General features: G+C 47.9%; 2 protein-coding genes across 2 annotated transcripts in view; one reads left to right on the top strand and one right to left on the bottom strand.

Moving 5' to 3' along the window:
- Nucleotides 1–15982, top strand: part of grip2b (glutamate receptor interacting protein 2b) — a 42066-nt gene extending 26084 nt beyond the window's left edge. The window contains exons 7-24 of the mRNA XM_067236507.1: nt 573–715; nt 857–1004; nt 1370–1539; nt 3598–3765; nt 4152–4304; nt 4626–4812; nt 5525–5670; nt 5757–5837; nt 6092–6155; nt 6808–6953; nt 7955–8099; nt 9388–9527; nt 9979–10185; nt 10422–10575; nt 11400–11517; nt 12504–12731; nt 13887–14033; nt 15424–15982. Of these exons, the coding sequence (XP_067092608.1) occupies nt 573–715; nt 857–1004; nt 1370–1539; nt 3598–3765; nt 4152–4304; nt 4626–4812; nt 5525–5670; nt 5757–5837; nt 6092–6155; nt 6808–6953; nt 7955–8099; nt 9388–9527; nt 9979–10185; nt 10422–10575; nt 11400–11517; nt 12504–12731; nt 13887–14033; nt 15424–15603 (2725 nt within the window). The 3' untranslated portion in view covers nt 15604–15982. The remainder of the gene's footprint in view (nt 1–572; nt 716–856; nt 1005–1369; nt 1540–3597; nt 3766–4151; nt 4305–4625; nt 4813–5524; nt 5671–5756; nt 5838–6091; nt 6156–6807; nt 6954–7954; nt 8100–9387; nt 9528–9978; nt 10186–10421; nt 10576–11399; nt 11518–12503; nt 12732–13886; nt 14034–15423) is intronic.
- A 5151-nt stretch (nt 15983–21133) lies between these two features.
- slc6a6b (solute carrier family 6 member 6b) lies at nt 21134–38526 on the bottom strand. Its single transcript, XM_067239917.1, has 14 exons — nt 38391–38526; nt 31062–31291; nt 30775–30909; nt 29651–29885; nt 29294–29426; nt 28211–28345; nt 27956–28059; nt 27733–27857; nt 25623–25735; nt 25384–25521; nt 25143–25245; nt 24878–24978; nt 24287–24457; nt 21134–24007 (listed from the first exon to the last, which is right to left on the bottom strand). The coding sequence occupies exons 2-14, from the start codon at nt 31288–31290 to the stop codon at nt 23849–23851; spliced, it is 1881 nt and encodes a 626-aa protein (XP_067096018.1). The 5' UTR covers nt 31291; nt 38391–38526; the 3' UTR covers nt 21134–23848.
- Nucleotides 38527–61163: the final 22637 nt, after the last annotated feature.

Raw genomic sequence — 61163 nt, forward strand, 5'->3', positions numbered from 1 at the left:
GAACAATGTCTGTCCGCTTCTCAAGACGAAACCTGTCTGCCAACTGATGCGGTGTTTGACCTCAGAAATGTTGATATTCTCTTTCTTCTTTCGCCTTCCTCCACCTCTTCTCTATCTACTGTCGTTCTTCTCTCTTCCCACATTCCTCCCCACCTTTCCCTCCAACTTTCTCCCCTCTCTCTACCACCTCTCTCTCTCATCTCCCTCTCCTCCCCTCTCCTCTCCTCCCCTCTCCTCCCCTCTCGACCTCTCTCTACCTCCTCTCACCCTTCTCTCTCCCCTCTCCACCTCTCTCTTCCACCTCTCTCTCTCATCTCCCTCATCCCCCTCTCCCTTATCCACCTCTCTCTACCTCCTCTCACCCTTCTCTCTCCCCTCTCCACCTTTCTCTACCTCCTCTCACCCTTCTCTCTCCCCTCTCCACCTCTCTCTACCTCCTCTCACCCTTCTCTCTCCCCTCTCCACCTCTCTACCTCCTCTCGCTCTCTCCACGTTTGTCTCGTATCTTTTATCCTAACGTCTCTCTCTGTCTCTGTCCCTCCTCCCTCCTCCTCCTCCCCCACCCTCCAGAGAGGCACCTTGCGTGCGGGTGACCGTCTCCTGAGTGTGGACGGCGTGCCCCTCCACAACGCCAGCCATGGCGATGCCCTCAGCGTGCTGGCACAGTGTGGCCAGGAAGCTCTGTTCCACATCGAGTACGATGTCTCCATAATGGGTGAGTCACACATGCACACTACCCCTCACACACACTGTACTGAACTGTACTATACTGTATTTTATTATATTGTATTGTGCTGAACCATCAAAAGTGCTGCAGGAGTTGTGGTCATCATTCCTCTTCCTGTGCAACTCTCAGACACAGTAACCAACGCATCAGGACCCTTATTGGTGGAGATTGCCAAGTCACCAGGGGCAACGCTGGGTATTACCTTGACGTCAGCCACTCACAGGAACAAGCCGGTTATTGTCATCGACAAGATCAAGGCTGCCAGCGTGGTGGACAGGTGACAACAGCACACAAGACCACATGGATTAGACTGATAGAACATTTCAACATTGTGTTGTTCGTTGTAACATAATAGAAAGTTCATAAAACCCTCCAGCACCAATCATGCCAATGAGGGACACAAATCTTCAAATCCTCCTGTTGTTATCCAGATTGACATATTGCAGTCCCTCAAGGAATTCACTGAGATTTCAACGATCATCTGCTGCCCAACTGGCTTCCACTCACTGGAGAAACTCCCCACCTCCTCCTCCTCCTCCACCCCTGTCTACCTCAACTCCCACCCTTCCACCCCTCACCCCCCCCCCCCCCCACCCTCCTCCACCCCCCTACACCCCCCCCTACACCCCTCCTCCCCACCAGGTGCGGAGCGCTGCATGTCGGTGACCACGTCCTGTCCATTGATGGGACCGGCACGGAGCACTGCTCGGTGCTGGAGGCCATGCAGCTCCTGGCCAGCACCTCGGACCAGGCCAGGCTGGAGATCCTGCCAGCTCACCACAGCAGGCTGGCCAGCAAGCCTCAGGACACGGGTCGGTACCAGGGGGGGCTGGCTGGTTTCTGTGGGCACAGAGATAGAGGCTGGATCAAGGCTGCACACTTGGGGACCTGGTGTCTAATGTCGGCTCAAGGTTGGGGAATGGAGGTTTGGGGTTCAACGTCGGGGGCTAGAGGCTGGAGGCCAACAGCTGGAAGCTGGAGACTAAACTAATGTATTCACTCTGATACACTACGCCTACAACTGTGTCAATACAACATATTAATGTTATGTTTTCAGAACAGACTTTGTAACAGTCCCACAGTACACCTGCCAACTTGTGCCTGCTCTCTGGGTGTTTGATGTTGTGTTGAAATGAGCTTTATAATCTTCTTATGAGCTCCCAGCTCTGTGCTGTCGCGTCAGCGCCGACACCAGACTTCATGGTCATCAAATCTTGGTGACAAAGAGATGTGGGTGGTGGTGCTACTTAGAAGATTAGCAGTATGCTAGCTGTTAGCACCACAGGAAGCTAAGCGATATGCTAACTACTAGCACCCACAAGGAGCTTAGAGAAATGCTAGCTGTTAGCACCTACGGCGATCTTAGCGATATGCTAGTTGCTAGCACCCACAGAGAGCTTAGTATTATGCTAGCTGCTAGCACATAGTGAGTGATACGATGTGTTACGCTACTGACATGCCCTGTTGGAGGACATGCGTCAGTGCGCTGCAGTTAGCTGCAGCACCGCTGGATTTACTCAGTAAATGATGCTAATTTAGTCATAATTTTCACATAGGTTCTATTTGCACACAAAAACATACATACACACACACATTCTGACTAGGAACATGCAGAGTGTGTTTACTGATTCACATACTGGCACATTCTCTGTGACCTGGTTTAGGACTGCTGAGGCGTTGCAAAGCCTGGATTAGAGAAGAGAGAGATAGTAAGAGAGAGAGAGAGAGAGAGAGAGAGAGAGAGAGAGAGAGAGAGAGAGAGAGAGAGAGAGAAAGAGAGAGAGAGAGAGAGAGAGAGAGAGAGAGAGAGGAAGGAAATAGAGGAGAAAACTAGGGATAGATATAGAAAAGACTGAGAAATCAAGGGGGAATAAGAGGTTGAGAGAGAGTCTGGAGAGGGGGAAGAGTGTATAATGAGGAGATAAAGAGGAGAGAGGAGGAAGAGAATTAGAGACTGTTTGATTAATGTCATTACTGCTCTTTTCTGAAGGTTTTAAAACTACTTACATGTTTCCACCTTCGATATGGGACTGCAGAACTCAAGCACACACACACATACATACACACACACACATACACCCAAACCTCCTGACCAGCTAGCCTTCCAACCTGCCAGTCATCCAGTCCTGAGTAGTTTCTTCCGGTCAGGGTGGTTAGTATGGCTGGCTTCGCCAGACCAGTCCGCAAATGTGAATGAGTCCGGAACCTCTCAGTTATTTTTTTATTTCCAAGGGTCTTTCTCAACGGGCCCAGACCAAGATGACTCTGGATACAACTGGACAGATATAACAAATCATAGCAATGGCACATCTGTATAGTCATTGTATTTAACCCGCCCCCTATCAGATAAACAGCTGGGATTGGCCCGACCAGATTCTGGTCGGAGGGAAATCAGTTTGAATTGGAGGGTGGCCAGACCCGTCTGCTAGAGCAAATTAAGCACAAGCTGGAAGATTTGTCAAATTTCCAGGTTAGCCCAGGCAGGGGATTAGCTTCTAATTACAGCTGGCCAGGGGGGACAATAGCACTCATTTCTGATTATTGTTCTGTCTGGTAGATCCTGGACTAAACCCAGGGGACAGGAGATTGGTACATCCTCACAAACCAGAGAGACTCATCCACACTAAGACTAATGCATTTAGGCATTGTCATCTCCACAGAGTTGGGGGGTACTAACACTCACATTAGGCTGCAGGCACAGGGGGGATTCTATCCTCTAGGGTGTTGCTGAGGCTTCAGCTCGGTGGATGAAGGCCAGGGTACGAGATGTGGATTCAAACCGTGTCTCAACCACCACTGTACAATGAAGACCTGATATTTCATCTTCCTAAACCTATTGTTTTTCTCTGTTCATTGTTTTGTCTGTGTAGTGAAGGTCCAGAAGAGCGACCACCCCCACTCCTGGGACCCATGTGTCAACTTCTGCCACACCCCTAACCCCCCGCTCGGCCACACCCCCAACGCCCAGAACTCCCACAACAAGACTTCTACTTGGACCGCCTCCAGCACAGTCTCCACCAATCAGGAGTACTGCAAATGTATATCTATCTATCTATCTGTCTGTCTATCTGTCCCGCTGTCTGTCTGTCTGTCTGTCTGTCTATCTAATATATTTTTCATTAGTCATTATTCCTACCATGCCTCTTGCATTATAAAAAAAAAAATATATATTTAGCTTTGGGTTAATCATATTATAATACATTATATTATACAACTCTAGGCGTACTGTGGAAAAAAAATGCATCACAGTAAACGTGGCTTGTTTTCAGTGTCAAGTTAACATTGACTTACAGCAGATCCGACTCATCCCCTATTTTAATACTGATGTACTGTATCTCTCTGACCACCCTCTTCTTCCTGACCCCTCCCCACCACCTCTCTCTGCCCCCTCCACCCCACCCCACTCTGTCTACCCCCCCACCAGCCTTGGTCTCCAGCAGCTTCTCCCCAGGCTCCACCACAACCTCGGGCCCCAGCAGCCTCAGCTCCAGCACCTTGCCCAGAACTACAGTTCCCATGAGCCTGCGCAACTCCATGCTAAAAAGGAGGCAAAGGAAAAAAGAACACAAGAGTTCCCGTAAGTTTTCCTTTACTCCCTGTCTCTCTCTCTTTCTCACCCCCTCACTTTATCTCACTTTCTTCTCCAACTGTCATTCTTCTTTCACTCCCCCCCCATCTCTCTCCTTTTCTCTCTCTTGTTATCTCTCTTGCTGTCACTGCTTTGGACAGTTAGTTGATATTCAGTCCTGAATATCACTAGTTGATATTCAGTCCTGAATATCAAGTGTATGAAGTGTGTATTCATAACTAGTAAATTGTATTGTTAGGCCTGTGTGTGTGTGTATATAGTTGTGTGTGTGCTTGTGTGTGTTCACACGTGTGTGTGTATCTGTTCCAGTATCCTTGTCATCCAGCTCAGTGGGCCCAGGAGGTCAGGTGGTCCACATCGAGACCAGCGAGGTGGTTCTGAGAGGCGATCCGCTTAACGGGTTTGGAGTCCAGATACAGGGGGGCATCTTTGCCACGGAGACTCTCTCGGCCCCCCCGCTCATACGCTTCATCGAGCCAGACAGCTCCGCAGAGAGGTGAGACACACACACACACACTCACATCCTCACACACACACACACACACACACACACAGTCATGCAACCATACTCACCTAGTGGTGTTGGCTGCAGGTCTGCTGTGTGTGAAGGTGTGTGACTGGTTGGATGTGAGAACTGAAAGGAGGTGTGACGTGTGTCACACATCCCCTGCTATGTAACCAATATGCTGTGGGTCTCACCGTGATGTAGAGGGGGGGGGGGGTTGCTAGTTGGATTCCTCGCTGTGACATGTATAATATGTCAGTCACTGTAACACCGTGTTACAGAAACACCTGGAGGAGGGCTGGTTTGAATGACACACTGCCAATGAGTCCTTCAGCTAGTCCACTTCCCATCTACCTAGCTGTGCTCTAGCTAGGAGTTTAACTGCGGTTGTTGTCTAACTAGCAGTTTGTCTTATCAACAGTCTAACCAACTGTCTAACTAATGAGTTATCTAACAAACAGTCTAACAAGCAGTCTAATTAGCTATTTAATGAGTTATCTAATGAGCATTCTAACTAACGAGTTGTCTAATGATTAGTTTGTCACTAATGAGCCGCAATTAGCTGTCTAACAGGTTATAGCGCAAACTAATGAGCAGCAACTAGTTGTCTAACGAGTTATCTAACAATAAGTAACTAATAAGCAGTAAATATCTGTCTAAGGATTTATGTAAGGATCAGTCTAACAAGCCGTGTGGTCTGCAGGTGTGGTCTGCTGCAGGTGGGAGACAGACTGCTGTCCATCAACGGAATCCCCACGGAGGACGGAACCCTGGAGGAGGCCAATCAGCTGCTCCGAGACGCCGCGCTGACCAATAAGGTCACTCTGGAGATTGAGTTTGATGTGGCAGGTTGGTCCCTCCAACTAAACTGAGTATTAAACTTTCTAGCATGCTAGCTAACTTAGCAGCTAACTGGCTAAATTCCTGTGTTTTAGAGTCGGTGGTCCCAAGCAGTGGAACATTCCACGTTAAGCTTCCCAAGAAGAGAGGAGTGGAGCTGGGAATCACTATTAGTGGTAAGACCTAGACACACACTTTCAAACACGCGCGTTCACACACGCACAGACACATACACACACCGAGACATACACACACACAGGCACTGTAAAAATGTCTAAACATTGTTCAGGTGATATACAGCATGTTTCCATGAGTTGGTTTTCATACATCAGTAGACCACCCAGCACTCCTCCACCTACTCCAGACCTTTCTCTGCTGCAGCCTGACCACGCCTCCTCTTCCTCCTTCTCCTCTTCCTCTTCCTCCTCAGCCAGTAAGAAGCCAGGAGAGCCTCTGATCATCTCAGATATCCAGAGGGCCAGCATGGCACACAGGTACTGTCCTGTTCAAGAACGGTCCTGTCCTGGAATACTGTCCTGTTTTAAAATACTGTCCTGTACTAGAATACTGTCCTGTACTAGAATACAATAATGTACAAGAATACTGCCATGTTCTACAAAACTGTCATGCTCTAGAACTATCCTATCCTACAGTAGAATACTTACAATACTGTCCTGTTGTAGAACTTCCGTGGTGTAAAACACTGTGATATGACTGTAACATCTAGAACTGTTCAGGAATACTGCGGCATGTTCTGTCCTAATGACATGTTGTGACTGATTCTGTTGGGTTCTAGGATACTTGGTCAGCATGGTTAAATGTCCTGGGAGGCAGTAGTTCTAGTGTGTTTGTAGATGCAGTGGTCAGCCTCAGTGTGTCCAGCAGAGGGCAGCATGTCTCCAGCAGCTGTGCATTCACAGCTAGGCAGAGAGCACAGAACAGACGGGTGGAATAGTGGAGCCTTGTCTAAAAATAAAACAGAATCTTAGTTACAATCTTGGTAAATAATCTTTATTTCTATTTTTCTCTCCTCTCCTCACCTCCCTTCTTCCCTCTCTCACCACCCTGACCTCCTCATCTCCTTTTCGGTGAATTGTCTTTTGCTTCCTTCCACCCTTGCCACCCCCCCCCCCCCCCCTCACCCAGGACTGGTACTCTGGAGCCCGGGGACAAGCTGCTGGCCATTGATAACGTCCGCCTGGAGAGCTGCTCCAAGGAGGACGCAGAGCACATCCTGCAGCAGTCTGAAGACCTGGTCAAGCTCAAGATACGCAAGGACGAAGACAACTCAGGTTCTTGGCCCGTGTGTGTGCGATGCAGCACCTAGTGTTCTCATCACCTAGCAACTTTCATTCACATGCAAACATGCCATCATTTGTTTTTCGACCTGCATTTATATGATCCATCACAAGGTGGTGATATTACCCATGAATCTGATCACCCCTTTGTTTGAATTGGCATTGTATTTTGACGAATATAGTAGATCAGATAACATTTACCATGACTCCTTACATAGTACACAGTGTTGTATATTCAGGGAACTCAAAGGTGGCCCTGTGAGATTCAGTCAAACCACCCAATCAATCGACTCCCCTCCGTTGCCATGCAGTCTGGTTTCCAATAGGTGTGTTCCCCCAGGGGGGCGGTCGTCACATGACGCAGTTCTCAGAACTGGGCGGGGCTGGACATCAGCGGGCATGCTGCATCGCCAAAGAACGTCTGCTGCCACGGCAACCGCAGTTGGGCCGCTTCTGCGGAACAGGGCGTAATGGAAGTGGAAATGATCCCAAATAGCAGAACAAACGTACAACAAACATATCAACAAACGTACCAAACAGTACACATAACAGGAGGCACCTTGTTGGTTGCGAAAGAAAGCTGTGTGCTACGATTATTGACAGTGAAAACACAGGCTGCTAGCCTTGTTCTAAGTTAGTAACCGGATGAGGTGGTGAGTGTTGAGGGGTAAGCAGACAGACAGGAAGTCACCACAGTGGTAATCAGACACTACTGACTCTGTTCCCCCTGGCGGGTGAAAATTCAAGGTGTCTCCATGGTGAAACAAATTATGTTTATGTTTCATTTGAATCCTGTGTCACATTCTGTCATTGTCTGTATTTGCACAACTCCCTGGGAGACATTCATTTACTGAACCCAGTTATGCATTGAGCACACTGTAACCCACACTGTGTGTGTGCGTGTCAGACACAGGGGGAGGGGGGGGGGGGAACTCATGTGTGTTCATGCGTGTGTGTGTTCATGCGTGTGTGTGTGTTCATGCGTGCGTTCACAGACGAGCAGGAGACCTCCGGCTCCATCATCTACACGGTGGAGCTGAAGCGCTACGGAGGCCCCCTAGGCATCACCATCTCAGGCACCGAGGAACCCTTCGACCCCATCACCATCTCTGGGCTCACCAGGAGGGGGCTGGCCGAGAGGTGAGGTTGGGGGAGGTGGAGGGGAGAAGGGTGAGTGGGTGAGGATCGGTGACGACCCTGTTACCATCTCTGGTCCAAGTAGGAGGGGGTCGGAAGAGAGGTGAGGGGGTCGGGGAGGGGGGGATGAAGAACTGGTGGGTCCAACCAGTTGGTGGAGAGGGGAGATCTGACAGAGAGGTGTGATGGGAGGGGGGGGGAGAGTCCTATGATCAGGTTACCAATGATGGAGAGGTCTGGGGGGTGAAGTGTGTGTGTGTGTGTGGGAGGGGGGTGACAGAGATGAATGGGGAGCCGGGGCCTTGCAGTCAGGTGAGCCTGGGTAGGGTCTGGGGTCAGAGGGCAGGGTTCAGGGTGTCTGACATCAGCGAGGATCGTCTGCGTCACAGTCATACCACACATAGCTCAGACGCTTCCGGGTGTGTTTGATGTAGAGGGTATGCAGCCAGAGGTATTGCCCCCCATGGTGGGGCAGCAGTGTGAACGTACTGCTGGGCTGAGCGCAGCGCGTCAACCCTGCAGAGCTGTGATGATGACCTCCCATGCTTCATCCACACATGCATACACACATGCATACACACATGCAATATGCATACAAATACAGTACACACACTCTAATGGTTTTCTGGTGGAGGGTTATGCATTATAATCTGTAGAAAGCCGATCCATTAGTGTAAAACCTTTTATGTCTGACGGGGGGTGTGTGTGTATGTGTGCGTGTTTGAGTGCATGCGTTTTTGTGTGTGTTGTTTCCTCCTCAGTTCCAATGTGTGCTGTCTCAGTTATGTGACTCTCAGCTCTGTGACTCACTCACACACACACACACACACACACACACACACTCACATACTCACATACTCACACATTCACACATTCACACAAACACACACATAGATGCTCAACGCGTTAGGACTGCTTTATGCTCCGGGCCAGGCAGTATAGAAGGGCAGTGCTACTCTACACCAGCTTACATAACTAAAGGTTCAGTCTGGCCTTGAGTGAAGCCTAACCCTGGCCCTGATCCGCCACCCAACACCAGCCACCAAGAGAGGATTTAGTAGTTCGGCCAAAAAGTTCATTTAAGATTTTTTTTCTGTTCATTCTTTTTCATATATACATGGATCCCAGTTCGTAAAAAGTTAATTGATTGTTCGTTTCCTAATTTCGGTGAAATTGAGGGTATGTGTACAATTTTGTGCGTGCGTGTGTTAATGCGTGTGTGTATGAATGCTGTTTGTGCGTGTGTGTGTGTGTGTCTGTGAATGCACACACTGTGTGTGTGTGTCTGCAGGACGGGGGCCATCCACGTAGGGGACCGTATCCTGGCCATCAACAGTGTGAGTCTGAAGGGGAAGCCACTGAGCGAGGCCATCCACCTGCTGCAGATGGCCGGGGAGACGGTCACGTTGAAGATCAAGAAGCAGCTGGACGGTGAGACCACGCCCACCTGAGACAGATGCATTCTGGGAGCTCAGAGGTGCTGACGTTGTGCGTCTGATCAGAGAAGCGTTTTGTGTGTTGAGTTACTTTTTCGAGACTGACCTGTGATATGGCAGCCCTTGGCTGCCAGCAGTAAGTTACACGCTCTGGTCTTACTGCAGGAATTCTCTGTCAAGCCTGCACAAGAACACAGCCAGACAGCTGGCAAAGTATTTCCACAAGATGATTGGCTGAGCAGAGGAGATAGAGCTCTTAGTGGCCATGATATGTCCAAATAACTGCAAAGAATCTTGGATATGATTTAGTCCCAGGAAATACTATGATGACAATGATATACCTCCCCCCCCCCCCCGCTACCTTTCCTGTCTCCCCTGCTCCCGGCCTCCCTACCCTCCCTCCCCCTCCTCCCCCCACTTCCTCCCTTGCTCCCTCCCTCCCCCAGCCTCGGACGAGAAGAAGAGGGAGGAGGGGGAGGAGGAGGACCTGGAGGGGGAGGACACCACGGAGCTGAGCGACGGCGAGGACGAGCTGACCGACTCCCAGCGCACCAACAAGCTGTCAGAGATCTACTCCACCACCATCCCCAGTGTCGACTCCGCCATGGAGTCCTGGGACGGCTCCGGGCTCGACGCCGGCTACGGCAGCCAGGGTTAGAGCCTCTTGGCTTCAGCTTAAAACTTGGAACTTGGAGCACTTTTATCAGATTGAATAAAAATCTGTGAAGATGTATGTCATCCACTGCAGAACAAATCTACCTACGGGTACAAATAAAACAGAATGTCACTCATACGGTCACACACTATGTTCATGTATGGGATGTTCTGAGTTAGCCAAGATCCGTCCTCTCCCACCACCCCACCTCCGCCCCCATCCTACATCCCCCAGGTACCTACCTCCATCAGGCCGCGGGAGTGGCCCTGCACCCCCATGAGTGGAGGAGTGCCAAGCAGAGGAGCAGCCCACCCCCTGCTGGACGCAGGAAGAACTACCCCTTCAGTGACGGGGGCTTCAGCGAGGACGACTGGGACAAACCTACTGGGTGAGACAGAGGATACACACACACATACACACACACACACACACACTGATACCCATACACAGACTATATACAGACTATAAACACTCATCTCCAGACATGAGAGAGAGTGATGAACCTCACAGTAACGTAAACACAGGTCTTGTTTGTTTATAGATCTCTTAACACACAGCATTGCGAGGGTACATTTTCCCATGCACCCACACCCTACTAAAATACCCCAAGCAGTTCCCTCTCTCACCCACCCTCTCTCTTCCCCCTCTCTCGTTCTCTCTAAATTTCTCTCTCTCTCGTTTGCTCTCCCTTTACCCCTCTAGCATTACAGACAAATGTTCTGAGTCAATGTTATGTACCCTCCATATCTCCATACAACACTATCCTGCCCATTACTGGACAGATTTGCTCCATCATGTTCATCACCATGCCCTGTCACATCCTCAGCCCATCTGTGCACCATTAATACCATGTAGTCATCAACGGTGATACCATCCAAGTAATACCAAGAATGATATCAGCTCTAGGGATGCTGTGCCTTGCTGCTGTGTGTGTGTGTGGGGGGGGGGGGGGTGTGACCTCTCTCTGACCCCTCTTTGACCCCTCTTTGACACCAGGTTCCCCAGCCAACCCAACCATGAGGATAGATACACCATACAGGTCAACCCTCTACTAGAGGAGAGGTATGTCACCCACTCCAACCCGCTCCACCAAGACAGGTATGCCAACCAAGGGCATTATGCCAACCAGGGGCACCAGGAGAGCAGGTACGCCAGCTACCCCAACCCCAGCCAGGATGCCACGTATGCCAATCAAGAGGACCAGGAGGGCAGGTATGCTAGCCACCCCAACCAAGACGGCATCTTGCTGGATCCAGAGGACAGCTTCTGGTGCCAGGCTCTGGAGGACCTGGAGACGTGCGGACAGGCAGAGCTGCTCAGGGAGATTGAGGTATGTACCTAGCACAGGGTGAGAGCATGTTAGCATGTTAGATAAAGATACGCTAGCCTAGACTAGCACAGCACAGGGTGAGAGCATGTTAGCATGTTAGATAAAGGTACGCTAGCCTAGCCTAGCACAGCAAAGGGGGATAGCATGTTAGCATGTTAGATAAAGATACGCTAGCCTAGACTAGCACAGCACAGGGTGATAGCATGTTAGCATGTTAGATAAAGGTACGCTAGCCTAGCTTAGCACAAGGTGATAGCATGTTAGCATTTACAGGTATGCTAGCCCATACCATGCAGCTCTGGGTGATATTATGTTAACATGTTAAATAAAGGTATGCTATCCTAAATCATGGCGATTGCATGTTTAGATCGAGGTAAGCTACCCTAGCTCAGCCTAGCTCTTAGTCATAGCATTTTAAAAACAATTCTACACAATAAAGGGAATCACCAATTGAGAGCTCATTAGCACATAGACTCACCAGTCCTATGAAAACTAACGAGATCCATAGAGTTTATGAGTGACTGCAAGGGCCAGCCGTCGGTAGGGAGGGCTTAGCCTATGATGGATATAGCAGCTGCTAGCAGTCTGTGAGTAACCTTCAGCTAGTCTGTTTTATATGCATCGCTGCTGGAGGATAATATTGTTTTAGCATGGAAGCCTGAAACTCCCTGGGGTCACATTCAGTTGCTGTATTTAGAGGCCCTGGAAATTTAGAGAGAGTTTGTTAGGTTCCAGAACGCCCCATCACTCTGGGGCTCATTGTATGAACTGTAGCTCAAGTTACTATACTGTACATGTGAGATACATCACTGAAATACTGTTCGTGTGGTATGAGAGTCTGCCTGTGTGTGAGAGAGTTTCTGTCTCTGACACGTGTTTGAGTGAACATGCGTTTATCAACGTGTGGGTGTATGTTTACGTCGTCTATTTGCGTGTTTGTATGTGTTAGTATGTCAATCTTACATGCATTGCATTGTCTCCTCCAGGCTTCCATAATGACAGGTAGTGGAATCACCCTAGGGGTGTCAGGCGGCCAGCCTGCCCTAGACCCCCTCTCCCAGGCTGGGCACAGTCCTCTGAGACGCCCCCCTATGCTGCACCCGGAGCCTAAGAGCAAGGCCTCCCTCCGCATGTCCGAGAGGACCTGGGAGTCTCGCAGGATCAAGGAGGAGATGCAGGAGATCCTCTCTCCTACACCCCTAGAACTGCACAAGGTGCATAACCATAGAAACACATGCTGAATACACTCAAACACATACAGGCTCTCACACACACAAACACACACACACATGCGTACGTGCACACACATACTCACTGTTACGACCCTAGGACCCTTGAGTGTCTGCTGGAGGCTCTCGACCACGCCCTGGCTCTGAGGGTGATAGGCAGTTGTGCCGTGTATTCAGTCGGCCCTGCACCTGCTTGATCATCCGGGACGTAAAGTTGGTGCCTCGGTCAAACTGTACCACTTTCGGCAACTCAAAAATAGAAATAAACTGGGTCAGGGCTTTGATTACTGACCTGGCCGTGATTGTTCGAAGAGGACAAGCCGCAGTGTAACAGACAATCGTCAACAGAGAGGAAAAAATAAATACACACAGACACATATTCACGCTCACACACACACATACTTACATACACACACAAAGTACACACATATAATCACACACACACACATCCTCACATATAGACAGACATACACATATACACAAACCACATGCTGAACCAGGAACCCTGTCCCTACAGCCTATGTTGGGACCTCAGATTGGAGGTGGCTGAGGCTGTGGAGAGATGGGGCTGTGGAGAGATGGGGCTGGGAGGCTGAGGGGCTGGGAGGCTGGGAGGCTGAGAGGCTGGGATGCTGAGAGGCTAGGAGGCTGGGAGGCTGAGAAGCTGGGAGGTGAACATGACCTTTCTCTGTATCATAGGGGCGTGAGGGAGCCTGGCCTTCTCAATGGTTACGTAACATTGATCCAGGATTCGAACCTAGAACCGTTCTGCTTGACAGCATCTCTCAATCCAGGAACCCCAGTTGTAGAGGGCATCTTCTCCTGACACATTCAATAACAACAGAAGAAAAAATGGAGAGTGCAGTGGTGGAGGCGGCAGCAAGCAAAGTCACATTCAGAGTTATGACGCACTCACTGAGCAGTTTGACTAACAGGATACTTGTGAGAGTTCCCCTGGCCTGTAAATAGACAGCAACTGTTGTACAGTACGTTGGCGAGTGTATATTTTTAACGTAACGGTAGTATTTTGCTGACTGACAGTTACCCTGCACCACCGAGAGTCTTCCACCTGAACCAGATTTACCCATTTCCACTGTTTCCAATTTGACCACGGGTGTTTTGTGTTGTGCTGTTGCCTAGGTGACGGTGATGAAGGATCCGGAGAGTGATGACTTTGGCTTCAGTGTGTCAGATGGTTTCCTGGAGAAAGGTGTTTACGTCAACATGATCAGGCCTGATGGGCCTGCTGACAGGGCGGGCCTCAGGCCTTACGACAGGATCCTCCAGGTGCTCACACACACACACCCATAGCACACACATAACTCACACACACACACACACACACTCATAACACACATAACACAAACACACACACACTCATAACACCCACACAAATACACACATACACACATGCAGACCCACAGGCTGGCACACACATATTTGTGTGTGGGTGTGTGAAATGAACCAGAGAGGACAGAACGTAGGTGTGTACGGGCAGGAGGTGAGGCAGAGTTACTGTACAGTATTGACGGTTAGTGTGAGTCTCAGTGTGTGTGTCTTTGTGTGAGTGTGTGTGTGTGTGTGTGTGTGTCTAGTTTCGATGTGTGTAGGTGTGTGTGTCATTTTCAAACTGTACAGTATCTGTGTGTGTGTGTGTGTGTGTGAGTGTGTGTGTGTGTGTGGAGGGGTCAGACCTGGTTCAGGTTAATGAATGCTCAGCATGTCACCAGGACAGTCAGCCAAAAGAAAACACTGTCTGGATAGAGTTTACACCTCAGGGAGATGGCAGGGGGCTAGCATCACACACACACATACACACACTCACACACAGGTACACACACGCATGCACTGCACACACACCCACCCACACACGCTCTGAACACATCCACACACACATACACTCTGCATACACACACACACACACATGCTTTGCACACAAGCAGACACAGGCACAGACACACACACATGCACTGCATACACACACACACACACACACACACACACACACACACACACACACACACACACATACACACATACTGGTGGGTGTAACTTTATAGCTTTTCCAACTTCAAGCTGCATGAGAAGGTTTGAAATAGCAACAGTGCTTCTATCTTCTCCAGCTCCAGTTTGGTCCATGCTGTTACAGTTTCATCTCCAAAGGCAACCTTGTCAGCATTCCGATCGGTCACTTTCTTCGGACCTCTGTTTATTTCAGAAAATAGATGATAACTGTTCTCTCCTCCCTCCTCTAATCCTCTCCTCGCCGTCTTCCATTGTCCTCTCTTCTCCTCCCCCTCCTTTCCTCCTCTCCTTTTATCCTCCTCTCCTCCCCATCTTTTCAATCCTCTCTTCTCCCCTCCTCTCCTCCTCTGCTATCATGTTCTCTCTCCCCCTCCTTTCCACCCCCTCCATCCTCTCTTGACGCCCCCTTCAAACCCTCCTCCCCCAATTATCTCCTTTCCTGCCTTCCCCCTCCCTCCCTCCCCCCGTTCTCTCCTGCCTTCCCCTACTTCTCTTTTGCCCTCCACCTCCCTCCCTCCTCTCTTTCCTCCCTCCCTCCTCTCTTTCCTCCCTCCTCTCTTTCCTCCCTCCCTCCCTCCCTCCCTCCCTCCCTCCCTCCCTCCCTCCCTCCCTCCCTCCCTCCCTCCCTCCCTCCCTACCCCTCCTCTCCCAGGTGAACCATGTGAGGACGCGGGACTTTGACTGCTGCCTGGCGGTGCCCCTGATCACAGAGGCAGGGGACCGCCTGGAGCTGGTGATCAGCAGGAACCCCCTGGCCCAGGAGAGCCCCCCACTGCCCTCCGCCGCCTTGCACAACCACTCCCACACACGCACCAGCACCATGGACCTGTGACCACACATACACCTTGGTGTGCTCACACACACACAACAAACCTGAATTGACTGGACCTCCGGCAGAACAAACATCAACGCAAACACATGCATAGACACACATTCTTGTGATAGACCCATGCACCTGTGATCCCCCTTGCCCCCCATTGACACACACACATTCACAAAGTGTTTCATGACAGTGACAATCAGTCCATACAGAATCAACATGGTACAGAAGAAAAAGAAGCTGTTTTTGTAGATTCCTGATGTTCTTTTCATATCTTACCCCTTTCTGCCAGCATCTCCGTTGACTACAGCCAAGTCAAGTGAGCTTTGACCTTGGAGATGGAACTGTTTAAATTTAGACCTGTTTGTTTGTTTGGAGATCTGACTTTGTAAAGGGGGTGGGGTGGCTATGGAAGAACCAAGCTGCTGTGAAGTTATTTCCTGTGTGTGTGTGTGTGTGTGTGTGTGTGTGTGTGTGTGTGTGTGTGAGAGAGAGAGAGAGATGATATTCTATGTGAATGTTGAATGGCTAAACAAGATATTGATGAAATGAATTGGCTTACCATGGGTTAAGTTTCCCTGATGTGCTCTTTACATGCACACACACACACACAGACTTGCACTTCTGCCTCTCATCCTGAAACTGTGCAGCACCAAGACCCCACATCTAATGAACAGGAAGGACACAATCCCCTCTCCTCTCCAGGATTCTTACCCAGGTTTCCTGACAGACAGAGAAGCACAGTGTGAGCTGTAACCATAGTGAGCCCAGCTCACCTCTGAGGACTATGATAGGACACCCTCACACACATGTACAGTCACCATGCCAACATGCACAAACATGTCTCCACGTGATATTTTTCTCTCCCACACAGTTAGCATGGAGAGAAGTCAACCTGATGGGTTGTTTTTGAGAAATGGTATGCTTGGGCATGTGTGTGAGAACGTGCTTGTGAGAATGTGTGTGTGCATGTATGCGTTTGAGAATGTGTGTGTGTGTTTACTATCCAGGTATTTTTAGCCCATATTCCTTCCTTGGTCAGCACATTCCTTCCCGCTCTTAAAGTCTATTTGGAAGTTATTTGTTTTGTCCCAGAGCTGCCCTGTTCCTGCCAAAACCCTCTCACTCAATTACCAGTCCATTATACCTCCCCATAACACACTCCTCAGGGGGAGAGCAGGGCATGTGCACACACACGCATACATACTGTACTTTTGCACACACACACACACACACACACACACACACACACACACACACACACACACACACTCACTCACTCACTCACTCACTCACACACACTCTCTTACTTTTTCTCTGACACACACATGCACACACACATGCATACCTACTGTACTTACACACACGCACACACACACACACACACACACACACACACACACTCAGCACGGCTGGCAGGGAGAAAGAGGCAGCTCATTGTTCAGGAGTTAGCAGAGTTTACTGCAGAACAACCAAGCCTCTGTTCTCTGCTAGTCATACAATTATATACTCTCTCTGTTACAGCCTGTTACTCTTTAATCTCCCTCCCTCTCTCTCAAATATTTCTCCAACGCACTCTTTCTTTCTCTCTCTTTCTCTCTCTTTCTCTCTCTCTCTCTTCTCTCTCTCTCTCTCTCTCTCTCTCTCTCTCTCTCTCTCTCTCTCTCTCTCTCTTCCTTTTCATTCTTTCTTTCTTTTTGATACAGCTCTCAGCTGTCTCTGAGAACGCCAAGCCCCTGATAGTGTTCAGGTCTAATCACGTATTTGGATTAGCTGCATGTTTGTACGATACAGAAACTCAGACCTAGACAAACACACACACACACACACCACCCTTCCTGAGTAGCTAGTTGTTGTTTTCCAAAAGAGATCCTCTGGATGTGCAGCATTTCTGCAGGACATAGTGTAACATGTTCTGTATGTAACCTACCGTATGTAACATGTACTGTATGTATTCCATGAAAAAGAGAGGACTCTGTTTTCTACACAATACTAAGTGGCCAAAAAAAAGAGTTTCAAAGCAGCCTGCTATGCTGTCCTGTATGAGTGTTCATCCCTATGCATTTTAATGGTCAGTTTACTGTATGTATGCATTGGTATGTGATGTAATTTCAAATGTCTAAAGTTCTATTCCCTGTATAGTATTTTTATATGGTCTTTTCTCCGCTGAAGGATCCAAGCACAAGTCAGAAGCGAGCCGACGCCGACTCAGGTGAAGGAAACATGGGCAGTGATTTTTTCATTGTTGTTTTTCTTTTGTTCATTTTGTATGAAAAACGAAACACACCGTACTGCTAATGCTTCTCTTTTTGAGAAGTACAAGAAAGAAAGAGAGTCAAATTGAAAAAAAATAAAGCGAATCATCTACTTTTAAGCCATGCTTTTTGGTCTGCGTTCCTGGCTGTGTCGCTAGAGAGGGATCGGGACTGTTCGCTGACTGAGAGGAGAAGAGATCCTACCAACTGGCCTGTGTGGTTTGGGTTGAAGCCAACTGGGATCGAGGTGACCCAGGTTAGAAGTGAACACACACAAACACACTGTACTTGCACTTTCTTATTCAGCTCTGGAAATCCCATTCTGACGGTTAGAGATCCTGAACTGATAGGTCTACGTGCAAAGTATTGGGTTGGGTTTGAGGTTTTCTGAATGCACGTTTAGGTTGGTGGCGGGCAGGCAGGCAGGCAGGCAGGCAGACAGGTAGGAAGGCAAGCAGGCCAGTTGGCAGGAAGGCAGGGTGGCAGACAGACAGACAGGAAGGCAGCCAGCCATGCAGGTAGACTAAGAGGCAGGCAGACAGGAGTCTCTCTGTTTTCTTTGACCACAGGAACCTGGCTGCTAGCTATGCTACTCACTTCCTGCTGTTGACTCCATATGCCTGTGTGAAGGGGTGTGCGTATACAGTACGTGTTATGGAGTGTGTGTCTTTGTAAGTGCATTTGTGGTGGGAAATTTCTTTCTGCATATTTTTGTGCATTTCTGTGTGCGTGCATGAGTGTATTTGTGTGTATGCTTGTGTGTCTGTATGAGCATGCGTGTTTGAGTGTGTATGTGATGGTATGATTGCATGTACGTGAATGTGAGGGTGTGTGTGAGTGTGTTCGGCATTAGAGGGAAATGCTCAGGAGAGCTGAGGAGAGCAGAGCAGGCCTGCAAACAGGAAACCCACAGAGCCCCCATCCTCAAACAGTGACCCCCCCCCTCCCCCTTGCTCACCTCCACCCCCCTCTTTCCCACCTCCCCTCCTCCCCACCCCCAGGCCCATCCCTCTGGGGAACCTCCTGGCTCAGGAGAGATGCGCTGAGAAGGGTTCTCGGGAGTGTATTGTCTTTGCGGTCCGATTTCAAAACATTCATAAATGTCAGTGGGGTTGCAACATATGTGAACAGGCTTGTGGGAACGGGACCAATACCGTCACATCTGCACCATGTCGTTTTCTCTCACAGATTCTGGAAAACCAGAACATAACTTCTTAAACCAGAACAGAGAGGCAGTAAAAGTCTATTCCTGGAAGGAGCTGGCAGAGAGAGAATGGAAAACTGAAACCTTTTCTGTGGAAGAGTTATTTTAAGATGGCCATCCCAGAGCCAACACAACCCCTGGTAAGCCATCAGTCATCTTTATCTGTCTTCACCGACCTTTAGCAGCACACAAGGTTACTCCATCACTGTAACCTGTTTTGACAATGGTCAGAATATGTGGCGTCATCTGATTGGACTTAAGTATATTTGTTCAGTCCAATAAAATTAAACTTATTGGTAAAGCTCTTTTCACAAGCAATGTCACAGACAGCTTCACCAATACCCAAGAGATCAGTACCCATGACCAACCTGAACCCTCAAAGAAGATATGGAAAGATATGGAGGAAACCTTGAGGGGAGTAATGAAGCGAGGATCCCCTCCTCCAGAGACAGTTGGTGATGCAAAGAGGTGCAGACCAGTGGCTGGTACTCACCTGGTTTTAGACTGTAGGGCATACAGTATATTTTGTATCACCGTCTAGAGGATTCTGTTCCTTATGATGTCAGAGCCTTTAAGACTGGACCAAAACGATGACCTCCTGATCTATTTGGTGTGCGTAGGTGTGTGTATCTGTGTGAGGGGGGTGTGGGCCTTTGTCATGTTCTAATGTCATCACAGTATCACAATATCAAACTCCCACAGAACGACAGAATCACTTAATTTTTTTAAAGATATTTATTTATGTTTTCCCTCACAAATTTGTCAAATTACAAATGTCACCTGTCAAAGCAAAGGATACTTACTAAAATATGAATATATTTATATTCACTATAAATGTAAAAACCATGAAACGACTGCACCAAAAGAAGGATCACCACAAACAATGTAGCGCTGCCACAGGATTCAGTTTGGTCTTACAGTGCTGAAGGAGGAAGAAGGTTTGGAGGGTGGCGTCTGGTTGGAGGTGGATGGGGCGTTGTGTTTGGAGGTATGTGTGACAGAGATTGGGACATAGAGGCATAGGGAATAGGAGTGGAGAGGGATGGGGATGTAGAAGGATGTGTGTGTGTGTGTGTCTGTGTGGTAGGGGCCTGCTGCCTCACCCAGAAGGCCCTCAAATGGGACACAAGACGTCTAGTTTTTCCTCTCTGACTGATGCTCGTCAGGAAGCTGGTCTCTATGCTTCTCTCTCCCTCCCCCCCCACCCCCCTCGCCCGCACCTGTCAGCCATGCTCATTCCAAGCCAGATCAACAGTCACCAGCATCTGCCGTCTGCCCCCCTCTCCCCGCCACCAACACCCCTCACGGCTGGGCCAGTCAACGTGACGGCTGGATTACATAACCGTGAGGTTCAGGAGGCTTTGGGGAGTGTGAGGAGTTTATCATCACGTGTTGTCCTCCAATGGGCTGAAATACCATTCTTTAGATGACTAATTCCTGACTAGAGGGCCAAGTTGTGCCTCCAAGTTGTTGCAGTCAATGCAGCACAGTTAAGTTGAGCTACAGTCTCCCCAATGAGAGACCAGGGTTCGATTCCATGGTTTCTAAATGACTGCCTCAGTCCCAAATCTTAATCTGTTCAATGTGGGGCCTGGGATTTCATTTTGAAAACAGATGCAGCAGAGTCCAGTGTTCTGGCCACTTCTGCCCTGGGTCTGCCTGCCTCAGCCTCGTCCTGCTAAGCCTTCCCACCTCTCCTTCCTACTGGAGCCTGAAGCCAGCAGAGCTAGGTCATCAAATGGAGACTCACCACAGCCTCCTGATGGACCTCACGCAAACAGGACCCAGATGACTGGGCTCAAGGGTGCTAATCGGAGTCTGACTAACTCAATATTTCCCTCCCTGGGGACGAATGAAGCAGGCTCAAACACCCAGCAGGGATTCCACCAGGATGGTGCATTGTGGGCCTGTCTTGGAAGGGTCAGAGGGTTGTGATCCTAACTACTTCCTGGGTTCACCAGCAGACATGAGGCAGTAGAGCAATGTGTGCTTGTGTGTGTGTTGGGGGGGATTGGGGTTAAAGTGCATTCTATCTGCTCTGTGGCCTTCACACACTGATGATGCCGTCAAGAGAAGCAAAGGCTTTATTTCAAAGATATTTTTTTTATTAAGAAATAAAAATGTTTTACGTCTTGTAAAACCTGTTTAAATACACATTATTCTGCTTACAGGTTAGCCATAGAAATAAAAAATAAAAACTCTCAAATTCTTTACAAATGTTTCTCTGCGAATTGAAAAGATTTATCCTAATACATTCTGCGAAAGGAGGGGCTGGTATGTGCTGTGTTTGCAGGAGAGGAGCATGGAATAGGTGAGGTTTGCCTGGGTTGGATGATGGACTGGGAGGGAGTTAGCCTGGGATAGGGGAGTTAACCTTGGATGGAGAGTGGAGTTAGCCTGGGATAGGGGAGTTAACCTTGGATGGAGAGTGGAGTTAGCCTGGGATAGGGGAGTTAACCTTGGATGGAGAGTGGAGTTAGCCTGGGATAGGGGAGTTAACCTTGGATGGAGAGTGGAGTTAGCCTGGGATAGGGGAGTTAACCTTGGATGGAGAGTGGAGTTAGTCTGGGATAGGGGAGTTAACCTTGGATGAAGAGTTGAGTTAGTCTGGGATAGGTGAGGTAATGGCATCTTAAGAGTGGTGGATATGGATACTCTCGTCTGATATTGTGCCATTTGGTTTTCAGGGATAAAGTTGGAGGGCTCCTTAGCCTAGCCCTGGCCACAGCTGCACTAACTACATGTGTAGTTTACATATCATTTTCTCTGCTTTGTGGAGATATGGTCAGAGTGTCTCCCCAGTCATGTTTGTCTACCAGGCCCCTTCCATTCTGATATGGTCATGGTGGGGATCACCACTATCCTGGTGAACCAGTGACTGGCGTGCTTCAGTGGGTGGGTTAGAGAGTTGATGACGCCTCTAGGGGGCGCCAGGCAGTGCTACTGCTTTGAACGTTTTGGTTGGTTGTGATGGCAGTACATCACTGTCTAAGCTTTTTCATTGGCCCCTGAAAATTGCATTGATGTTTTTCTCCAATGTGTTTGCAGGTTCAAACTTTCAAAACATTTCAAAGTTAGTACCACATGTTTCCCAAAAAATAAATGAAACAAATACTTCTTATTCTAAAAAGTATATTGCACATTACAGATTGCAGCTTAATCGATTAAACAGTTGCAGAGGTGAACCACTGCAGACAAATGACTCAGACACAAGATATTTGGATACAAAAGGCAAATGTGATTGAAAAACAATCAAAAATAAAACATGACATTTGAATTAACTTGCGTTAGAAAAAAAATGATAGATGTGTATCTATGAATGTAACTGACTACAGCTTCAGTTCCCCAGGTGAGTTTCACATTTCAACGTAGGGCTAGCGAGTGTGTCGCTTTTGCGCATGCTTAATGCTCATCAGAAGCATCCTTTCCCACCCCTCCCTCAAATGAAACTTTGTGGGCTCAGGTGAAGCTGAGAGGAGGAGGAGGAAAGAGAGAAGGGAGAACAGGAGGAAAGAGATCTTAGGGAGTGTGACAAGGCAGAAGGGGGAGGCCCTTCTAAACCCCTGTGGTGTGTGAGGGTCGGGGGGGGGGGGGGGGGGGGGGAGGAGCAGGGGGGTGAGCAGCAAACACTGTCAGCGTTGAGAGCGGAGTCAGCATGACGACTAAGGACTGTATCAGGGGCAGTGTATGGGAGAATGTCATGATGTCATAGTGATGTCATAAATGTGTACAAATCACTTGGTCTTATGATGTTGTAGGCCAAAAGCCGCACTCTCTGGGGCATCTCTGATGTTGTTAGCTAATGGAAAAAACCTTGATGCTGTCAGAAGATGGTGCTGGTGTTACCAGCATGATGTTGTGTGTGTCTGGTCCACCCACAAAGGGAGAAGTCACATGATAAAACCACTAGCTATACACCCTCATGCCTAGAATATGCCCTACAGTAAAACAAGCCTCCAGTAGAACACGCCTAGAACACAAGACATGAAAATGTGTGCACCGCTTTGCAGAGATCTTTAACATCTCTCACACAGACAAGGATGGAGCATACCATGACAGGGTTGGACTGTACCACAGGGGGGAGGGGCTGGCTAACACTGTAGCCCCGCTAGGTGATGTGGTCTCTGTAGCTGGTGGAGTTACAGTCAGCGGTGGTTTACGACAAACATCAACAACAATAATAAGAACAACTACACCAACTGGACTAGTCTCACCTCACTAGCACCCCTACAGAAACAGAGACAGGAAGTGAGCGAGGCAGGGCCTGAGGCTCCTTCTACCAACAGCTACAGATTCATATGTTACTATTAAACACGTTACAGATTTAGTCTTACTGGTATATATGGCCCTTTGTAGGTACAAGTCTTTTTTTGTTGTTTAAATGCCACCTCAAAAACAGAGTACTGTTATTCCATTATCTACAGGATAGGAGTTAGAAAGATAACATGTACGAATCTACTTCGAAAAAGGTACTGCTTTGTGTACGTCCGAGATCAAAAATTCTCTTCTTCTAAAAACTACGGCAATTGTAATAATAATTATAGTAGTAATATCAATAATAATAATAACAATAGTCGAATAAAAAATATTAAAAACATGGACAGAAAAACCATAATATGTAACTTCCTGTGTAGAAAACGAGCCCAAGCGAGTCGTAGTGCAGACACAATGTAAACTGTTGGGGCCTAGCGGTACGGTAGCACTCTAAACTATCACATAGAAAGCCAGGGGAGAGGTGGGGGGGGTGGGGACGGGGGGTGGGGACGGGGTCCTCTCACGGAGAGCGAAGGCTGGTCTACTACATCATGGTCTCCACGATGGTGTGGGTGGGCTTCATCAGGCCCTTGTTCCCGTTGGGGTCCAAGGGGTAGCCCAGCTCGCCACTCTTGCCGTGGTTGTGGTCCGCCGGGCGGGAGCTCGCTCCGCCGCGCACTGGGGCCGCCACCGCCTTGATACGCTGTGGGGGAGGGGGGGGGGGGGTGGTACAGTGGGAGAGGAGGGGGGTGAGAGAGGGAGAAGACAGAATGAGAGAGGAAGAGGGGGGGGGGGGGTGAGGAGAGATAGCGAGAGAGGGGGGGGGGGGAGAAGAGAGTAACTGTTTAACTTCATGCGAGATCATCATTAAGGTTATCAAGGTATGGCTTTCAGTGGAGACGTCTGATAGAAGAGTAGAGGAGGGTTCAGGGGAGAGTGCCACTACGCACTACTGAGCCATGAGGAGGGGAGAGGCACACACCTCGATGAGTGGACCGTCCGATTGGATGATCTTGATGACCACCACCATAGGGATGCAAATCATGGAGGCCAGGGCCAGGGTCCAGCCCACTCCGATCGACCAATCAGGATACTCGTAGATCTTGTTGTACGTCAAAGGCTTATATTTGACCAATGAAAAGACGAAGCAGGCCTGTAAGGAAGAGAACCGGATTAAAGAGGTCGGTTAATAGATACTAACGGGGTTGGTAAATATGTACTTAACTGATAGCAGACAGACTATAGTTAAGATTCAGCATGAATGCTTTAGTTAATGTTTTCCTAGTGGTTAACAAAGGGGTCATTCATTCACATTGAAGCTATTTCCAGACAAGCCAAGAATGAGTTTATTAGCAACAGTTTATAACTGACACTTGGTCTCTTAGTCCCACCTTCTCACCAGACATCTACCATGACAGGCGAATCCAATCCAAACTGACTAGTAGCATAATCAGAACGACAAGACGCGTAAAGCGATGAACCAGTCGTGCGACCAGATTAAGTTGTAACGTAACCAGATTAAGCCTGGCCGTAAACAGATTAAGCGGCAGCAGTAACCGGCGAGGAGACTCACCACGCAGAGCGCAGGAGTGATCACAGTCCAGCTCCATTTCATCCAGGGGTTGGGTCTGTAGCCAATCATGTCCTCGATGGCATCGTAGAAGTTATCAGCGCCTGGACGATGGATGGAGGAGGAGGACAGGCTGGCGTTACACGCAGGTCACAACCCTTGGCTCTCCTCAACAGCACACACACACACACACACACGAGACAAGCCGCCCAGACCAGCAGTCTGGAGCTGCAATCTTTCCCCAAGTACGGCCCCCCAGCCGACTTACCATAAACCCAGGCTACAGCAATACATTCAAAGAATGCAACCCACAGAAGGCACACGCCGCTGGCTGCATAGTAGTCAAAGAGCTGGAACACATACATGCCACCCTGCAGAAGAGGGAGAGAGGAGAGGTCAGAGGTCCACGCAGGTTGTTGGGTGTGAGGTCACGGACAGCCCCGCATGAATGCGCTGGCGCCGAGGCCAGGAACATGTGATCATGTTGAGTACACGGTTGTCGTGGTTACCTTGGTGACCATGGAGAGTCCAAGAAGATAGCTGACGGAGCACACTATAGCTATAAAGATTTCCCGCCGGTAACCCTTCCTTAGGAAGGATGGATACAGATCTACCAGAGATGTGATCTGTCCTTCCACTTCGACAAACTACGAGGGGAGGGGGGGGATTATTTATAAAGTATTAGATACACACTCAAACTTGAAAATGTTGGCTTTCATATGTAGAATGTGTGTGTGTGTGTACCTACCTGACTGTCGAGGCCTAGAAGCAGAAGCATGATGAAGAAGAGAATAGCCCAGAAGGTTGGTAGGGGCATCATGGAGACAGCTTTGGGATAGGCAATGAAAGCCAGTCCTGGGCCTGTGGAGGGAAGAACAGAGGGAGGGGGAGGTGGGGGGAGACGCAATTAGCACAAGTCGATTGGCTCATCTGGTCTGTGCCGCCAGGATGCGCCCAATCACAGCACAGACCAAATTGGAATGTCAGAATGTGTAGAAGCTACATCTGTCTTTGATCCAATGGCATGAAGTCAAGGGAATAACAAGTTACGATTGGCCGAGACTGTTAATGCATTTCTATTGAGCCATCGTCTTGCTTGTCTGGCTCTGGGTGCTATAACATGGGCATCTCCTTCGGCCCTCTCTCCTATAGCAGCTACGTGAGCTACCCCTAGCTCCACATGGCCCTGTCTGATTAACGTGATATCACAGCTAGCAAAACATGTATGCAACACATGTGTAACATGTCAGAGGGGTGAAGGCAACATACGTCGCCTTTCCCTCTTCAGCTTGACAGCGATCGAAGAACACTGAGCAACCTGTTCAACAGAAGTTCAATACAAAGCAGGGAGAACGACAAACATGTCTTAAGCAGTATACTGTAGGGCAGGGTTATCCAAGATTCCTCCTGGAGATCTACTTTCCTGTAGGTTTTTGCTCCAACCTTAACGTGGCACACCTGATTCTAATTATTAGCTGGTTGTGTGGAGCCAGGTTGGTGGCGAGTGGGGTTGCAGCAACAACCAAAAACAGCTACAGGAAGGCGGTTTTCCAGGAGCAGGGTTGGAGACTCGCCCTGTAGGGTGAGCTGTGCACCATGAACAGGCATCCAACCAAACACGGCATGACTACTACTAAGCTACTGCACTCCTCTGTCTCTCTCTCTCTCCCTGTCCTTCTCCTACCCCTCAGACCTCGCTACACTACCTCGGGTGGTTGCCTGTTCTGTCCACTTACTTTGTCTACCTGGTCAGCTGGACACCTACTTGTCCTGTTCACCTGCTCTAAGATGTTCTAAAGCTTACCTGTCAGGGTTCTAGCCCCTCACAACAGAAGACATGCAAACTAAAGCAGTCAGACTGAGTTCTGTCCTGTGTGTCTAGATAACTTCAGTATCATCCTAAAAGTGGCTTGACGCAGGGTATGTAGAGTAGGTAGAGCAGGTATACTGGGCCTGTAGCTGAATGCGCTAAACTAGCTTAGCTCCAGAGAGCTGCTGGTCTGGAATTCTGCAGGAGAGATCCGGATCTCAGTCTGTTAGGACCTGAGACAGATTTGGCTGTGTGTGTTAGTGTGTGTTGACAAATCCATAGAGGATTAGAAAATGTAAGAAGATGATTTTCTTATTAATAGTAAAATCACCGGTAGAATCCTCCAAGTGTTGCCAATCGGTAACAGGACACCTCTGCATACGCAGGAGGAAGGAAGTACAGTAATACGTCAGTGTCAGAGGTACAGGTTGAGAAAGCCAATAGAATTCACAGAGGAAATCACACAGTGGAACGTTGTACAGTCGAGAAATTTCAGAATCAGTCGAGAGAAAAAAAACAGCCCGGAAGGAGATGGTTTAAATGCTGCTAGGTGGTTTAAATCTTGTTACAAAGGGGATATTGAAACTTCCCAACTGCTGAAACTTTCCTTCTCTGCCACATCTGCTTGAACTAACCCAGTGAGCCATTAACTTTTCATTTCCAGTTCTGGGACAGAATGAGTATACAAAATGTTATAAAAAAAAAAAAAACAGTCCAAGCATCGCCTTGCGTGTTTTTCTCATTGTAAGCATTGTAAGCTAGGATTCCCGCCTGATCCAACTGTCGCCACGACAACAGACTGGATCGCTGAGCTTATTCATCATCATCATCCTCATCATCCTCATCGTCAAGGAGTGTTTGATTGCCGATACTGCCATATCTGGTGCCGTCTTTAAGTGTTCAATTCCGTATCTGAATTCAAATGCCTTTTCAAATTTGTGTTCCTCTTAGGTTTTCCTCAATTGGATTGACCTTCCACTAAGTTCTGTAGTAGTTGTTTGATTTTAAGTAGCAGTGCCCACCATCACTGCCACAGAGACCCTCGTACCTGACTCTGCCACATCGGCAATGTCCACCCCTTGCTCTTGTGCCATGAAGCCCAGGACGGAAAATATTGCGAAGCCAGACACAAAACTGGTACCGCTGTTGAGGGCTCCCAGCAGCAAACAGTCCCTATGTCACACATATGTCATGGAGGGTGTTAATGAACACACAGGGAACACGCGTCCCCAACCCCCCACCGCCCCCGCCCCCCCAGCAGCGGCCTTCACCTGTAGCAGTTGTATTTGTACTTGTTGTAGCTTCCCAGGGATGTCATGGCGCCGAGACAGATGGCGTAGGAGAAGAAGATCTGGGTCCCCGCGTCGATCCACACCTGGGGACGGGAGGACAGACAGGCTGACAGCTAAGCAAGGGCTATGGGAAAGGACTGCTGCGCCGTTTGACCACATATCCCAGGTTCAGACCCGTATGGGGACGGACGCCACGTTGGCAGCTTTGTGCTCGGGCACGGCCGGGGCACCTACCTCGGGGTCCTTGAGGCGAGCCAGGTCTGGGTACAGGTAGAACTTGATGCCCACGGAGGCGCCGGGCAGCGTCACGCCACGGATCAACAGGATGATGAGCATGAGGAAAGGGAAGGTTGCTGTGACGTACACCACCTGTGACGGAGGGAGGGAGGGAGGAAAGACTATCAGCCACCGGACCCAGAATCACAACATCCTGTTATTTCTCTCTTCACGCTATCCAGTAACTTAGAAGTTCCTCCAGATATATACATTTTATCGTCAAATATGCATCTATAAATATTTGATAAATAAACAAATGATTAATATATAAATGATCAAAATCTCAGATCGAGCTGTTGTAAATCTGAAAAATGTTCTGTAGCTGAAGCAGTCAAGCGTGCTGTGAGGCACAACTGCCTTGGCCGGGAAGGGATAGGGGCTGCAGAATGAGATGCAGCCTAGCGTCACCACAAAACATGAATCAGACCCGACCAATCAATATGGGGGATTTAAAGCAGTAAAAAAAAGAAACTGCAGTCTGGGATCGAATGAGCCGTCTAAGGTCTCTGGGGTGTTGTGGTGTCGTGTCTGAGGTTTGTTTACAGCTGTTCCACTCAGGTAGTAATGGTGCTCCACACGCTGAGGCCTGCCTGAGCCCAGGGAAGTGGCTTCATGGTCTACAGTTAAACTAGTTTATGGCTGGGCTGAGGAACAGCTTTACGACCCAGGATAGAACCATCTCCAGGACTGAGAGAGGGAGGGGGGACAGCGTGGAACAACATGGAAGGAACCAGACCCAGGACTGAGCATGGGAGGAACCAGTGGTCGCCAGAGCGTGTGAAGCCACACCACAACCAGAGGGTGTGTCCTGTGTCTTGTTGTAATCAATGTGTCAAGTTCAAGGTATATGCACTGGGTAATTGCCTTTCCATGTGAATAGAGCAACATGCCCAAGCCAAGCCTGGTCATGCCTGAAGACCAAGTTACTAAATGTACTCCATTTATATGACCTCCAGGTTGTAGGTGGGGATCTCTGGGATTAAGAGTATCGTGAGCATCAATCAAAACCATCCAAAGTGCGCATGCAGTTTGGTTGCATACCTTTCCAGTGGACTTGACTCCCTTCCAGATGCAGAAGAAGCAGATGACCCAGACGGCCAGCAGACAGAGAGCCAGGTCCCACTTGACGGGCCCCAGGTCGTCAATACCGCTGGAGATGGACAGCACATTACGCCTGGGAGGGGAGAAAGGCTGACTTTAGGTAAGGCTCTACATGGTTTGGGTGTGTGCACGAGAGAGAGAGAGAGAGAGAGAGAGAGAGAGAGAGTGTGGCGTTTGTAAGATTTGGGGGGGGGGGGGGGGTGGGGGGGGGGTGCGTATGTACGTGCACGTTTGCCTTTCAGTTTATGAATTTGCGTCAAGCCGCTTGCTTTGGCAGCAGCCCTGAAGGGTACTCACTCCCAGAACTCGGTGACTGGGGAGGTGAAGTTGGTGACGTTAGCAGCCAGCCAGAGGGTCTTGTTCTTACGGATGGTGTCCTCCACGCAGTTGGGGGTGTTCCAGGGCTGGTTGCAGCGCGCCCAGGGCAGCTCAGGCTGAAAGCACTGGAACAGGTAGTACAGGCCCCAGGCCAGGATCACGATGTAGTATATGTTGAGCAGAGACACGATCACGACGGAGGCGTAGCCGATACCTGGCAGGGACAAAAGATAGAAGTATAAGGTGTGGTTGTGTGGGTGGTTGATACACAGATTTTAAACAACCTAGACATATCCATCTTCGGGTCTAAGTGATTTGCGGTTCAGCAGAGGCAGCTTGTAATGAAATACTGGAATCTCCATTTTCTTTGTCTTGTTTAACAGAGTGCCCCCTCCATCAATCTCTGCAACTCGTGAATGTCGTTCTCCACTACTCCCATCTCATCGCTAGGTCTCTCAGATGTTTTCCTGCACTGCTACCATGGCAACATGTAATTCAGCACATTCTGTTCACGGCCAAGTCTCAAGGGTTCTGGGAGCTTGTATGAGTGTGTGTGTGCCTCTGTACGTGTATGTGCCCATGTGGGTGTGTTTGTGTGTGTGGAGGGTGGTGCAAGAGAAAGAAAAAACTGGGCATGTGCACAGACCTCGTTTTTTACGGTACATGAAGCTACAGCTCAGAATCCTTTGAGTCGGTAGATACAAAAAACGATAGTTGTGTGTGTGTGTGTGAGTGTGTGTATGTGCGTTTGGGAGAGTAATAATTCTAGCATTAAATCAGCTGGTAGATAGCAGGAAGGATAGGAGCGAAAGAGGAGGAGAGAGGAAAGGAGAAAAGGATGGATCTGCAGCAAAGGGCTCCTGGCAACCAGAGTCAAAATAGGGCCTGGTATCCTAGCAACTAGAATCAAAACAAGGTCATCCCAGTCTGGTGGCAGGCCAGACACTGACGTCACATCCCTCGTCACAAGGTTGAGAAAGATATAAAGGATCCTCAAACAGTGCCGAGAGGACATTTGAACCCTCCTCAGAAAAACAGAGAATGAACTCCTGTAGAGGACGGTGTTTCTACCCAGCAGTAGAGACCATTTCCATGTTACTCACCGGTAAAGATGGGACAGAGTTTCTCCCAGCAGGTGATGCCGCCCTCGGAGGTGAACTGCCCAAGCGCCACCTCCAGGAAGAAAACAGGAAGTCCCCCTCCAAACAGGAAGATGAAGTACGGAATGAGAAATGCACCTGAGGGAGAGAGACGTCGAAGAGAGAGAGAGAGCGAGAGAGACACAGACAGACAGAGAGAAACTGAATTTCGTTTCAACAGGATCGGGAAGTGACACGACTATCGCACACTTCTTGACACGTACAACTGAGTGACTAACGAGTCTCCTCACCTCCACCGTTCTTGTAGCAGAGGTAAGGGAAGCGCCACACGTTGCCTAAACCCACAAAGCCGCCGGCCACGGAGAGCAGGAAGTCAAGCTTGCTCGCCCACTTCTCCCTCTGGGGCGGCTTTCCCTCCGCCTCGTCCTCGGGCCTCGTGCCCGGGCTCTTGCCTGGGGAGGGCTTCAGAGTGTCTTTATGGAAGTCCTTCAGACACTGCAGCTTCTCTTTCTGTGCCATGCTGTAGGGGTTGTGGGGGGGGGGGGGGGGGGGGAGAGAGAGAGAGACAGACAGAGATTGACAATTAATCACTTTGGTTCTAAAGTCCTGAAGATTGAGTGTGTCATCGATTTACGAGCAGAGAGCTACGTACTACGTCTCCCTCAAAGAGATACAATAGCCAATAACATCATCTTGTTTTGGACCGCCAAACATTGGACAGCTCCCTTCCCCAGAGGAGCTGTGGGCGTGTGGGAGTTACAGACAAACCGTCGTCTGTGAGCTACTTGAAGTCACTCCTGTTGGTAGCAAATTCTCAGAGCATTTCCTGTAGGCATGAGATTTACGATGCGTTTACACATGTGGTGCGACCGCCGAGTGTAATCCAAGACAGTGTGTGTCTAACTTGGCTACCAGAGCCATATGAGCTGGGCTATACTTGGGACTAAGATTGTATATCAACCTCAACTACTAAGCACTGCTCTGCCTGTCTATCAGCCTGTTCTCTGGCATGATGAAAGCACGTTTCCTGTCATTGTGCTATTCTTTTATATGCAACCTAGATCAAACACAATGTTGCAACGTAGACAGTTTGAAATGAATTCTCGAGTTCATCTTACGATATCATTAAATGTCCCTCAAACGTGCGGCTCATTTCCTAGTGCACCTCATCCTACGGAACCAGACACTCTGACAGAGATGTGGAGAGACAGAGAGCCATGCCAACTCTCTGAGTGCCATACTGTAGGTCTCGCTGTCGTCGGCAAATGTCAACCCAAGGCCTTTCATCCCTCCATCCGTCATTTCTCCATCCCTGTCCATGTCACTGTTGACATCACAGGCCCGCAAGGATGACTAATGTATGTCGTCTAGTAGGCCAATATGCCCAGCTTGTAACACCTTGCTGCAGTAGGCCAACTGGCTAGTTGATTATGTTACGGATAGTTTGCGCCCTGCAGTAGTCTAACTTGCAAGCTAATTTTAGGCCCGCCAGTAGGCTAATGAGTTTAATTCCATTACGTGAACTCCTGGAAGACTGCTTAGGTCAGACTTGGGACACTTTCTCAGTATCCTTCTTTCTCTGTACCTGAAGTCAATGACCTCATCATTTAGTTTTTTTTCCATTAACAACTCATATTATCAGCATACTGTACCATGTACAAGCAGATGCACTAGTACAGACATTCCATACTTAATCGCCATTAGAGGATAACAGTTAAAAGACCATCAAAAATAGGCTTTTCAACCTACGGAAGACACGCTACAGCCAGAAGTCAAAATCTGTATAGGTGTAATCTATGTGTCTCGTAAAGCAACAGTACAGAAGACCAATAACCCTGGCTCTGTTTAAGCGCAACTCACTGTCCTTCCTATCTATAGACTACATAAGCCCTATGACACACCGAGCTGACTGTACGGAAAAGTCCATGATCCATTGTCTGAGTCTTCTGTCTGTTTGGTACTTTTTCCTTGGGTTAACGAATCCCAGTCACTGCATCCCCCTCGTCTCGACATCCTTTGGTCCCCCCCCCCCCCAGACAAACATCCCCTCTCCCCTGGTTCCTCTACTTACATCTCCTTCATGGCAGCGTTGGGTTAGTGTTGTGTCTGATCCTCTCCTCTCTATACCATCCCTCGAATCTCATCGTACTCTCTCTTCCTCGGGTCACCTTAGCCTGCATGGACCAACCACGGCTCACAGCCAGACACGCCCACTAACTAAGGCAGATAAACCCTGTCCTCTGACAGGGTAAAGCCTCTTGGAATGGAGTGACACACTCCAGGTAACTTTCCACTCTCTGACACTTCAGGACACGCAGACAGGCAGTCAGTCAGATAGACAGACAGGTGCCAAGTATATCAGGTGCGGCCCAGGTAAGCCAAGCAGAGGCCAGGGTGAAGCTGGGATGAGCAGGGCCCATCTGGAGGGGAACCATTACCTTGCTAAGTTTCCACTGGGTGCTCACACCCCTGTCTCTGGTTACAGCACATGCATGTGGCTTGTTAGCCAGCTGTCTTCCTGATAACACGCAGAGACAAGCGTTGATGAAGCTAACTGGTATCATGATGGCCTCAGTAGCTGCTTCCTCTGGTCAGGACAGACACCCATGGGAGGGCTCATGCTTATTGGGTGAGATTTTTCGGGTATAATGTTTCTTAGATGTACATTCCTGGTCGTCATTATTGATGAATTTCACATCTGGCACGATGGCACACTGCAGATTTACATTTTTAGTCATTTAGCAGACGCTCTTATCCAGAGCGACTTACAGTAAGTACAGGGACATTCCCCCGAGGCAAGTAGGGTGAAGTGCCTTGCCCAAGGACACAACGTCAGTTTGCATGACCGGGAATTGAACTGGCAACCTTCGGATTACTAACCCGATTCCCTCACCGCTCAGCCACCTGATTCCAGAGGTTTCCCTCTTCCGCAGTCAAAACCGGAAGTACATTGACTTACATGTCCTTGGATGAACTTCCCAGATTCAAATGTGCAGGATGCAATTACGTCCAACAGCCTATAGCAGAACATGATCTGTGATCACCAAGTTTGCATATGTGTCAACAGTATAACAGTGAGGACCTCCCTCAGGCTGACGGAAGACAGGAAAGTGGAGGAATTCAAGCTTGTGGTCAAGCGAGTGTGTTTTTAGTGTTTGTGTGTGTCTGTTGGTTTTGTGTGTGTTCAGGACCACAAGAGGTTAAGCTCCATAAGCTTGTGTGTCTGTGTGTGTTAAAGGATGAGGAACATTGGGAGCCTCTGGCTGAATCTGATAAGACATCTAACGTTTCCTGTAATAAACACAGCCTTCTTCACAATCCTTTCTCTTCCTCCTCCAAGCACCCAAACAGGAGGGGACAGCATCAGTCTGGCATCCTAAGAGGATCAACTGGAGTCTGGTAACCTTTACCCTCACCGGTACTTTTCTGTACTCATGAGCTGGATGTTCTATGGCTCGCTGGCAAGAATTTGAACCTGCGTTTCCCGAGTCAACCGCAGTAAAACATCCTTGGGGTCCAAACCACCTCTGCTACTCCTGAAGTTCAAGTCCCAACTGACTCACATGTGTTGTTTTGCATGTGTGTATGTGTGTGTGTTTGTGCGTGTGTATGCTGTATGTGAGTGTGTGCGTATGTATGTGTGCGTGCGTACATGTATGTGAGTGCGTGCATATATGTATGTATGTATGTATGTATGTGTGTACGCGTGTGAAAGAGGCAGGCAGCTTAGGGAGACTTCAGGGCTGTGGGACACGTGCGGCTCAGGCCGCTTACATAACGGCCCTATTTTAAGAGACTGTTTCCACTGGGCTTTCACATTAAAACTCTATTCTCTCCCTTTCTCTTTCCATCTCTCTCTCTATCATAACACATTCCTCTACTGTATGGACTACAGTAGGCACCATAAAGGGCCCACAGTTGGTCTGGCCCTGAACCTGATAGCCTATCTGACTGATACAATTGAAGAGGCTCAAGACACATACGCTGACAGAACCCTGGACTGTGCATCAGCCTCTAAGCAGAGATACAGTCTGGCTTCTGTTTGTGTAACTGAGGATAACCCAAAGCATAGATGTAGCTTCAGTGTGTGTGTGTGTGTGTGTGTGTGTGTGTACACTACAAGTCCTATCTTCAGTGAGCAAACACTGGGATGTGTTCATACTCTGACTTTCACTTTCCAGTCAAGTCACATGATCAGCTGACTGTTGGATCATATACACTCAAGTTCACAGCAGTCTTCAAGTGTTCAATAACAACACAGTTCCCAGTTAAAGGAAAGGCCTGGGATTGAATACCGGTCCTAATTCATTAGGCCAGGAAGACAAGTACAAATTCAAGACCTTTCAGTTGGAGCTGGCAATTCCAAACCAACTTTACTACATAGCTAGCTAGGTAGTTATACTAATAACAACAAAGATAAATCTGCTTTCTAAATAACTTAGGGGAGAGTCTTCTCACCACTTGCAACACCACAAACACTTCTCGCAGGCGGTGTGTCCAGACACACTGGAGAAATATAAATGATGCATGTTATGACTTACATACATACAATTACATTTAACAGACGCTCTTATCCAGAGCGACTTACAGTAAGTACAGGGACAGTCCCCCGAGGCAAGTAGGGTGAAGTGCCTTGCCCAAGGACACTCATTTGGCACGGCCGGGAATCGAACTGGCAACCTTCAGATTACTAGCCCGATTCCCTAACCGCTCAGCCACCTGACTCCCCATGTAGTTCTGTAAGTTGTGCACTTATTTTTGAGGTTGAGAAACAGCTAGCTTTAACCTCTCCTGGTCCCGAAAGAGGGGACAACTGGGTCAGTGGTTCAGGAATGGTTAATAATGTACCACATGCATGATATCAGACATGCACTAGTGGGGCAGCAAGCCAGCAAGGATATAGACCAGGCCGTAAAATATAGATGAAAGTAGAGAACCACTTCATTCACAGCGACACACACACACACAATAGAGGGGGATTCACGACTGCATCTTTCAAGGTCCAAAGACGCTCTGAAAATAGACCTTGCCCTCTCCTTAGACCCAAACCCAAGGAGTGCCATGGTATTTTTACACACTGACACCTTTCTGGACCTCGTCTCCACTACCAGCCTAGGTTCAGACGTGCCTATTTGACCGTGCCTGGACTCATTAAGACCACGTAAACTGCATCCCAGCTGGCACATAGCCATGAGCTCTCCAGCCAAACACACTATTATGGGATGTTTAACTGGCTGGTGAGTGATTTCTGTCAGTTCTGACAGTATGTTGGCTGGAGGAGGAGAGGTAGAGTGAGAATGGAGGAGGAGGACGGGAGACAGATTCTGAGAGGAGGTAGGCTGTAGGGGAGAAGGAGGGGGGGTAGACTGAGGGTCGGAGGATGGGAGATAGGCTGTGAGGGGAGCACGAGAGACAGACTTTAAGGAGGTTAAAGAGAAAGTAGAGCATGGGAGGGTTGAAGGAGACTGGCTGTTTCTTGGGGGTGGGGGGGGGGGGGGGCTCGCTGGGAGATAGACTGCATGTCCTTTATATGAAGAGGAGGAATGGCAGCCTTAAGGGCCCTCGAGGTTGGTGTTCTTCTAATTCCAATATTAGCAAACTAAGCAGCACTGGGATTATCATTCCTGAAGCAGCATGTTAACTTGTTAACGTGGGTCTGGTGTACAAATGCATTATCAGCCAAGCAGCTCAATCTACATTGCAATAAATCACACTGGCCAATGCCTTACAACCTTTAAATGTTGCTAAATTAGGTTTTTGGAATCTCATTATTTGGATGGTAGTTAAACCCGGCCAAATTCTCATTGACAAGATTATGCTTAGACCTTTGATGTGTTCATTTGGTCCAAAGGGAGGTCATTTGACTTGATATGTGGGAGACTGTGGCTTAAAGATCTGCCCATGGCTCATTGCTTCACCTACAGCCTTAACAGAGGGGGTTGTGTTAACAAGAGGCTGGTTTAAAGTGTGTAGGCTTGCGGACAGGAATAGAACCACGTTTTCACTGGCTATCTAGTTAGCTACATCTGTGGCTAACGTGTTGACAGGAAAAGGGTGAGGCAAATTGGACCAAAACCTTAGAGGCAAAGTGACAAGGCTGAACAACCTTCACATGAATAACATCACTGCCAGCATATAGTGCAGGCTACAGTCCCCATATCAGTAAGCTATCTGCATGAAGTCATATCTGTAGGCTACTGCTCTGTTTGAAACCACTATGTTGAGCAATGCTTTCTACTGCTTCAATCTTCAAGGGCGCGCACCAACGTCATAACGTGATGAATGCCTTTGTCACTTCGCTGTGCCAATTTTATCTTTGGCGACAACACTCAGCGTTCTCTCTCAGTCTTGTGCTATTTCGCCACTAGCTAATTTCACCACCAACAAACCTATAGTTTGATGCAAAATGCAGTACACCGTCACTGGCCGAGACATCACTACAGTCAAACACGCTGTACGGTCAGGTCGACCTCGAATTTTAACTCGCAGACTTGATTTCGAGGGGGTGCGTCTTCGGTTCGGCCCCACAGATCATCAAGCAATGAAGACAGTTTCAACTGCGTCATGAACAAACAAGTAGGCTATATGAATTTCATATGAATAAAAAAACGCCGTCGCATTTGAGAGAGGACATCTATAATAGCCAATATGTAGCCTAATTAGGTTGAGGTGTGTGAGTTAGATTTCACCGATTGTCAAATTACAGCGCGCGTCCTTGTTACCATGGAGGTAGCCTCAGGGATGTCTTTCACGCCACCGCTTAATACCCCAGGAACCGGGGAAATACCAGTCATACATTCACCTACTCAAGCTTGTACTGTAACCACGAACACTACATCTCTCTTCACACCCTCATAGACTCAATTATTTATGTAACTGGGAAAGCCATCACTGACACCAGCCCCTCATCCGTGCTTAAACAGAAACTGGGCAAGAGATGGCAAATAATGAAATTATGGGAATATTTCTGGCAAGGTTGTATAGCCTATGGGATATGTACTGTATTCTACTGAAAGACAATTAAAAACATCGCAGACGAGCCATGAATGGACATGTTAGACCGTTGGAGAATGACGCGCAGATAACTTAGATTCAAACCATCTAGGTTAAGCTACTTCCCGGTTTAGTTTGTCGCCACGGTAGCTTAACTGACGAACAGAATGCATAGCACCAGTGTGCAAATGGACAATGTATGTCAAAAGAACATAATACGGACACGTCAAAGTTATTGGTGATGTGACTGATGGGTATGCGTAAGCACCTCCGAATCAAGGAGAATTATCTACAGAATTGAAGCTGTCATAGACATTATTTGCCATGTGCGTACCTCTGATTCAAAACCAACGATGACACGGATAGGACTCCTCATCCCTCTTATACACAAATTAGGAATGTTTAAAATAATGGATGCAACAAAATCATAATGATACAATGTAATGGAGAACTGATACGGAAATAAAAATGAAACATTTCACAAAATGTCCTGAAGGTAATGCAAATCATCTTATCAGTCAACATTACACATACAATAACATATTGAACTACCTTAAATTAAAAAAATTAAATGAGCGCACAGCATCGGCAATAGATGTTGTAATAGAGGTGGCTTGATCCGTTACCTGCTGTGTTTCCTTTTATTCCTTTACAGGCGAGCGGTCCCTTCAACTATTGTGTGGCGTCAGGATGTAGAATAAGGGTATTACAGCGGTAAATTTTATTTATAAGGTTTTTTTTTCTGACCTTTGTCTCTTAAAATGGGTGACCATTTATACATTAGCATGAGTGGAAAATCACCGGCCTGCCTCCCCGTGCAACAGGAGAGCGTCTTCTTAAAGAGACAGGTTCCACTTTATTCACAACACGCCGCCTGACTGTACTTCGCGTTTGGGGGGGACCAGGGCTTCTTCTCCTTGGTCAGAAGAACCATATACTTCCCTGTATGATCTAGATGTTGGGCCCTGAGGTACAGGAATGGCTCTGCATCGTTTTCTTCGAGTCAAGAAATGAGTACACCTCTCTACTGTCTGATATAGCATGGCAGCTGGATCTTGCATTCCTGACAGACATCACACAAATCAGTTGTTGGAATGATCTGTTCATTGAAAGCTTTAATTGCAAAGCTGAGTCTCTTCTTCTAGCACATACAGAACTATTTTTCTGTATCATTTTCAGCACTTCCCATCCCTGCAGATTATGATACAGAAAAATAAATCTGCACCTGCTTTCCTCATAGAATGCGGATGTACAAGCCAGGCTGCGGCAGGAACACGAGGGGAGATTCAGTTAATTTAGCACTGCCTTAGTTTCTCTAAAGTTCACAACAATCATTGAAGGAAGGATGTGGAATTGCTGTAGCTATTTGTAAGATGTTGTGTATTTTTTCCACACCTTTTTCACAACTTCTTTTTCATAACTTCCCAAAAGTCGAAAAATCCGACTTCTTCAGAGTTTACAAACAGCACGGAAACCAGTGAAAGTCTTGATGAAAATAGGATTTTAATTCAGCTCAATACACCATATTAAACAACGAGAAAATTCCAGGGAACAATCTGATTTCCTTTGTCTGTGTTACAGTTTTTATACCCAACAAATCTCCACCTCTGAACTTTTACAACATCATATTGGTCTATTATCAGTTATGAATCCATGTCCTCTTGGTCCTCATTGAGTCTTACCAAATTCTGCTGATCCTGAAAAGTTTTAGGGACTTTTCCAAGTTTGCCTACTACACCCTAAAGAGACTCTAGTCTCAAATATCATCCCTAACCTACTACACCAGGTCCTCCATATCTTATTACAACAAGTACACCCAGAGTTGAACTTTTCCTTGACTGATCACTCGGAGCCTCACACTAGGCCTCACATGTAGGACACACTTGGCCTCACATGTTGGGCACACTAGGCCTCACATGTAGGACACACTAGGACTTACATGTAGGACACACTAGGCCTCACATGTGGGACACACTAGGCCTCACATGTAGGACACACTAGGCCTTACATGTAGGACACACTAGGCCTCACATGTAGGACACACTAGGCCTTACATGTAGGACACACTAGGCCTCACATGTAGGACACACTAGGCCTTACATGTAGGACACACTAGGCCTCACATGTAGGACACACTTGGCCTCACATGTAGGACACACTAGGCCTTACATGTAGGACACACTAGGCCTTACATGTAGGACACACTAGGCCTTACATGTAGGACACACTAGGCTTTACATGTAGGACACACTAGGCCTTACATGTAGGACACACTAGGCCTTACATGTTGGACACACTAAGCTTACATGTAGGACACTCTAGGCCTTACATGTAGGACACACTAGGCCTTACATGCAGGACACACTAGGCCTTACATGTTGGACACTCTAGGCCTCACATGTAGGACACACTAGGCCTAACATGTAGGACACTCTAGGCCTAACATGTAGGACACACTAGGCCTAACATGTAGGACACTCTAGGCCTAACATGTAGGACACACAGACACGAGAAATGAAACATACACAAAGAGCTCTCTCTCTCTTTGTTTTCTCTCTCACTACTCTACACATCAAAACTACAACTTACATTATGTTCTGTGTGAGTTTATCATCACTCTGTATCATAAATCCTAACTGATGACAACATTTCTTTACAATTATATTTCTTCTTTTTCTTAATTTCTTAATTAATGTAGCGTACGCTCTTGTATTTAGATGCCAATATCCATCATTCCTACTCATCTTGTCAAAACCTGACAGAAATACAACCAGTTAGTGATGAGTCAATTCTTGCTGTCCTATCCTAAAGCTTAGCCTATTGGACTGTACGCCAAGTCACACAGTCGTCTATATCTGACACGTACGGGCTTCCAAACTGAGCTTTATCAGCACCAAGCAACTGCGAGAACGAAACTTGTTATTTGCAATTGATCTAAATATGCATGCACCACATGCAAACTTCTGTAGACTTGCCAGGGCCAACTTGCTTCATGTGAAGGGAGTCAGGGTGACATTTTGAATATTGGATTTGAATCTCTCCTCAATCAAAGTGTTGCCATGTTAGAGCGGATTAAAAACTAAAAAGTTACAATGTCTGAGAAAAACCATGTCTATCTTTTTCAAATAGCCTGGGGACCTGAGATTCAGTCTACTGTCTGGTCCAGGTTGGACTGAGGAGGCTTTACATCTGGCACATACACATCCACAGAGCCCTTCTGGTTCATGAAACTGTTGGTATTGTGAATGTTTTTCTCCTCTGGTGTCTGTTTCTGCCTGCAGACTTCCCATAGAAGCTATTTAGCAACTTCCTGGTTTTGACACTTCTGCCTTTCGTTACGTTGAGTTTGAGTCTTGTCAACATTTTTTCTTATATAAGTCATACAATGGTGTGGCTCACAAGGCAACGCTCTCTCTCTCTCTCTCTCTCTCTCTCTCTCTCTCTCTCTCTCTCTCTCTCTCTCTCTCTCGGTTATATTCTTCTGGGTTCCAGACTGACAGGTTATTGTTTTATATTCTGGGTAGTTATGTAAAACTTAATCTCTGTTGATGTTTCCCTCCTGGATTTGTTTGTATTGCATGGTGTGGTTCATGATTTTACCTAAAAGGCCTTTGCATCATCCAAATGTTGCAGCTGCACTGATCCCTGCCTCCTCCATCATTCAGTGTGATTGTCTCTCTAGGGTGTGACAGATGGAGCATATCTTTGAGGTCATGCATTATAGATTAATACATAGCAAACAATTTATTGTCAGATAGCTTTAAAGGGGACATTTACACCAATTCACACAGAATACTGAGCTTTATCTTTTTATACGTCCATATGACTAGGGTTATAAACTGTTGTCTTATCGCTTTACAGTTGTGTTTTTGTGCCACAGTGTTTTTAAACAGTGGACGACTTTCTTCTTTCTGTAGCACTCAGTTTGATAGGAGTTTGACTGGGGCTCCTGATTGGTTGAGAGTTGCAGTAGTTTTCCACGGTCTGAGCGGAGGAAGTTAAATAGGGAAGTTGTTCGTCAGCTGCCTCTCACTCAACCCCTCTAATCCTCACAGAGCCACAGCCAGAGCACAGTGCAGTTAGTAAACGCCTGTCTCCTCTCTGACTTCCCTCTAAGGTCCCAAGATACGTATCTGTCCCTGAAGAGGTGTAACAGCATCCAGAGAACTGAAAGCAAACAAGGGTGACACAAAACGCCTTTTGATTTCAGCTGTCAGAGAGGCAACGTGTGGCTCTTGTGACAGGAAATCACGAAAGACGGTTAAAGACTTCCTGTCACAGAGATACTGTAGAAAGAGAGATTCTGCAAAAACAGTTCATGTGTCACCAAAGATTCTAAATATAGAAGAACAGTCAGGCTCATTCAAAGTGAGCGTGGCTCTATCGTTGGGGCTTAAAACATGGCTGACACGTCAACACAATCAACTAGTCGATTAGGCTTGCGTGTTGTACATCAATTTCTAATTTGATGTTTGTCATTAGTTAGTGAACAAACTGGTGTTTTTGTCAAGCAGTGAAGGTGACTGTGTAGCCTCCAAACCTATAGCATGTATGTGGGCTTGAGCTTTATCCTAGATCCTCTGTTTACATGCAGTCTTAATCCTTGCTGACTGGGAAGAGGCTCTCAGGGGGGGTAATGGTGACACAGCAAGTGACCCCCCCCCCCCCCCATGCATGTCTGTTTCTCCCCTCTCCATCTCTATCTCTTTATCTCTCTGTTGTTCTCTCTCTCCCCCTCTGTCTTTCTCCCTGTCTCTTCCCACCCCCAGCGCCCTCGGAGGCCTACGTGAGCATGTTGGTTTAATCCCATATTAGCAGGGCTGAGCTCCTCGTCATCTGACTGCCCTGCTACTGGATTACGCCGCAATAAACGCACTTCCCCATAAATAGGAGGCCGCTGAAAACAACATACAGTAACTGTGATTGGTGGACATACAGACCTGGAACACCTGAGAGGGGAAAGGAGGGTAGGAAATAGGTGGAGGAGAGAAGATGGGGGGGCAGAGGAAAGCGAAGGGGTGGAAAGGAGGGCAAAGAGGGGCATAGAGGGGAGGGGCACGGAGGGGGATGGAGAGGAGCGAAGAGGGCAAGGAGAGGAGGAAAGAGGAGAGGAGAAAGAGGAAGTTATAGGGCAAGAAAGGTTTATGGGAGGGCAGAAGAGAAGAGGAGGAATGAGATGGAGAGAGGAAAAGGAGAGAGACCGAAAGGAGAAGAGGTTAAGACAGGCCTGTGTGTCTGCTGGCCTCCTGACGTGTCTTTGTGTAGAGGTGAAATCTCGAAAGCTTCTTAAAGAAAGTAAATCCACCTGTCTCTCTCTGTCTTGCTCTCTCTGTCTCTCCCTCTCTTTCTCCCTCCCCCACCTAGTCCTGGTTAATGACAGGTGCAGTCTGTGCAGTCATTGGTTCAAACCTTTTATTTTAACCTGCCAGTACCACTGTTAACCTTGGAAAGCACATTGAAGAATAGGTTCAACAGTTTATCCCACCTTTGTTTAACAGCTGGAAATATATAATCTACCTCATGAGATTTAAAGACTTATTTTCTAAATTGCAGTTTTTCCATCTGATCTTTGCCAAGCTCTGTTTTCAGTCCCACAAAGCTTATCTCACTCAGCTAATACCCAGCATTGATCGACAGCAACACCGTAGTTGTGTAATTCTCCCCCTGTTGCCCAACGCACTTCTTTTCATTCAGCAGAAGAATTAACAGGCCTATTAGTGTCTCCTTAACCAAGAATGATCCTCCTGAGCCCTCCAGCCCCCTACACAGCAAGCAGTAATTGCTCCAAGTCATTTTCTTCTCCTTAAAAAAAAAAAACGTCAGATCAAGACGTCAGATATTTCCAGGTCAGCATTCCAGTGAGGTCGCCATGGCGCCTTACCCACAGAGAGGGGTCGAGGTCTCTCAACCTCCCCCTCACCCTCTTCTCTGTCCCTCCCCCTCCTCACCCCTCCTTTCCCTGGACCTCCCATCCCACCCTCCTCAACCCTCACCCCCCCCCCCCCCCCTTTTTATATCAACAACAAGTCATGGTCCAGAACCTCCAGAAGAGATCTACACAGGTTCAGTTCAGTCAAGACACTCACATATTGATTTGATCATTTCTCACAATGGAAATGGGTTTGTCTTTAGCGGAGTGGTTCTACCGAAGGGTAAAACGTCCTGCCTTGGAGCAGCTACAGTAGCAGAGCACAAGTACGTCCTGTACAACAACAAAGCAGGGAGCATGGGATGCATCACTCCCCCCGGGGACAGGAAATTGAATCAAACTTAATGTATAGATCTATAGTATAAAGTCAAAAGGTTTCACAGAGCAATAACAGCGTCCTGTATCCTGTGAGGTCAGTCAGACCACATGGAGCCAACATCTTGTCACACCTGAAGAGTCTGATTTGATCGCATCAGACAAACCTAATCAGCCCTTTTGACACCCTCAGTATGCTGATTACCCACCGAACGCCGATTCCAAGGAACCAGAGTTGGGGGGGGGGGGGGACCTGCATGTGAGGCCCTCCTGCTAGCTTGCAGGCTTCAAAGGGCCTGCTTGAGACAACACGTCTCCTGCAACCATTTGTGCTCTCCGTTTTGGCGGCAATTTGAACAAAGAACATACCTTAATCAAAACTTTTGAGGAAAGTTCTTCAGACTTCACCTTTACCACAAGAGTACAAGGTGGAGAATTATGAGAGGGATATTTGTGTCATGTTTGTTACTTTGTTTTAATGTTGTGTTTACTGAAATCTTGATTCTAGTAACTACTCCTTCTTCCTGAAAGATAACCATGTCATTCTTGGTAATTACACAAAGCATCCAGAGACCAGTTCACACCTTTGGTAGGTGTGAAGGAAGGAGGGGGGAGTTGAGAACCCAGCTTCCCCCAATCAACATCTGACCCCGGGCTAACTCTGAACTGTATAAAACTCTGAGATGACAACCGATCTCTGACTCCAGCAAACACTATCTGGACGTTTCAACAGAAAAACAAAAAACGCAATTCTAATTGCGACCTGACTGAGATCCATCAGACTCAGTCTCATGACCCTGCAGCGCAGCCGTGCTTTGACTTCAGATTCTTCAAATGGGCCTTGAACACAAACCACCCTCAGTCTCATTGACCCTGATGGGTCACCACTATGGATAACGCTCTTTCCTACCCAAAATGGCATTGGCGTGAGCTCTGTTTATGATTTGTAAGGATGTAATTATTGACTGTACAATTTCTGTCTTTCTTTAAGTTAGACCATTTCATTCTGTTCATTGAAACCAATCTCTCATATCAAATTCATAATCTAACTTGTTCATACGATCCATAAATACCTTACTTGAATACATTCATTGTAAAGATATTTTGACTTGTGTGTGCTCACTAATGTTACGATTGGCTCTACACTTAGAACAAATTCATTCCTAAAGATGAGATTGATTATTATATACTAAACATAGGATCCCTTTATGTCCTAAAACCAATATTAGGGTGGTGCCCCGAGACTTTATTATAAATTCAGTATGGAGGACAACATGCAGGTACATAACGCACAATGAGTTAGCATGTGTGTCCTGCTCAGTCGCTTTGGTACATTTCTCAAATAATTCTTAACATTTGCCAAGCAGTAAGTGCATTTCTCGAAACAAGTCATACAAACTGCAACACACAATGGATTTCTAGGAAAAGCCTGTAACTTTGTCAAAATCCTTACCTCATCTCTCAAAGTACATACATGTCAATGAACATGTCAGTGCCATCAGAATGACAAGCCCTTGTTTCATTGTTCACAAACAAGACAGTCAAGATGCTTAGCCATGTTGTCAACATGACACTCTGTTGTGCAAGTAGTTTCTATGGCTACAGTTTTGATGACAAGAATAGTATTAAAAATGCCCAAGGTTGCAGTCTTTCTGTACGGCGCATATCAATTTAAACAGAACAAAATAACAAATTACTCACTGTATGTGGGAGATTGATTGACATGATTTACATTTACACTTTTACTGTTTGTACTGTAATTTGTCGACAGAGCATGTCATTGTTATACAGAAAAATACAAGACTGTTATACAGCACTGCATAGCACAAAGGAAACAAATATTGAAATGTAAACATCTCTTAGGCAAAACTGTTTATGCATGCAGTTGGTTCAACCATTTTGCACGTAATGACTTCTGCAATGAGCTAAAGCCCAGATGTTTTGGAGGAGAACAGAGAACCAACATATTTTGATCAACATGACATAACCAATTCATGATGTAGGAAACGGCATACAATTGTACACATTCATTTGCACGAATGTACCTAAGCATTGACAATTTGTTCAAAAGAATAAGAAATAGTTTTTTTACGATTTGTGACTAGGTGATGTGGAGGTTGAACAAATATTTTTGAGAATATCGATTGTGATCAGAAAAATGTCCCAAAGCGACTGAGGAAAAACTCCAACAATGAGGGTGGCCCAGACCTTCAATCAGCACACCTGCAGCTAATTGTGTGGGTGACATCAGCTGGCAGGTGACATGGCGTGCAACTCGAGTGCCATGCTAGTTTGGCAGGTCTCACTGTGAGACAGGGCACACGTTCCCCTCAGCATCTGTATTGAACCAGTGGTAGTAGGATCCACTCTTCTGTCTCCTAGTGCCAATAGAAAAATCTAATAAGGCTTCCTAATGTGTTCTATAGTGGTGTTCCAGGAAAGCTTCACTCTCGGCTCTTAAAGACACACTCACAGCTGCACAGCTTAAATTTAAAACCATAACAATGCAGATAATGTTTAGCATGCCCAGAGAAACTTCTTGAGGTTTACGTTTCTGACGCTCTCCAGGTGATGACCGACTCAACTTCCTTCCTGGGGACACCACCACCAAACCCTCCCCAGGTTGGACATGTGTAAGGCAGCACTGGGCTGTAGCCCCATTCACCTTCCTTTCCCTGATGAAGATATCTCTCAAAAGATGAAACATGTCAAACTGGAATTGGTCGACAACCTGGAAAATAAACAAAACGGATAAATAACCTCACAGGCACAGCCAGCATCTCAAGGAATCTGAAAGTTTCCAACTTCATAGATAAACAACTATCAACCGTCCCCCTTGTGTATCTTCATGCGTACACACACACACATTTAACCGTGCAGTATATCTCATGAGTAATTATTTGCACAATTTTTCATATACATACACACTAGATAGGGTTCTGTGACCTAGATTGCTTTTACAGCAAGCTGTCCCGTTCCTCTCTATCAGAAAGCATCGGAGTAGACCCAGGCACAGAGTGGTAGACCCAGGCACAGGGTGGTAGACCCAGGCACAGAGTGGTAGACCCAGGCACAGAGTGGTAGACCCAGGCACAGAGTGGTAGACCCAGGCACAGGGTGGTAGACCCAGGCACAGGGTGGTAGACCCAGGCACAGGGTGGTAGACCCAGGCACAGGGAGGTAGACCCAGGCACAGGGTGGTAGACCCAGGCACAGGGTGGTAGACCCAGGCACAGAGTGGTAGACCCAGGCACAGGGTGGTAGACCCAGGCACAGGGTGGTAGACCCAGGCACAGGGTGGTAGACCCAGGCACAGGGTGGTAGACCCAGGCACAGAGTGGTAGACCCAGGCACAGGGTGGTAGACCCAGGCACAGAGTGGTAGACCCAGGCACAGGGTGGTAGACCCAGGCACAGAGTGGTAGACCCAGGCACAGAGTGGTAGACCCAGGCACAGGGTAGTAGACCCAGGCACAGGGTGGTAGACCCAGGCACAGGGTGGTAGACCCAGGCACAGGGTGGTAGACCCAGGCACAGGGAGGTAGACCCAGGCACAGAGTGGTAGACCCAGGCACAGAGTGGTAGACCCAGGCACAGAGTGGTAGACCGTCTAATCAGGGGCGAGGGCTGAAGGATGACTCAAAAGAAGAATCCATGATACTGACATTAAACACGCTATCTAAGATTCCTTGAGACGCTTGCTGTTCCTTTGAGGTTAGTTATCTGTCTTTTATTTCCAGGTAGTGGATTAATCCCAGTTTTTCCTATTCCATATTGAGAGACATCTTAATCAGGCAAGGGAAAGTGAACCCAGAGATGGAGGAGGAGGAGATTGTCTGGGGTCAGAGAAAGGTGGGGGAGAGGGAGGGGGTGAGGGAGGAGGAAAGATTGTAGAAACTGATTCATAACTGCTGGTTCCTCAATAGCTGTCCAGAGGGGGATTGAACCACTCTACTCTACCATAAAATGTTCTTCATTAAGCAGCCACTTTTATCCAAAGGGACAAACATATAGTGCACATAGAAACTCTACGGTAGCAAAAGATCATGGATCAAAAGTGTGAAGGTCTACAGTATTTTGGTGGCTAGAGTCACGCAACAGTCCGTATTTACTAATAGCCACATATCAGCTGCCAGGCATGGTGAACACAAAATAATCCTACAAAACAAGTGTAACCATAACATCTCCATTTCTGAAAAACAACAACAGTTGTTAAAGTGCCACAATAACATCTTGATTACAGTAGCTAGCTAATTAATGTGTGGTGAACAACATTAGAGCAGTTAGACTGCAAGGGGAACATTTGGGCTGACAATGCTGCTAGTAGACTAGGTTGTCTACCTTCATGACCATGCCATCCCAATAAATATAGTTTCCAAACCAGTTCAGAGAAAGAAAAAGAAGGGCATAGAGTGAAAGAGAGAGATACATAAAAAGAGGGGTAGAAGTGAGGAGGAGGGAGATAGAGGGTGACCCTGAGCAGATAGATCAGTTTGTCATTGAGAAGACATGTTTGCCATGCTTGCCCCAGTGTGTGTCCATACTGGCAGATCTATATGGAGACCAGAATGCTGTCACATGCCAGGGTAAGCCCTGACACACACACATACCATTCCAGCCCCCCCCCCCCCCCACCCCCCACACACACATCTACACACAGAGGAGTGGGCGGGGTCACAACGTTTTCTGAACACACCCACACTAGATTTGGTATGACCGAGGGGGTGTCTGAAACCTGCACGGCTATTTCAGTTGGTTTCCTATTGTAGCTGCATGCTGACAGGTGGAGGGGACCGCTGTGCTGGGGGGTCACCAGAGGTCAGACTCCCTCAAGCTCCACTGCCCTCTCTGGGAGGGGTTTTGCACAGCAGGCTTTACTATCATCAGGAAGACCAACACACATCACACACACTGCTATCTCAGAGTCGAATTTGATCTGTAAATATTGTGGTCCACATGCACACACCATGAGGTTCACCAGGCACAGATCAAAACCTAGATTGAACGAAATATCCATGGAGCGTCTCTGTTGGAAAGGCCTTTGTCCTGGGTTAAGTAACCTGGGCAATATCTTTTCAACAGCACACAACTAAATTGCATCCAACTAACAGTTGGATTTGGGTTAGCTTTAACGAACAATCAGGTGATCCTATAAAGGGTTTTATAGGTTAGATAAAAGGGCTAGGGTAAGACAAATGGCTGACAAGTGGCCTCGATATACATTACCTGTAAAGCCAAGGTCAAGGGCGACACAGACACACCCATTTCTACAAAAGCGTGTGTGAGCGTTTGAGAGTGCACAAGTGTGTGTGGGTATAAACTATCCTTCAGATCAAGAAGCAGACATCAGATGTGAACACATCTAAGCATGAAAGTTTAATCTCACATGCCCTGATATTTACCTGTCAACAGCACAATCTGATGCTCCCTCATGGTTCCATGACACAATATCTTGATGTGTGATCTGTTTCCATCTATTTACCTGCTTCTCAAAAGAAGATAAGAGAGGGATGGGGAGAAAGAGAGAGAGAGGTAAGAAAGGAAGAAAGGAAGGAACGAAGGAAGGAAGGAAGGAAGGAGGGAATGAGGGAAAGAGAGAGCAGTGAGAAAGAAAGAGAGGAGATATAGAGATATAGAAAGAGAGAGATAGAGAGAGTAGGAAGAGATGAAGGAGAGTTATGACAACTCGGAATGGTTCTTTGAAGAAACATCCCTTAAGTGATACTGTAGCGTGTCATCATTCATCACATTTATGAGGTTGGTAAAAGATAACGATGACAGCGTGGATTATTATAACCATTATGACCTACGCGGAACATCCCGCAGATCTGAGACGAGCTGACTGGAGGAAACAGAGCGTTGCATTGTGGGAGCACACGTGCGAACTGATTGGAGAAGTGTTACGTAATGAACGGGCTCCATCCTAACGTGAGTGAACATGCAGGGATGTGGTCAAAGGAAAGCTGAGCCTCTGTGTGGGACTACAGTTCTGTATGTTACCACCCTACACACGTCAGTATGACCACAGTTTCACAACAGATATTTCGTTGATTTAACATTGCGACAACCTCTGAAAATCCTCCCACATCCTCCTTTATGTTCTATATCTGCACCACGTAGAGGTGTTGAGAGGTAGTTTGTCTTGATGATTATGGAGCTCATAAACATGACTTATGAACAAAACGTCCGTCCTTTGTTTCCGATGCCTTGTGAGCGGGATGGTGTGTGTACATGTAGGCCCAGAGGCTGTGTGACCTGAATGAGCAACGCTTCATCGTAGCATCTGACGTAACAGCATGGGAACATGGCCACCAAAACCTTACCAAACATTCTGTTAAAAACATTCTGTACAACTTGCACACGCCCACAGGAACATTGACGCAAACATGTACACACACACATTTTCAAACACGCCTCGTTACATTTCTACTGTGGTTTTCCCAGTAATTCAACAAACGCATCAAAGTAAAGCAAGTGCCATGACCTGCTATCAGGCAGAGTGATGGTCTCAAGTATAGCTAGACCGGCAGACAGAAAGACAGACAGACAGACGTGCAGAGAAAGGTCGTAAAGATAATTTCTGTCATTGTCCTCCACAGGCCCAACAAGGTGACACCCAGAACCCTGAGGCTTTTGTCCTTCACCCCGTATAAACGTCCATTGTCTCTAATGAGCCGACGCTCTGGCATGACGCTCATGTGTCAACAGCCAGGTGACTTTCCCATTGAGCACGGACAATGCACCAATGGCACAGTGGCTTTTAGTGTCGTTCAGTCACTGGGGAGGTGTGTCAAAGCAGAGCAGACCGACACCCCCCCCCCCCCCCCCCCCCCCTCTGCTTTCCTGCCACCAGCACACGGACGTGTGCGGCCGTCCGTGTGAACCTGGACTTTGTGCTGCGGAAACTTCTAGACCATGTAGGGGCACCCCAAAATGTTCCTTGAAGCACAGAGCAGCCACAGTACTCTCCAACTGTCTCACTCTCCAACCACTCTCTCTCTCTCTCTCTCTCTCTCTCTCTATCACACATGCACACACGCGCACGCTTTTGCTGTAAACACATTCCTATCTAATCTGATGGCAATAATGACTGACCCGTTTCCCATCAGAGGAAGGTGTTAAGCTATCCCACTTGGCATGTCTGCCCTGATTATCTGGAGACGTTAGCTAGGGAACACCTCCACGTCAAACACACAAGTCCAAACAGGAAAGACTGTGACAGAGTTTCAAATTCAGAGATTCAGGTTCAGAAGAAACAAGCTCAAGTTCATGTCAGTCCACCAGCAGGACAGAGTGACTCAGACTTGCGTCCGGTGGCTTGGTCAGAGGTTAAGTGTTGGGCTAACTAAGGAAGCTGACCTCATGTCTAGAGTAGCATGGGGACCTTTATCGTCTGCTGCTTGCTTCTTTAACAGTAAATGTGGTCACTCATGGGACCATTGGTCATGTGACCTGCGTGGTGCTGCCACAGATAACCGACCAAGAGTCTAAGATGTCTGTGCTCACCCGCTTATCTGCTGCTGGGTTGTAAGGCTGGCTTCTGCACTACTAGCATATCAGTACAGGGTTAGAACACAAGCACCCACGTCCTCAGCCTAACACATTCTTGTTCTGGGTACGTCTGTCCTGCCATTAAAGCCTTATATGGTATTTGTACCTGCTCTAGTAGCTGATAAGATCTCACGGTTTTCTGTAAAGACTTTTACAGACCACGATGTAAGCTGCTGGTGAATGAACTACGTCTGGGCAAATTATGAGGTCCTGGACTATATCTCTACTCTTGGACTATGACTTGACTCTTGGACTACAGCTAGCCCTCTTGACTATACCTTTCCTCTTGGACTACAGCTAGTCCTCTTGACTATACCTATCCTCTTGGACTACTGTAGCTAGCCATCTTGACTATAGCTAGCCCACTTGACTATAGCTAGCCTTTAGGAATATCTATAGGCCATGGACTAGCTACCCCCTTGGACTAATAGCTACCCTCTTGGACTATACCTAGCCTCTTGGACTAGAGCTAACCCTCTTGACTACTGTTAGCTGGTGCTACTTTTACTTCTAGTCCTCCAGCCTGCTTTGAGGGCAGTGTGGTGCTGCCTGCTGTCTCTAACTGTCCTCCCTGGCAGCCTGTGTGCCGTCTAACCGCTCTCACCCCCAGACCTTTCCTGCTGCTGTGTCTCCTCACACTCATCAATCACCCTCAACGTCCTTGTTGCTGATGATAGCTCACACACACAGACCTGCACAGACACACACACACAGACACACACACACACACACACACATACTCACACACACAGTTACACCCTTTGCGTCTGTCAGATATGCGGCACGGGCGTCAGGATCTCCCTTCCTGTCCTTCCTAGTCTCACCATCTGTCCGTCCACGCAGGAAGGCTGAGCGGCTCCGACACCCAGATTCCTCTCAGCATCTCCAGGACGAGGGGGGGGCACGGGAGTGTGTGGAGGGGAGATGGGGGGGGGGGGGAGACGGGGGGGGGGGGGGGTATTGAGGGCAGCACAGGACAATAAAGAACGGAGATCACAGATGATGTGCTTGGACTTTCTGGAGCGAAACATGTTCACTTGGATCAGATTTGACTGTTGAAAAACTAATTTCAAGTGACTTCACCATCATCTGTTCTAGTTCATTTGTTCCGGAAGATTTAGGGGCCTTGGAAGTGGCGCTGAGGCCAGCTACGGTAAGTGTGTGCTGAGTCTGACTGGGCCTGTCTGGGAGGAGACAGGGAGGAGACAGGCCCTCCACCTCCAGGGCTCAGAGAACAGGGATCCCCTACAGCTGCTTCAAACCTAGTTAATGGACAGAACCAGGATAGAGTGCACTGTCCCTTTAAAGCCCTGTTCCATGATACTCGCAAAACGGTTTTCCGGGAAATCTTAGCAAGAGCACGGTCCTGATGTAGCTAGATTGTGCGTTTGTCCCGACCCCTCGTGATGGTCACATGACTGTCATGGAGAACACGTCTTTCTCTGGATCTGCTGACTCAACTGTAGCAGCCCTGGATACAGCTTTGTTATTGTAGCGATTAAAACACACACTCCCCCCACTTTCACCCAAACTTTCACACACACACTCACACGCACACACCCACAGGTTTTTGATCGTTTACTCCTTGTCTTGTTCTGACATTCTGTTCTGAGCATGAAAGAGCGAGCAGGTGTGTAAGGGCTTGTTGCTGTGGCTGGGCCTGCCTCTCCACACCTTGGTGTTCTGGAATCCCACCTCTGCATTCACACAGACACTGTCTGCCTGAGGCGAGATCCAACATCAACAACAACAACAACAACAACAACAGAAAGTCTTATGTTTTCTATTAGCTAGAATGCCAGGAAGTTTTGCAGACAGTTCCAGAAATCCAGACTTGTTTTCCAATTATGGGTTGTGAGTTCAGTCAAAACGAGGCATGGGGAGAGGAAAAGATGTGAAGTGGGGGAAGGTGAGGGAGAGGGATGACTTTTTGATCCCCGCTCCAACAGGGGATGTTCCTCATTAACCTGACTTCCCATCGTCTCTCCTCCAGCCCGCTTCCAGTGGTTCTGCAGGACGGTTCCCCTGACGGTCCCCTCCCCTTCCTCTCCTCCCATCCCTCCTTCCTTTCTCCTTCTAGGTCCCTTTACTCTCACATCCTCCCTCCCCTCCAGGTCCTTCTCCTCCCCCCTCATCCCTCCATCCCCTCCAGAGCCTCCCTCCTTCTACCTCACCTGCAGAGCTCTCCCTCCCCTCCGGTTCTCCCCCCCCCCCCCCCCCCTCCAGGGTAGTCTCCTCTCCTCTGCAGGCCCCTCCAGACATGATGTGAGTTGAAGGGCTTGGAACCAGTGAGGGGGCTGGAGATGAATGACCAGCACTCTGCCAAACAAGCAAGTCAAGCTCAGACTGACCCAATCAGTAGGAGGTCGGAACCCACGTCAAAACCCATAACCATCTCACCCTGATGGGTCAGCTATGCAGCCCCTCTGTGTGAGTGGGTGAGTGAGTGTGTGTGTGTGTGTGTGTGAAAGTGTGTGAAAGAGAGAGAGAGAGAAAGAAACAAGAGAATGGCATGTAGGCTGCTGTTACTTGTTCTCTGGAGAGTACTCAGTATAGAAGTGGCTAAACTTAGCTTTGTCCCCAGAGAGTCAGGGTTAGAGGAGTCCCAGACCTGACAACAGCATATCCTGTAAGTTGGCCTGTTCTTTCTCATGGGTTAATGTTCTCTTGTCTCTAAGGATGGTCACTAATAGCCATGTGTGGGCGGGTGTGTGTGAGTGTTTGTGAGTGCGGTTGCGATTGCATGAGTGTGTGTGCTGTTATAGTTCTGGACCATGTGAACGTCAGTGTATCCACAGGTCAGTGGACCTGTAGTGGTTACATCCAGGCGAGGAGGGGAGGAGGAGGGGAAGAGAGGGAGGGGAGGAGGGGCCTGAGAAAGACACAAACTTACAAACCTGCATGGGGTCAACTGAGGTGAAGAGCACAAGTCCAAGGCCACTGTCCTGGAATAATGAGAGAGAGAAAGAGAAAGAGAGAGAGAGAGAATGGCAGAGAGAGCGAATGGCAGAGAGAGAAAGAAAGAGAGAGAGAGAGAGAGAGAAAGAGAGAGAGTGAGAGAGAGAGAGAGAGAGAGAGAGAGAGAGAGTGAATGGCAGTGAAAAGAGAAAAGTGAAAGAGAATGAGAGAAAAAGATACACTGTAGACAGCTGAAAAATACAGAGCAAGATGGGGAGTGGGCGAGGAACAGTGTTTGATGTGGACAGTGTTCAGGAGCAGACTGGTGTTATTGTGAAGGTTACAGGAAGAGGGAGCGGTCCAACTTTATTGAACGTCTCTTATCATGAATGCCAGGTTGTTGACACACTGCACTCTCCCCCCTCCCCCCCTCCCCTCTCTCCTTCTCTTATCTTTCAGTCGTTTTTTTAGGTTTGGTTGTTCTCGTGGTTGGTTTTGGCGGTGGGTGTTCACTTGCTCAATGTGAACTTTTGTTACTGTGCTGTCCATCCTCTGCCACCTTACAGGAATAATACAGGTCTGTTAAAATATTATCTCTGTCTCTTTCCCCCCCCCCAAACCTCCTTCTCTCTTTCTGCTCTCCTATACGTCCCTTATAGATTTCAAGGCTGTGATCAGTGCAAGTTGGACTGGAGAGAGTTTCCATCCCGTCTCGAATCCCATCCAGTGTTTTGAGGCCCTTCAGGGATCCTCGTGCACAGGAAACGAGACTCAAACAGGCGCCCACAACAGACTCGACACACACTCTTCGTGCCATAACTCGGGGACACACATTCAGAGACGTTTACAGTGTAATCCTGTCTGTGAGGATAAGACGGATTGCGTTCCTCCACGTATGGGTAGAATCAGTCCCGCAGTAGTTGTCTTGCACAGCAGAGACAGAAACCAGCATGAAAGGGAAAGAGCCTTTTGTTATGACATTACAGTAGGGTATTGTGCTGGTGTGTGTAGTGCGGTCGAGGGTGGGTTGGGGTGTAATGCGATGCGGCCTGGCGGGGCAGTGGTGCCCTGCAGGAGCCCAGCCTGACAGGGGACACGGGGCCCGGGGTCCCAAACTCCACCGAGGCCTGCCAGAGAGAAACCTCAGCTAGAAAACACACTGGTCGTAACAAAAACATGTAACGTAACCCAGGAGACTGGTTTTATGTAAATCGTCAGCATCAGTTGAAATGATACAGATATGAAGGGACAAAGGTCAGGACTGTAGTTCTGACTGTACAAAGGAAGTATATGAAATACCAGAGAGTATTTCATCATCTTTGTTGTATCGATTGTGCAATTGACTTTCATGATTTCTTTTATTGATCATTTTTTCAAAGACCATTCTTAGAACAATATCCATGTATTGCTTTATTAAATGCAGTACCAAGTATGGAGGCAAAACATAAGATCACCTTTATAACAAGGGAGTCAGGTGGCTGAGCGGTGAGGGAATCGGGCTAGTAATCCGAAGGTTGTCAGTTCGATTCCCGGTCATGCAACTGACGTTGTGTCCTTGGGCAAGGCACTTCACCCTACTTGCCTCGGGGGAATGTCTCTGTACTTACTGTAAGTCGCTCTGGATAAGAGCGTCTGCTAAATGACTAAATGTAAATGTAAATGTAACATTCTAAACATGTGGGTTGACAATAAACCTGTCTTGTGAATTTGATTTCAAGACTCCGTCCTGTCTATTTACCTCTCTTGGATCATGTACAGCTTGCATAACTAAGTTATTGTGTTTCATGGAAGAAAAAAAAGCACAACAGTGGTTAGTTGCAGGCCAGTGGTCAGTTTTGTTCCAAGAATACACCAAACATTTAGAGCCAGAAATCTATAGTGGAACTGTCTAGCCAAAGAATGGCTGTCTATGATCTCCCCGTCCAGCCTCTGACAGAACACACACACACACACACACACACACATGCACACAGACTCTCTTTCTCTCTCTGCTGTAGTGAACGATGGGCCGTGGCCTGGAAAGGTCTGGAAAATGTTTGCTGATCAATACTCCCAGGGAAGGAGAGAAGGAGAGAGGAAGGGAGGTAGCAGGTGTGACACCTGACTGGGAGAGAAGGAGAGAAGGAGAGAAGGAGAGAGGAAGGGAGGTAGCAGGTGTGACACCTGACTGGGAGAGAAGGAGGGAAGGATGGAAAAAGTGAAAGGAGGAAGAAAGGGAAGGAAGGAGACAGAGAAGGAGAACTGATGCTCGACTCTGATAGTGTCCCTGCTAAGTATGCAGCCCTGAGCCATGTTTGGTGTACAGTAGTTCATGTCTAATTCATGCGCATGCTAGACAATACCTGCATGAAATCTATAGTGTCTCTTCTCCCTATATGACTGACTGTGCTGTTGTGTGACAGCCTGATTGGAGCCCGGGGGCACATCCACATATACTATGAGACTGTGATATAACAGAGAAGCACAATTCAGCCTTTATGCCAGAGAATGGTTTCTCTCAGGGTTGAGACACAGTCAGACTGGGTGAGCAGAAAGCAGTAATGTGAGCTGAGAAGCCATCAGCAGTTTCACACTAACACACTGACTCTGATCTCCCAGTCCAGGCTCTGACAGGACAGGCCTTCACACACACACACACACACACACACACACACACACACACACACACACACACACACACACACACACACACACACACACACACACACTGGTTTGTTTTACCATCCGAGTGAGGTAAACCCAAACCCCTACCCCAAACCCCTAACCTTAATCCTTGATGCAACAGCGTAACACCACAAAAACAGTTTTAGAAAAATGGAAACCTGGACCACAGACAGACACGGAATCAGATACACTGAAAGTACTTTGGGCACTGCCAACAAGGTTTCATGGCATAATCTAAACTGTATACAAATAATAATAAATGTCCCTGAAATCCCAGAGGATATTTGGGTAGTCATGGCTACTCATCACACCCGAATCATCCCAAACGACCTCTTTGACACTTGCAAACAGTGCGTTTTATGGAGGTCATTGATGATATTGCTGTTGTCGTCAACAGGTGATGGATGGGTGTGCTGAAGCCTCGTACCTTGTGGCCCTACAGCCGTGGTGGGAAGCTTTACAAAGGCCCTGGTTAGTAATACACTGGGAAAGCAGAGCGTGTCGCCCGCTGCGGGGCTCTTTCACAACACACTGGCACTCCAAGCTCACACTAACGCTTATATAAACAGGTGTACTGTTACGCTTTCACATACACTGCCCTGTAAACACATACTCTCGCAGCCCTGCTCTCACAAGGCTAACTGAACCAGCAGTTTCCTGATGTGCTACTGGAACATACATTCATGTACTCATTCATGTACTAGACACAGTAGAGGTGGTTTGGGGACCAGGCTGGTGATGTGAGGCCCGAGGACATGTACTGGTTTCCTAAGTTTCCTAAGAGAAGGCCTTAGGCTTCAGCTTTGTGAGTTAATATATTGATTCTACTGAGACAAGGTGACCACAGCTTTTGGTGCAGGGACTTTTGGGACCTTGTAGAAGTTGAGAGTTGTTCTTCGGTCTTCTCTCTTCCATGGCTTCATGGAGATTGACTTGTGACCTTGTTTCAACTCACTGTCACACACACACACACACAGACAGTCCTATCCCTATCACTGGCAACCAGAGAGTAGTCACTGTGCTCTTGATCAGTCTTCTAAAGATAAGCACACACAAACAGCCCTCTTATTTCTTAGTGGGTCAGATGTTAGACACAGATATTAGACACACTCTGAATCTCCAGCCTCATATTATACAGCCAAGTTAGACAGACACCAGGCTGAAGGGCCTTGAAGAAGACCAGGAAGAGGAGGACCAGGAAGAGGAAGACCAGGAAAAGGAAGAACAGGAAGAGGAGGACCAGGAAGAGGAAGACTAGGAAGAGAACCAGGAAGAGGAAGACCAGGAAGAGGAAGAGGAGGAAGAGGAGGACCAGGAAGAGCTAGAGGAGGAAGAGGAGGACCAGGAAGAGGAGGACCAGGAAGAGAACCAGGAAGAGGAGGACCAGGAAGAGGAAGAGGAGGAAGAGGAGGAGGAGGACCAGGAAGAGGAGGACGAGGAAGAGGAGAACCAGGAAGAGGAAGAAGAGAACCAGGAAGAGGAAGAGGAGGACCAGGAAAAGGAAGATGAGGAAGAGGAACAGGCTGTGTGTGCTGCTGCTGGGGGACCGATTGAATCTGCCCACCGGTGAGCATGGCAGCGCTGAGAGACCGACAGGAGAGGACAGAAACACGAGACGCCTTCCGACTTTAACTACATGAATAAGTGAACGAGAGTGCAGTAAAGTGATAGCTTCTGTTTTCAGCCGTCAGTGAGGATGTGTTACTCAGTGAACCGGCTGTACCAGACAGGCAAAACAAATGACACCTGGCGTAACGCACACTCATATTTCAACTGCACTTGATTTAAACACTTGAACTTGAGGCAACATTTTCAGGACAGCTTTATGTGATGGACTTTAGCACGATCCAGCAAACCAATAAGTCTTCAGCCAAGTGCTGGCCACCCTTAATTAGTGGAGGAAAAGGATTGCTGGTGCTGATAATATTCTGCCTTGTGATCGATACACAGATTTGGGATAATTCTACTGGCCGGCATGCTGACTAACATCAGTGGTGTGAACCATCTGTATAGAAACCACATCATCTAACCTCTAAACCAAACAGAAATTCTCTGAATTTTAGAGGTGATCTTTTTTCAAGTGCTAGCGGTGCTAAATTGATGTTGTTCAGATTTTGTTTTGACAGATGGAGATGAACGATCGTTTCTTATTCGACGGCTTATTTTACTTAAGAGTTACTTGTTTTTATCCAGCAAGCTGGCGTGATACAGTTTGGGGCAAAAACAAAACCTCCAGCTATATAATTATCACATAATTTCCTGGAATTCCTGAAATTGCAGATCCCCAAACCAACTGGGCTGTGTGTGTGTGTGGTGGTGTGGTGTGTGTTTGCATGTGTTTTAGAGTGAATTGCAGATAATTCACCCATGCCATGTTGATATTCTGAGAAAACAACAGGGTTATCTAACATGTAATAATGTAATAGATTAGCTAAGGAGAGGAGGTGCGTGTATGTGTGTGTGTCTGTCTGTGTGTGTGTGTGTGTGTGTGTGTGTGTGTGTGTGGGTGTGTGTCTGTGTGTGGTGTGTGTGGTAGCACAGGCTTGGTGGGACATTCCCTGAATTACTCTGTCTGGCCACAGGTTGTCTGACTACTGCGTGTCAAAGCCTCTCCGCATCTCCCATAGCTTCCAAAACACATCTGTAACAGTGGTCGAACCCACAGCGCCCAGCTCAGAACCCTGGTCTCTCTGAGGAGTCACAGCGCCCAGCTCAGAGCCTTGGTCTCTCTGAGGAGTCACAGCAACCAGCTCAGAACCCTGGTCTCTCTGAGGAGTCACAGCACCCAGCTCAGAGCCTCGGTCTCTCTGAGGAGTCACAGCAACCAGCTCAGAGCACTGGTCTCTCTGAGGAGTCACAGCGCCCAGCTCAGAGCCTTGGTCTCTCTGAGGAGTCACAGCGCCCAGCTCAGAGCCTTGGTGTCTCTGAGGAGTCACAGCAACCAGCTCAGAACCCTGGTCTCTCTGAGGAGTCACAGAGCCCAGCTCAGAGCCTTGGTCTCTCTGAGGAGTCACATCGCCCAGCTCAGAGCCTTGGTCTCTCTGAGGAGTCACAGCAACCAGCTGAGAACCCTGGTCTCTCTGAGGAGTCACAGCAACCAGCTCAGAACCCTGGTCTCTCTGAGAAGTCACAGCAATCAGCTCAGAGCCCTGGTCTCTCTGAGGAGTCACAGCAAAACAACTGGTTTCTCTAAGAAGTCACAGTAAAGCAGTGATCGGACACAGACTGTAGGTCAGAGATACTGTCGGGATTTCTGCAGTGCCAGTAAACATATGAGATCACTCATCGCACACTGGGATCAGACCATCCCATCCCCACCAGCTTATGTCACCCGTCTGGGTGAGTCCCGCCGGCAGGGGTGGGATTCAAGCCAACAACCTTACCCATGGGAACCTAAGCCCAACAAGTGAGATATTTGGGTTTCCCATTCTCAGACAGGTCTTCTCATCAAAGAGTCATTTTGCCAAAGAAGGAACCGCCTGCTGTTTTCCCCATTTCCAGGCCTGTGTGTGTCCCTGCCTCCTCCTGCTTCCCCACACTCCTCTACACCGCGGCTATGAGGTAGCCTTCTGGCTGCTGACCTGTCTGCAGAGGCCATAAACAGCCCAATGACTTCAGTTTTCACACCTTCATGCCAACAGTTCACAAGAAGCCATGTCAAGTTTGTGTGCAAGTCGACAGGTTGTGTGTGTGTGTGTGTGTAGGTGTGTGTTTGTGTGTAATTGAGCGGAGAAGCCAGTCGTGTTTGAGTGTGTTTGTTTGAGCAAGCGTGCGTGAGTGGGACTGTGCGTGCGTCTGTGCGTGAGTGTTTGAGTGGATGAGGCAGGGTTGTTTGAGTGGGTGTGAGTGCGTGCGTGTGAGTGGGGTGGCAGTGAGGGATGTGCTTGGACGCGTGCTCCAGAGCAGGCCTGCCATCGAGGGTACGTGTCGGACAAACAGAGCAACCACCCTCAGATCCCCTCCAAGGAGCATCGCCTAGCTGTGAGCTCTTCTGTCTTTCAGGGGGCTGGGACAGGAACGAGAGGAGCAGGAACAAGAGGAGC

This window comes from Osmerus mordax, chromosome 1 (assembly GCF_038355195.1).
Source record: "Osmerus mordax isolate fOsmMor3 chromosome 1, fOsmMor3.pri, whole genome shotgun sequence".
Taxonomy (NCBI): domain Eukaryota; kingdom Metazoa; phylum Chordata; class Actinopteri; order Osmeriformes; family Osmeridae; genus Osmerus; species Osmerus mordax.

Bases quoted from the DNA above. Each gene is read 5' to 3' on its own strand.
- slc6a6b (XM_067239917.1), bottom strand. From the start codon at position 31,290: ATGGCACAGAAAGAGAAGCTGCAGTGTCTGAAGGACTTCCATAAAGAC. The intron at 27,858-27,955 runs GTGAAGGCCGCT...TGTGTGACATAG, and splicing joins TACAAATACAACTGCTACAG to GGACTGTTTGCTGCTGGGAG. The intron at 25,736-27,732 runs GTACGAGGGTCT...TTCCCTCCACAG, and splicing joins TGCCGATGTGGCAGAGTCAG to GCCCAGGACTGGCTTTCATT.